The sequence below is a fragment of the Amborella trichopoda genome, chromosome 1 (genome assembly GCF_054954075.1).
Source record: "Amborella trichopoda isolate Santa Cruz 75 chromosome 1, AtrichopodaSantaCruz75HAP2 v2.0, whole genome shotgun sequence".
Taxonomy (NCBI): Eukaryota; Viridiplantae; Streptophyta; class Magnoliopsida; order Amborellales; family Amborellaceae; genus Amborella; species Amborella trichopoda.
Window position 1 is genome coordinate 49,419,625 of NC_142336.1, and position 72,089 is coordinate 49,491,713.

General features: G+C 35.5%; 1 protein-coding gene and 1 long non-coding RNA gene across 2 annotated transcripts; both read left to right on the forward strand.

Moving 5' to 3' along the window:
- The first annotated feature begins 16,590 nt into the window (after positions 1-16,590).
- Positions 16,591-20,070, forward strand: HVA22F (HVA22-like protein F). Its single transcript, XM_006852627.4, has 5 exons — positions 16,591-17,492; positions 17,597-17,623; positions 17,758-17,880; positions 18,122-18,368; positions 19,912-20,070. Exons 1-5 carry the CDS (start codon positions 17,446-17,448, stop codon positions 19,936-19,938), a joined length of 471 nt encoding a protein of 156 aa, XP_006852689.1. The 5' UTR covers positions 16,591-17,445; the 3' UTR covers positions 19,939-20,070.
- Positions 20,071-22,878: 2,808 nt separating this feature from the next.
- Positions 22,879-51,870, forward strand: LOC105421267 (uncharacterized). Its single transcript, XR_966928.3, has 2 exons — positions 22,879-23,201; positions 51,395-51,870. It is a non-coding gene; the product is annotated as an uncharacterized LOC105421267 (long non-coding RNA).
- Positions 51,871-72,089: the final 20,219 nt, after the last annotated feature.

Genomic DNA, 72,089 nt, shown 5'->3' on the forward strand with positions numbered 1-72,089 from the left:
CCCTTCTTGCCAAGTTGCCGATATGATGATAGGAAGAGCTACCGTCCACATTTTATCAAGGATTTCGTTAGAAAATCACTTTTGAATCAATTGTGTTTACAACACAAAAAGATCTTCAAGGTACGCCCTTCTTTTTCTCTTCATAATTGACCAAGCCTTGGTTTTGGTTGAATAAGATTATGGGTTGTTGACCTAAAAGGTGAAGATTACGTTTAAGTTTTCTTAAATGGAGAGTAAGGGTGATTGATTGCACTCATAAGCATCTAAACAGACTTAATTGACCAACCCTAAAGAGATCAGATTCAGTTCTTTTATAAACCTCTGAGGGTTGGGAATCGGTTTCCAATCCTTATCCAGTCGATTAGAGTTCAAAATTTGAAATTATGGTGGTCAAAGCCTGGGCGACATAAATTGTGTCGCTATGGTCAATGGGACCAGTCCACAGTTTGTGTCGCAAGATCCAATACTTACCATATACACTGAATCTGATATAAATCGATTTTGGCGACACGCTGCCCTAGTCAAACCTAACTAGTCAGGCACATTGCATTGCAGGACCTGACACTGCTCAAATCCAGTGAAACACTATAACTTGGCCTGGGTAATACACTCTGTGTCGCCCCAATCAAAGTGCCTCAGATCTATGGAATTTTTAATCTCGATAACTCTCATGGGTTTTTGGATAATTATCATCTTGTTTTCAAAATTAAAATGTGATCTTTACTATGTTTGGATCATTTTCAAATTTGGCTAAGGTTTAAAAGGATAAAGGATCATGGAATGAATTTATAGACTACGGTGGTCCAAAGGGCACTGGAATAGCATAGTCCTAAGGGTTTTTTAGGGTTAAAAAAATAATAAAAATCTTCAAATTCGAAATGGAGTGTCTCCAAATTGGCCATGATATCTTGGGTACGTGAAGCTGATATTATACGAGTTTTGAATCTCCACAACACTGTTTGGTGAATATGATGAGGAAAAAAATGGTGAATAGGAGGTCCTGGCTCTCACTTTGAGGATTTAGGGATGTAACCTGCTCAACACGGCGACCAACCTCGAAAAGTAAAGAAAAATAAGCATAGACACTTTACATGTGTCTAAAAAATGTAACATCCTAAGATTGAACAGAGACCATTCAATTTTTGGAGATTAAAGTGCTTAGAAACTCAAAATTCAAATTCTGATTTTGGAAAATACTCAAAAAATTCAAGTTGAAAGATTGCTATAAAGTAGCTCTTTGCCTGAAGTAGAAAGTATAGTGTGCTCTTGCAGGAGCATGCTACATACACTCTATAAACCAAAGGCTAAACAAAGAAAACGTAAAATACGAATGGTGTACAAAGCTGAATTAAAAAAAAAAAAAAGAGGGACAAAATTTGTAGATTCAAATTTTGGCTTGAAAGCAAACTACTTTTTAGGTTGACACGGTGCTTCGAATTGTTTGATCAACAATGGTTCTTTCTCCACCCCATCCTTGATCCGCCTCCTGATTTCTCTCTATTTAATGCGTTGAACTTTCGCTTATTTATTTCTCCTATTCAAAGCAATGTTGTCAAATTCGTTTCGGAAACTTTTTCGGTTTGATGATACGATTAGTGTTTTGGTCGATTAGAGGGAAAATTTTTTATTTTTTTTATTTAATATAATAAATTAGATATTTATATATAAAATATATAAAAATTAATGAAAATTTTAAAAATAAAAAATTTTAAAATTTTAAAAAAAATTTAAAGAATTATATAGGTATTTCTTTGCTGACCGAAGCAACTCAAAGCTCTGGCCAAAGCAAACCCGAAGCAACCTAGAGCGGACCGAATCTGACCAAAGCGGCAGCACCACATTTCTCTTCACTTCAATTTATGCTTAAAATCCGAAGGCTTCAGCCTCTTCGGCTAAAGCGAAGCAAATTTGATAACATTGATCCAAAGGTCTACAATCCACATTCAAGGAATTTTTCGTTTGCAATTGCACCAATTAATGACGTTCACAGAATCTCATCCAAAAATAATAATAATAATCAAATAATTGTTGTCACATGTTATAAGTCCACCAATACCCACCAACCCTAGATTGGCGCTTGATCCATCCATGTGGGGGTGGCTGCCCTTTATTTGGTTTTTGAATCTTCTTTCTCTGTGAATGGGCCACTTGCTTCAAGTTAAAAATGATAGCCTCCTTGATTCCGTCTTTAAATTATTTTCTCACCAATGCCCGCACAGCAATGATGGCCAAAATTCTAGACACATCATGGTTGTATGTACTACACCTTCAAAAAGCTTATTATTTTCCTTACAAAATGTGTTTATCTTTACTTTTAGTTGAATGTTATTTTTTTTTGGGTAGTTCAACAAAACTTGAGATATAGTGTTGTTAATGTGAACTACTATCCACTTAACCTATTCCTAAATGTAGTTGTGCGTCAGAGGATGCAGATCTACATGTGCATCAACTAACATCCATCTAAAAGACGGATGTTAAAAGGCGGTGGTCCACGACACCTACAAATTAACAGACTAAAAAGAATAAATCGTAAATTATTATTTATTTTCAAGAAATTATTCTTCTTTTTTTTTACAATGACGTTCATCATGGTATAGATTGTCAACCCCAAAAAAAATCGGATACAAAATACGTCACTAAGATAGATTTCGGAGAGAGGACTCGTATGAATTGATGAATCGGCCCACCCATAGAAACCTTGTCCTTTATAGTTGGATATTAGGAAGTAGAGATCATATCAAGATTTTGTGGGATCAAAAACTCACCTTGTGTAGACTGTTTAATGGGTTGACATTGTGTTGAGTGGTTGGGCTTAAAACGAAATATGCTCATTACAAAGGATATTTTTATAGGATTGTCTATAAAGAGACCATTCATCTTTTGTACGTTGAGGTCAATCATTTTAAGCTGGGTGGCTTAAATGAGTCACGAAGTTCGAAAAAAAATTTTATTGGAATTTTGTGTCTATTCAATGACACTTTTACAATCACCCGTTTTAAAATTTAAGGAACAAGAATGATTGTGTCCTCCACATGCAAAAGTTAAATGGTCTCTTTGTAGACAATCCCTATTTCTATTTCTATATTGTAATATTTATTTATAAATAAAAAAAACAGAGAAGGATATTTTTGTAATATTGGCCTACAAAACACGAGTCCTTAGATTTATGAGCTTACTCTTGCCCGCTCTTGGAAGATGGAAAGATGAATAAAATAACGTTTGTAAACCCACTAACTTTTTTTCATTTTCACTATCATCAATTGTCCTTAGGCACAATTCCTAGCATGCTTTGGAAACTAGGGTGTTTTGAAGACTTCCCAAAGATTGTCTGGGATATTCTCAGCACAAATACAATAGTTTTGGGAAGAGTTAGGGGTCAACCTTAGCTTCCTTCTCATTCCTTTCATTTTCTCTTTTAGTAAATTAATAAAATATTATATGTTTTCATTTTCTCTTTTTATAAGCCAATAAATATTATATCTTAGTGGTAGTGGAACTTGGCGTGTCTCATGGGAAGTGACATAAAGCACACTAAGGACGATTGTTTTGATTTCAAGTCATTTGGATCTTGGTGCAAGGACGTTTTTCATGTGGGAGAGATATTATCATAAAGCTTTCTTGTGACAAAAGCTACTCCCTACCGTCTCTTTTCTCTCAGTTTAATCTGTACCGTCGGTTACGGCTAGTTAGACTTTAATTGAGAGTTGCGGCAATCTTGGTTATGGCTTAAACATGGTGAACAGTTCTCAAAAAATATTGATGGACTGTAGTGATCAGCTTTCAAATGGCTTTCATATTCGGAAATTCCACTCACTGTATTGTCTAGGCAAACTTAAATTCTTTTTTTTTTTTTTTTCTAGGGCTCTAAGAGCACCCCACAACACTTGGGTTTCACAACTGCCTGTAAGGGGGCTTGGACCTAAGGTGGGCATACTTAAACCTCAACTTCATCTCGACATTTTTTTAGTTATGGTACCCCCAATCTTTGACTTACCCTTAGAGACTTAGGTCAAATTTTTCAACATTTCGTGTGGAGTTATGCATAGGTTAGGTCCATGTGTCATGACCATTCTAGATTAGGGTCTAGCTCAGATGCCGAATCCACGGCCTCTTTCCAGCATAGGACAACATATCCCACCACTATACATGCTCCTTCGAACCACCAAAGCATCACCACACCACTATACATGCTCCTTCGAACCACCAAAGCATCACCAGTGCTTAAGTGTAGGTAGGTCCCACGACCACCAACTCAAAATGGTGGTCCATTAGATTTGTATGACCATGAGGAAGATCTTGAATAGTCAAGGCCTAACAACAGGGGAAACTTTCCAAAATTTAGGAATCACACCCCATAAGTATCAACATCGTCGAGCCGGAACAGCCATCCAAACCTTAAACAAACCTTGAGTCAGTCAATCTAACCCGGGTTAATGCTGAAATTAACCACGAGGTCGCACCTAACCTCCCAAACTTAGTATCTCTAGTTAGAAGTTGGGGCATCAGCATAGCATCTAGCTGTAGGTCTAGCCATACACCAAGCCATAGGATTCTCCCACCTTTAGCTCCATCAAATAGCCTGATCGAGGGTGGCTGCTAACTCACCCCAATCTAGCAACCATGGTCACCCAATAGCCAACCAAGCTTGGTTTCAAACCATGGCCGCCCCTAGCCACTTGGCCCGCCAACAACCTTTCTACCACCCACCACCTATAGCTCATCCACTTCCAATCTCCATTTGTCTATCCACTAACCAACCAACCCATTATAGGAAGATTCCCAGAGACTCAGCGAGTCCAAGCCGATCTGGCTAAGTACCTGGCCTTAGAGGAGACCACCAAGGGCCTTCAAAACACACTTAGATGCTTTGGAGTGCATGATTGCACACCTCATGAGTCATATTTTGTTAGGATTGATTAAAGTAGGCTACTAACATGGATTAATATGCAATCAAATTTAGATCAAGATCACACTTTAAACCTCACTTGAATATATAGTCAAACACTTCGAATGAATACATCTTCAATCACCTAATAAACATAAGCATGTATTTCTAACAAGAGTTGCTCTAATCATCAACTTGAATCCGCAATCTATTATCATCAATTTCGTAATCTATTATCATCAATTTCCTACTCTATTTTATTCAAGAATCATATCAAGTTGAACAACTATAAAGCATGAAACGAACTCACCAAGGTCCTCAAGTCAAAGCTTGTAGAGAATAGTATATCCACCTTTAAGAGCATCATAAACAACCCTGAAATCTGGATTAAGAAGATATTAGTAGCTTTGTAGAGAGATAGAAGTAATAAAAATGTGATAGAGCAAGATAGGTTTACAATAGATGATTAGGGTATCCCTTGCAGGGCTATTGATACATCATTGGGCTCAAGACACCTCTAAATGCATAGTGAGCGAGAGAGAGAGAACAAGGATGTTGAGAGAAAATGAAAAGTGCATCTTACCAAACTCCCCAAACCTTTCTCATTGCATATGGGCGTCTTGCTTCATAAGTTAGAAAAGGAAAAAAGTGGAGGAGCCTTGAAAATGTGGCATAAAAGGGTAAAAGAAATAAATAAAATAGTTATTTTTATTTCAAAACTGCTCCTAAATGTATGGGAAAAACCCACAGCTAACATATTTGGATGGGTTTGACGATCTCCTACTTGGTTTCATTCTTCCCAAGTTCCAAAACCGATTCAACCCAAAGGGAGATCCAAATTTTTTCATAACTATTAACATTTCCAACAATTCGCCATCACCCTAACCTGCATACGGCCTTGATCATCCATAGACTCATAGGAGACACATTCACGTGGTATGACAATTTTACAAGTGATCGTCCAAATGCATCATGCTAGAGGTTCGTTGCACACTTTCGTGCAAATAAACCAAAGATTATCAATTTGGATCGGAGAATCTACTAGATGAGTAAGATCGGGCATTAAAAAAAATAAAAAAGTTACTAAAATTTCTTAAAATCTATGTTTTAGGTTTTCGAAACAATAGTGGTATGCATTATATTTTGTATTATTTTATTAAAAATACATAAGTATTGAGAACCCAACTCATGTATGAGTGTTTGTTATATTACATTCATTTTAGAGTCAAATGAAATTTAAAACGCACCTCATTGTAATATATGGATCTCTTTGACTCATACATATTGTGGAAAAAAAGAGAAGTGTATAATAGTTTTGGACCTCTTGATTTAATAGAGTAAAAACAAGGGTATGACCATCACAAATAAATAAATCTAATGTGTAATAATCAGCATAGATAAAATATACAAATAAAATTAAATAAATAAATAAATAAATTCATACGTGCAATGCATAATATCTTGAAAATATATTCTGAAATGGTATGAGCTAGTGTTATTTTATTTTATTTATAATATCCCATGAGCTACTATTTTTTTTTCTTTTGAAATATTCAATAAATTAGTATTAGCACTATTTTTTTACTTTTTAAATATCCCGTGAGTTAACATTATTTTTTATTTAAATATCCCAATGAGCTAATATTATTCGCCCGTTTATTTGACGGAGGGCAAAGGGCGGCGAATTTGCTAGTGCTTGAGCCACATACGACCAAGAGCCAAACCGCATACCATGATGATGAGACCTCACCTCCGACTACAAGGACAAGATCGCATATTAACCACGAGGATGGACAGATGAATGTGATCCACAAAGCCGAGGTCCAACCTAGGCCAAAAATACATCCAATATGGCCTAGAGACACATGAAAGAATAAAAGAGAAGAAACATTAGGCAATACCTCATATAGCCATGAAGGTGGCCAAGTATTTGTGATAGATAAAACTAAGTCTCAGCTTAAGCCAAACAAATCACCCAATATGACCTTAGGGAAGGGACCAAAAGCAGAATCATTAGATAAGACCTCACTGAGTAATGGGGTCAATCAAGTGATCATGGAAGATAGGCTTAAATCCTAACTCAAGCCGGGAGCTCATCCAATGTGGCCTTCGAGCACTAGAAAGAACCAACAGGAAAAACCACTAGTTCAACCTGAGTTTAAACTCGCTCGAGCCCCTACAGCTAGGGATCGTCGAAACCACATTAAGGATTGTCTTAGCCCTAGGCCCAAAACTCAAGAACGTGTAGAGGAGCAAAACATCCTGCAAGGAGTACCCGTGACCTTTAGAATACCCACCCACCAAAGGATGACTATGCTCTAATAACTGAGGACCTAGGAGCAAAAGACTCGACCTCACTAATATTCCCTACTAGGGGCGCGGTCTGACCACCCCCTCAGGTGACTCGAAAAGGCCTCCTCAAGATAATATGAGGACCATCAGCACCTTACATCAAGGAAAACCTACATAAGAGGGTTGAAGGCTTAATGAAAAGACCCTTCCTAAGGGGTAGACGGACCTAGCACTATTGGCATCACAAATGACAGTTTAAACCCTCAGATGGGTCTCTCTCAGAATAGGCCGATGAACCACACATGGGCCTCCTAAAACAGCTATGGTGTTCGGCCTCGTATCAATTCACACCAAACCGGTTGGATTTGGTGCTATCCAAAATCACCTACTTAAAGATATTCTTATATTATGTGGGATTAAGATATTATCATATTATGTGGGATTGAGATATTCTCATGTTATATGGGATTGAGATTGATATTGATAAGTTTCTTAAGGGAAATAGAAATCTAAACAGGATTAGAACTCTTGTATATATCTCTTGATTTTTTGAGATATATATAATATCTATAGGAAGTTTCATATTTATTATGGATTCCTAACCTTATATATATGGGATGAAAGTGTAGAAAATTTGTGTACCCTATTTGGGTCACCCTATTTGGGTCACCATATGGGAATGATGGTTCCTCTAGAGAGAGAGGGAGGCCGAGCCTCTTGTGTATGAGATACAATTTTCTCTTAGAAAATAGAGCTTCCTATGGAAAAAAATATTTCTTTTAAACTCCTGAATATTAAGAGGTTTGTTTCGAAGCTGTTTCCATAGAGATTTTAGGTTATTTCCCCCTTTTAGTTAGAGAAAAATTCAGTTTCTCGTTGCTCTTGCATCTCTATATGATGTTGTCGGTAATGGTTACTGGAAGTAAAGAGAAAAAAGGGAAAATGAATTAAAAGGGTGTGCTCGACCGGGTTTTTGTCGAGATTTATTCATCTTTATATAACTTTCATTGATACAGTGAATTTCAGTTTGCCGTACGAATTTACCCCCTTTTGGGGTGAAACATGTAAATCTTTATGTTCTTATTATATCTGTTTCATGATCATACTTTTTTTTACCAAAAAATCAATCCGTCGAGTTTAGGGTTTCCACGATCAACAAAATGAGCCTAGAAATCGAGCACGTAAAAGTCCACGACTCTATGAACTTGGGCATAAAAACGAAAACAAAAAAAACCATCCGTCATGATGGAAGCTTTTGCACCTATAATAGGGGCAATCATAGAGGTGAAAGCCTCATCAAATGACCCCCCATGCATTGACTCGCACTTAGGTACCATCTATACTTCGACTCTCCTCGTTCGGGGCCTTCACCAAGGTTCAAAAATCGAGGGGCAAGCCACAAGGGAAATAATTCAACTATTACACCCGGATAGCGCTCGAATGAGAGTTCCCACCTCGGTCAATTCCCACACTTCTCCGAGCCTAGCCTAGCCTCTACGCTACTCCAGGCTGGGCAGGTATTTGGTAGTGTAAAACTATCGTGACCTGTATATAAGTTAGAAAGGTTTATATACTTCCCATGAAGCATAGAAGATCTGCTTCCTTTATCATCCAACCATCCAATTTTGATCAAGAGGTCTCGAAGTATTTTTATTTTTAGTTTTTTTTATACAAATTGTATGAATATGAAATTTGGTATATACCCTCTTTTTCAATACGGCGCACCTATAAAAAAAAAAGTTAAAATGATTTTTCAATAAATATAATTACTAAAATACACCTTGAAACTTTCATGGGTATTTTGATGATTTTATATTATTGAAAATATTTTTTTATATATTTTTTGCTAGTGCGAGTTTAATAGAGGATTGGACGTACAAAATTTGGTGTTAAAATAGTTTGTAGAAAAAAAATAAAAATAAAATAGTGTTGAGATGTGACATTGTGATTAGGACAATCTTAGCCCTCCATTCAGAATGGATGGTTGGATAAAGGGAAGTATATAAGTTTTATGTTGGAGGGGAAGCATAGAAAGCTTGCCCATAAGTTAAGGGTGTCCCGATACGAAGTGCAAAGTACACTTTGGGCCCGTGTGCATGCACGCTGTCTCATGCTTGGTGTGCTTTAAGCCTTTAGAACACAAGAATAGGGTGTTTCATATATTTATATTTTAATTTTAATTTTAAGGCTTATTTTTGGTATTTTTAAAAATCATTAGGATTTTGGGGTTTTTTAAGTTTTATAAGATTTTGAAGAGTTCTTCAGAAAAGTAGTTAACGTCTTTATGGGATTACTTATTTTATCAGGGGTAAAAATATCATTATAAATTTTGTTTTAATTGTAACTTGTATTTCAATTATATTTAGGATTTCTTGGGATTCTAAATAATATTTTTAAAAATGGATTAGTGGCATGGATTTCCCATCTTCTTATCCCGATTCGGATCAACTATTAGATCGTCAATCCGTGGAAAAAAGAAAAAAAAGAGGGCAATGAATATAATATAGGAAAATTTTATATAGAACTGAGGCTCTAAACAATCAAATTGGAGCGTACCACAAAAATTTCACTAGAAGAGGTTGTCCCGATATGAAGTGCAAAGTACACTTTGGGCCCGTGCGCATGCACGCTGTCTCATGCTTGGTGTGCTTTAAGCCTTTAGAACACAAGAATAGGGTGTTTCATATATTTATATTTTAATTTTAATTTTAAGGCTTATTTTTGGTATTTTTAAAAATCATTAGGATTTTGGGGTTTTTTAAGTTTTATAAGATTTTGAAGAGTTGTTCAGAAAAGTATTTAACGTCTTTATGGGATTACTTATTTTATCAGGGGTAAAAATATCATTATAAATTTTGTTTTAATTGTAACTTGTATTTCAATTATATTTAGGATTTCTTGGGATTCTAAATAATATTTTTAAAAATGGATTAGTGGCATGGATTTCCCATCTTCTTATCCCGATTTGGATCAACTATTAGATCGTCAATCCGTAGAAAAAAGAAAAAAAAGAGGGCAATGAATATAATATAGGAAAAGTTTATATAGAACTGAGGCTCTAAACAATCAAATTGGAGCGTACCACAAAAATTTCACTAGAAGAGGTTGTTTTGATACCCAAATATCCTCAAATTGATCATCTCAACATCAAGATGTATGGACATGAGAAAAAATATAGATTTTAAGTCTTGAAAATAGTATATTTTGTAACACATTTTTGGACCGACAATTTTCAAGATTTTCAAGTTTTCATAGATCTATCGATCTACACTATTTTTTAAGCTTTAAACTTTATAAATAAAGATGAAAATATATTTTAAAGCTATCACAAAGATTTTCAGTATTGAAACCAGATTTCTCGACAAAAGTAGGTTCTAATTTGATTGTTTAGAGCCTAGGCTCTATACAAACCGCACCCATATAGTATATACACATATTTCACCTATTTTGAGGCAGGCAGTTGGCTAGAGGGCTCTGGAGATGCACGAAATGTTGGCAGTTCAATACTTACCATTTGTGCTTTCCTTACTATATGTGCACAAAAAAACTACGGGGAAAAAAATAATTGGAAAAGGAGAGAGTAAAGGCATTTCGCTAAAGAAATACAGGACCTCACCGGTTGAAGCCTCGAACAACGCAGCAAGGCTACCGACTAGCTAGTTTTAATACTATGACATGGGAAATGACCTTGTGAAACCCTCCCACAACCTATTAATATGATAAATGACTTTGTGAGATCCTCCCACAATCATGTGTGCAGAACTCTAAACTATCACCATTTAATTTTGTACAGGTCTTTAGAAAAATCAAGTCTCACACCCACGTGATAACTTTTCTAGAGATTTGTATCAAAATTAATGTTGATCTATTGGAGTCCTACACACTTAGATGTGGAAGGGTCTTATAGGATCATTACTCGATATTAATATATACCAAGTAATATAAACTTATGAATTGCTAATTCCGATCTAGAATTAACCCGATCATTGGAAATTTTTGATTTGGATATGCAATTTTGATCTAGATTGACGGCTTCCGATCTAGATCACTAAATAAGGTTTTTAATTATAAATAGGGTCTAGGTAAAGAATTTAGAATAGATATTTTAGTTATTGTTTAAAAACATAGCTTTCTTGAATTATTTTGAATTCTACATAGCTACTAAAACTAGGTTTGTCAACTTCCTTTACATTTAAATTAATTTTTCTTTATTTTTTTTCAGAAATTTTGATGCCTGGTATCAATTTAGGCCACTACTCCAGAACGCCTGTAGTCCCACTCTAGTTTTGCACGATGTCAGCTAGAAGAAGTCACGGTAGTCATGGCCAAGGTGGTGGAGATGTGCCAACACAAGAAGATTTTGAAAATATTATGAGGAGATTCGGGGAATTGTTTAGCAACCAACCTGCTTTGAATGATGCTTATAGTAATGTGTATAAAAAAATAAAATGTATAATTTTCAATTATCTTTTATTGGCATTATATATTTGAGAAAATCTTTCTATATTTCCCCTACAACATAGAAGTTCTATGTTCCTCCTACCATCCAGCCGTCTATTTTTTATCAAAAGAATCACTCACTGTTTGATCTTAGATCCGATGTCTCAAAGTATTTTATTTTTAGTTTTTTTAATACAATTTTTTTTAATATGAAATTTAGTACGTGCCATATTCTCATTAGGGTGAACCTATAAAAAAATATTAACAATAATTTTTTGATAAAAAATAATAACCAAAATACCCTGTAAAATTTTCAAGGGTATTTGGTCATTTTATTTTATTGGAAAATATTTTTTTTATGTTTTTCATTAGTGCGAGTTTAATAAAAGAATGGACGTCCAAAATTTGGTGTCAAAACAGTTTATAGAAAAAAAATTAAAAATAAAACAGTGTAAAGACATGACATTGTGATTGGGGCAATCTTAGCCCTCCTTTCAAAAATGGACGGTTACATAAGGGGGAACATAGAACTTCTATATTGTAGGGCGAACATAGAAAGCTTTCCCATATATTTGTGTAGGGATAATGTGGTCTACACTAAATTTGTATTTATATATAAATATGTTTAGAGTTTGTGTATGCAAAAATAAAATATATAATTTTCAGTTGTCCTGTATTGTCATTATATATTTGTGTAGGGATAATGTAGCTTACACTACATTTGTATTTGTATATAAACCCTTTTAGGGTTTCATTCTTTTAACATTAGAAAGAATCAAGATTGTTTCTTTCTGGACTATGTTTTAGCTCTTCTATCTTCTCTAAATCTAATAGTTTAGTCATTCATGATCATTACAAAACTGGTTCCAAACATAGTGATGGATCATGTTCAATGGATTTCAATCAACTTCATAGATGAGAGCCAATGTCGTTGTACTTGAGGATCATGGTATATTTTCTAAATTCAGGTTGGGTAACCCTTTCTTGATCTGGTGGGCAATCCTATTTTTAATAAAGAACCAGCATGGGAGAATTTCGATTAAAAGTAGGTCTTACCATTTTTAAGTTAAATAACCCTTTTTAATCTCATAGTTGATTCGATCTATAATAAAGAAGATCATGTGGGTGACCTAATTTTTTATAAAGAATAAGCGAAAAGAGTTAGAAGAAATTAAGACTCTTTGTCTTGGGGATATTGAGGAGAGAATAGATTTTAGAAAGGAAGAAGCCCTAGATGGTGAGAAGGACCAGAATACTCTAGATGGTAATGTGAACCAAAAAAACTCTAGGGATTCTATTTGCTTTGGAAGTCATAAAAAGGAAACCTGTAGGCTTCCAGGCCATGGGTAATTCTGTTTCTTACATGGAAGAAGTCATCAATGACGAGTACTCAAGATTAATTAGGCTTCCTAAAGTTGCAGAAGTTGAAGGTGAGATAGAAGTTTTATGTGCAAATTCTGGGATAATTGAATTCGATATGTTTGAATCAAGTTTTTAACATACATATCAAGATCAAATCCTAGAGGATTTTTCACAGCTATCTATTGTTGGGTTTATGTAGCCTTTAAAGGCCTTATGAGAGTTTATATGAGCATTGTATATATTGAAACATAAACTCAGTAAGAATGTAGTCCTCTTGTCGATACTCGGACTAAGATTGATGTGCTAGGCTAATCGAGTTGGAAAACCCATGGTACCTACATATAGAGATGTAATCGAGGAGGGTTTAGTGGGTTAACCTTTGATGAGGTTGGAGTATGCCTGGATGAGAGCTGAGGAACTGTGTGACCCTTATATGTGATGAATAGTCTATAGAGACATGACTAAAATATCATCGTTGTATCATCATACAGTATGTACATAGATAATCATACTGCGATAGTAATCCACCATTGAAGGTAAAACGTGTACATATGCGAGAAATTACCCCTATGCACTATAGAGTCATGGTTGCATCATAGTCTGCCAGATCATGGTTTGTCTCTAGGGAGAACCTAAAATCCACAAACTGGGATTACGTCCCCTAACCCATTGATTGACTTTGGCGGTCCAATCATGAGCCCCTACAATGGACTGTGTGTCATAGAAACTACTAGGTCAGTTTGAGAATGCTAGTGTGAATTATGGTTTACAGTTGCAGGTAGAGTGCTCTTATACGTTGATTAAATCTTAGACCTATTCGGATTTGATTCCCATCAAATTTAATTTAATTTAATTAATTTTATACTATTTAATTTTTAAAATATTTATTTGAATTTTTATGAATCTTTTGATATTTTAATTTTATCATTTAGATTTTTATGAAAAATCTAAAAATCATTTTTATTGTTTTTAAAATATGTGGGACCCTCTATAATTATTGGAGCCACATTTAAAAATATGGGACAATTGGGTGGGGCCCATGAGTGGCCACCAAAGGGTAGCACGCCTCACCCATAGGGGATTGACTTTTCTTGCTAAATATTGTGAGAGGGTTCTCATGCTAGTTGGCTTTTCTTTTGTAGAGAGAAGCCTACTTGCAATAAAAGAATGAAATTTGTGGTTTTAGAAAATCTTGATAATAAAAAAGGTTTGATTGAGAAATAAGAAATGAATATTTATTATTATAAAAAATAAAGAAATATTTTTCTTATTTAACTTATTTGATGGGAAGAGGTTTAGGAAGGGGAAGATAGGATTCTAACACCTTTCTTAGCATCTTGATGGTGGATCCAATGAATATCTATCACCCCACAAGTCTCCTTAGATAGACAGTCAAGATTTGCTTCTACGATTTTGTGGCGAACCCTAATGCATGAAAAATCTATAAAATGGATTATTCTCCTCTATTGTCTCTACACCTCTTACTAATTCTCTCTTTCTCTCTAAAATAGAATCTCTCAAGCCTCTCTAAGGGGCACCCCACATAAGTTACTCTCTCTCTCTCCAAGAAACCTAAGAGGCCACGCCCCACCTTAGCCTACCTCTCTTTCTCTCATAAACTTCCTAAGGGGGGTACGCCCAAGCTAGGTTAGGTTAAGCTTAAATCTATCGTATAGGTTCTAAATCAAGCTAGGTTTTAGTTATGTGATTTTGTAGACAGCAAAAGGGTTCATCCCTAGCTAGTAGTTTTCTCCCTCCTTTTTATATTTCTATCTCTTATAAGGATCAAGCCAAAGGGCTTGAATTAGACCTAAGCATTGAGACTTTAGGTGAGTGGTTCTAAATCGAAATCCATGTGCATTGATTGGGTTTTGCCATGAGAAGGAGAAATCAATAGAAAGATTAAAGATCCCGAATAACATCAGAAGAAGGAGACTTGGCGTGGGGTGTATTAAGTTCGGTTGAGGTAATCTCTGGCACCCTCTTTTGTTTCTTCCATATTTGTTTATTATATCTTTTATTTCCAAATATAGGTTGTGTCTTTTCTTTGTTAATGAAAAGCATGGTTTTGAATAGCATCAAGTTATTGAGATCCTATTGTATTATTTTATTTTGTTTTATTTGGAATTGTTATATTGTAAAAGGACATCTTGTGAGTGATCTAGACCAAAAAGAAAAGAAAAGAATTGAAAAAAAATAATTTATTATATACTCCGGCTAGATCACACTGACCTTCTTTCACCTATAACCTATAAGCACTAGGATCTTTGATTTACAAAGTTCAGGTGGAAGAATAATAGAGGTTCATATTAGGCCATTTCAAACTCGAGAATGAGTTATCTCCAACCAAAAGAGTCTGATGTAATAAAAAATGACTATTTTTTAAAAAATTTGTTTATTTAAAAGAATGTATATTTTAAATTTAATTTTAGGGCTTTCAAAGTTTCATAGAAATTTTAGGGTCGTTTAAGTTTTCTTAGATTTTCAGGATCTGTTTGGAAAAATACTTAGTGTTGTTAAGAAGTTATTTATTTTATTAGAGGTAAAAATATCATTATAAATTTGTTTTAGAGGTAAAAAATATCATTACAAATTTGTTTTATTTAGTGTTTCTATTCCAAGTTAGGATTTCTTGGGCTCTAATAAGATCCTTTATTTTATTTGGGGTATATGTAGAAAATTTAGAATAGATTATTGTTTAGAAACATAATTTCTGCATAGTCATTAAACTATGCTTGTTAGCTTCCTTGAATACTGGTGAACTCTATAGAGCACTTGAAGCTACGATTTTTAGTTTCATTTTTACTGCATAAACTTCAATCATTTTAGAACTCTATATTTTATGAAGGAATATTACTCCTTCCATAAGTGATGGCAAACCATTGTTTTCCAAAATCCCAAAAGAATTTCTACTCCCTCGGGAGTATATTGTCTATTTACTCCCTTGGGTAAAATTCCACCTACTTTTAATTTTAAGGCCCAAAATTCTGAGGATATAACCTCTTTAATACATAGGTCAACCTCAAAAAAACAATAATAATAATCCTAATTGCACTCTATAAGTACTTGAAACGAATAATTTTTCGAGATTGAATAGAAATCATCTAATATTGAAAGGATGAGATCTAAGTATTAGATAACTCAAATTTCAAATTTTTTTTCTTTTGAGAATAATCATCTAATATTCTCAGGTGGTTCCCAAAATTTCAGATTAAAAAAACAATCCTTTCAAGTGGATCATTTGACCGAGGGAATAGAAGTAAACCATGATTCCGAGAGAGATAACATATGTGCTCACTCAAAATATAGCAAACTGATATTCTTTCACGAGGGAAGTGGATGTTAGTTATTTATTTATGATCATGCTTTTCTTTGGTTCTAGGAAAAGTATCACCACCACCTGAACCTTTTAATTACACCAGGCCTCAATTGTCTAGTTCTCTTTTTGAGAAATAAAAAAAAAAAAAAACACAATAACAAAAATCAAGAAATGATACTCTCCCAAAAATGGTCAAGCAACATCGACGAAAGGCAGCGGGGAATACAATGGAACCCCATTGACAGAGGGGCCCACTTTTCCATCTTTAATCAACAACAAGCCCCCAACATTTAGGAAAGGATCAAATGTCCAAACCCATCATCCCCATTGCCGAATAAGGGTGGCAACGGGCCGTGCCAGGTCAGAGCCTTATTCCCATAAGGTTAGTCCAACCTGGCCTAGCCCGGTCCTAACATGGTCAAGGCCAAGCCAGATAAAATAAATAAATAAAAGAAATGATAAAAAAAGGGGGGCCTGGCCAGCACTAGCTTTAGCACTGCCCTCAGGCCATAGTCTGTGGCTCACACCCTATTTTTTTTGGGCAGGGCTGACCAAGCTGGGCCTATCCGGCCGCCTAGTCCATTGCGAGCCCTATGGTCAAATTCTTTCCCTACCCCATTAAATTTTGTTTATTTATTGATTATGAGTTTATGACCATTGTGCCCTAAAAAACTAGTCAATACCGTGATACTTTACACAAAGATGGGATTAGGGCTAACCAACCTTTTATGGAATATTTAGCCATACTTCCACCGCCATATCCAACGGTAGAATAGTCATTTACCAAAAAAAAAGTCATATTTGGGACACCGGGGCCCTTAAGGTTCGACGTATTTACCCTTGCCATTGCCATTGCCCTTGCCCTTGCCCTTTCTTTAAGTTATTCTTCTGTTTCCTTGGTTTAAGGGAAAAGAAGACTTTCTCCTCTTGCCCTTGCCCTTTCTTAAGTTATTCTTCTGTTTCCTTGGTTTAAGGGAAAAGAAGACTTTCTCCTCTCTATAGGACATGCTTTGCTTGGTTGAGTCATCAAATTCCTCTCACTTATATAAATGAATGCGTCGAACCTTACATTAATTGCATTGAAGCATTGTTCTTAAGTTTGCATTTGTTTTACAAAAAAAGAAAGGGCACTTGATCACTGTTCATCATGGGTGTTCTTGGAGCCATAGCCAGGAATCTCGACACGGTTGTTGGGTACGATACGATCCCCAAAATTCAAAGTTATTTATGTATTTGTGTACTTGAGAGAGAGTTCATTGATTTCATGGCTAACAACAAATGTTTGATCTGTTAACCAGGCCTATGGTGATGCTAATCTATCCCCTGTGAGTAAATGACAACTTCTTCTTATTTTAGACGCCGTGTGATTTGAATTTTTAATCTCTCTAATTTATAAGCTTAGATTTGTGTCTCATTTTGTGTGAAAATTAACAGATTTTATGTGAAATTCGACGGGCAGGTACGCTTCCATTCGAGCAATAGAGAGCCCTTCAGCTTTAGATGACCAGCAATGGCTGACCTACTGGGTCCTGTACTCTTTGATCACATTGTTTGAGCTCTCTTGTTGGAGAGCTTTGGCTTGGTAAATACCAATGGCTTTTCTATTTAATGTTGATAAACTTTGTAAAATGCATTTTATGTGAACAAATATGTTAAATGCTAACTCTGAAAAAATAGGTAGGCTCTGTCTTCCCCACTGAATTACCCAAAAAACAAAAAAAAAAAAGTTAAATACTTAATAATAAGAAGCTATTAATCACTTAAAAAGAGCTGATTATGCATTATATGTGTATTTTCTTAACATTTTTATTTTGTCATGGCAGGTTCCCCCTATGGCCTTACATGAAATTGATATTTTCACTTTGGTTGGTACTACCCATTTTTAATGGGGCGGCCTATGTATATGAAAACGTTGTGAAGGTACACATACCAAACCTTATTAAATTGAATCCTGATCTTACATCAAGCGAAAGGAGGGCGATACAAATGATGACTCCGGAGGCAAGAGGCTCAGTGGAGCGATTCATTGCCAAATACGGTTCCGATGCGTTTGAGAAGGTCGTTAAAGCGGTAAGCATGACATAAACGTTTTTTTGTGAGCAAATGTGATGATCGAAGCTTGCAAAATATGCACAATCTTCAGTTTGGCAATGTTGGCCAAAATACACAATATTCTCATGCAAACTTAGATGATGGCTTGTAGGGGTGGTAATTGGGTCGGGTTGACATGCCGACTTGACGGCCCACTAACACAGATCTAGGTCTGGACTCAAATGATGGACACTATATAATTTGGATATGACCTGGTTCAGGTTTGAGTCTAGGTCCATCTTGGACCCTATCAGGTCAGCCCGAGTTCCGATTATCAAGCAAACCCGACTCAATACGATAGACACACATTGGCCCATCCATAAAAAAACTAGGGTCTGGGCCACAAAATGTGGCCCAAGGGCCTGGCGAAAACAGCCTCGAGAGAGGACCTAGCTGTGACAATGTCGACCCAGCCCTTTTTTTCTTATTGTCTTTATTTTGTTTACTTTTATTATATTTGTCCTAGCCTATACTTGACTAGCCACGGCTAGCCCTATAGGTACTAGACAGGGCTAGGGCCAGGGTTGTTCCAGGGCGGGCTCATTGCTGCCCCAAATATTACGATTTACACGTACACAAATTTATATTACAACATTATTGATAGGGAAAAGTTTATATAAGGTTGCAACCTTAAAATGAAGAACTATGGATGCACCTCAAAAATCCATCGGTAAAGTGTCTTTTAATTTTGAAATGCCTTCTAATTGATCATCTCGACATTGAGATGTAAAACTATGAAAAAAAAGGGATTTTAAGTCCCAGAAATGGTGCATCTCATAATACATTATCTAGACCGTCCATTTTCAAGATTTTGATACGTTTATAAATCTACTTGATTTTAATAATTTTTTGAGTTTAAAATTTTATAATTTAGATTTGAAAATAGATTTGAAAATAGATTTTGAGGTAATCTTAAAAATATTTTACATTAAAATTACATGTTATGATAAAATTTGATGGTGCGCCTTAAATGGATTGTTTAAGGTTGCAACCTTATGGAAACCACACCTTTATTTATATATTATAAATGGCTCTAATAAAATTGACCTTTCGTTTATCTCCATTCCTTGTCGGGTTGGGTCGGGGTTAGTATGACCTAGACACGACACAAAGTCGGGGTTGGATTCTAAGTTGGGGTCGGGCCAGACCCAAACTTAGACCCGACTCGATCCAACCCATTAACACCCCTAATGATGGGGTTTGCTTTTAAGTGACCATACAATCTATACGATCTATATGGAATAACTCAATTGGCATTTATAAAATCAACTACAGTTGGAGAATCATGCACAATTAAGTGATGGGGTTTTGCTTTAAGTGGCCAAATAATCTATATACAATTTCATCGGTAAAACCTTTGCTGTATGACGTGGTTTATCAAAGCAATCAATCCTTAACACAAAAAAAGAAGAGAATTTAAAACAATCAATTGGGAATCATAAAATCAATTCGACTTGGATAATCACGATTTGCAACTAGTGTCAACCAGTTCTAATGACATTTATATTTATTTTGTTTGCAGGCTGAAAAGGAAGCAAAGAAACGTTAAGCGCATCAAACTACTCTTGATTACATTCTTCTAATTCTTGTTTCTTAAGGAAAGTGAGAGGCTGGATAATGGTGTATGATAGAACATTGTACAAAACCCATATGCAATAAGACTATTTATTTTTGGTGTTAACATGAGAATATGAAGAGTGGTACCGAAAAGGTAAAAGTACACAATAAGACTATTTATTTTTGGTGTAAGAAGATCACAATTACTCTTATTGGTTCAAGGTGATATTGGACAACTGAATGTATGTAATTGACTTAGCTCAAAGTCTAATTTTTTTTTTTTTTTTAGTCTAAACGGTTAAATTTCACATTTGATTGCTACAGGTGATTGTGTCTTTCTTACACTACAATTAAACGATCTTATAGCGCATAATCCCATTTCAAAGGCTAATCATTGAAACTAAAGGAGATTAACATTGTAAAGCTGATATTATGAATATATATTCTTGCACTTTAGATAAACGGTCTTATAGCGCATAATCCCAGTTCAGAGGCTAATCCTTGAGACTATAGGAGATTAACATTGTAAAACTGATATTATGAATATATATTCTTGCACTATAGACAAACGGTCTTATAGTGCATAATCCCAGTTCAAAGGCTAATCCTTGAGACTAAAGGAGATCTACATCGTAAAGCTAATATCATGAATATATATTCTTGCACTATAGATAAATGGTCATATAGTGCATAATCCTAGTTCAAAGGCTAATCCTTGAGACTAAAATAGATCTATATTGTAAAGATGATATCAAAAATATAGAAACTAATCCTTGAGACTAAAATAGATCTACTTTGTAAAGATGATATCAAGAATATATATATATATATATATATATATATATATATATATATATCGGAATGATATAAAATTTGGAGCGTATGTTCATAAAACATATGCAAATTTACGAAAAATATCAAAAACATATTTTACATGAAATAAATAGACCAAAATATGGCCAAAAAATTTTAGGGGTATTTTGGTCAATTTTTTTCGTAATTTTTTTATATATATTTTTATTAGGTGCAACTCACTAAGTTGTACACACGCTTCAAATTTCAGATCATTCTGATTTGTAAAAAAATAAAATTAAAAATGAAACACTACTAGACAATTGTGGCATACGATGAACATTAGACAGTGATGAAGGTAGGCAAAATCACTATTCATTTTTGCCTATAGGCGTTGAGAAGAATTTTTCATATATATATATATATATATATATATATATATATATATATATGGAAAAAGCTCTTGTCAACCCATGGGCTCATAAAACAGTGTAAACCCAATGGTCTAGATTGAATCTAGGCCGATTCAATGACCACAAATATATTTCATAATTGAATTTTAATTTTTTTATCTACAAATCCAAATTACTTAAAATTTGGAGCGTCATTCTTCAAAAATAGTTGAATCTAATAAAAATATCAAAAATATAATTCACATAAATTAAATTGACCAAAGTACCTTTAAAAAGTTACAGGGGCATTTTGGTCTATTTATTTTATGTGAATTATTTTTTAAATAATTTTATTAGGTGCGTCTTGACGAGAAGATTTTATGCTCCAAATTTCATGTTACTTTGGATTTATATAAAAAATATTAAAATTATATTACCGATATACAGTCATGACCGTTAGATCGGCCCAGATTCAATCTTGGCTAAAGTTTATACTATTCCATCAGCTAGTGGGCTCACCCTAGCATTATTTTGGTTTTCCTAAAAATATTTTTGCATTATTTATACCTTCGTGAGGAGGAGAATCATAGACGTTCAAATTTACAACTCAATATAGAAAATAAAATAAAATAAAATTGAAATACGCTCGTATGCTCTTAATCGTTTGTGACGATATTTAAATCATTATATTGTTTCCAAAATCTTTTTCTATATTTTGTATAGGTGTTAGATGCTAAAACATATAGAAATTGAAAATGTTGGCTCAATTTGCGTACATAAAAAACCAAAAAATAAAAAAACTTAGATGTGCTCTCAACTTATTCAAGATTATCTTTTTTCATGTGACGTAGAGTTTCGAGTTCGCTAGAACTACCATGAATGAGCTATTATTTCGAAACCTCATTCATTTAATAAACCTTACCATCTTATTAGCAAAAACTTTAATAAAATATTTTAAAGTAGTTATCTAAAGTTTTAAAAATCTCCTAATTCACAAAATTTAAGCTCGAACCAAATATAATTATCTAAAGTCGTCTTTCATAATTGAAAATCTCAAATTCTATTTCGAGGTTCTAGTTTGTCAAATGCCCTTTAACTTGCAGGGAAAAGTTTATCTAGAGCCGAGGCTCTAAACAATCAAATTAAAGCCTACCTCAAAAATTTCACTAGAAGAGATTATTTTGATTTCCAAAAATCCTCAAATTGATCTTCTCAACATCAAGATACATAGATATGAGAAAAAAAAATAGATTTCAAGTTTTGGAAATAATCTATTTTGTAATGCATTTTTGAACCACCACTTTTCAAGTTTTCATAAATCTATCGATTTACACAATTTTTGAAGCTCTAAACTTTGTAAATAAGGAAGAAAATACATTTTAAGGCTATTACAAAGATTTCAAGTGCTGAAATTACATTTCTCGATACTATTTGAGGGTCAGCTCTAATTTGATTGTTTAAACTATTTGAGGGTAAGCTCTAATTTGATTGTTTAAAGCCCAAGTTGTATACAAACCAGACCTTTAACTTACATAACTTCTAAAAATTTATCCCTTATTGGAAAATAGTTCTATAGAGCTGGAACCCTCTTAAATAAGTAAAGCCTCACTTCATAATTCATCTAAAGTTATAATTAAAGCAAAAACGACCATCTTGACTTGAACATTATGGTTATGAAAAAAAAAAAAAAAAAAAAAGGATTTGAAAAACTTGTTACTTTATGAGGTCATCTGATCAGGCTTTATTTTGTTTTTCATGAAACCTCTTAGCTTTATCATTTTGCCTCGACGCTGCCACCAATTTTTCTAATCAAATATATAAGGGCTCAGCTCATCAAGCCAGGAGAACGCCACAAACTCGGTTCGGCAGGACCGATCTGCCCCTGTTTAAATCGGAATGGCGCCCAACCCAATAACAATTTGAAAAAGTTATTGGAACCATTCCATCGTTTCTATTGTAGTTCAGTGTCCTTTCTTTTTCCCATCTTCAAAGACCTATCTGTGTCTAATGTGGCTATTGCTTGGAACGATGGCTTCAGTTCCTGGATACGCTTTAGCTCGCCGTTACAGAGGTAAAACTCCAAATTAAACGTATGAAGAGTATTTAAAAACATTTAATTTGGGTTATATCCATCATATTATTTATTTCTTGCATAATTAATTTCACTTCTTGTGTGCATTGCTACGGCCCTGCCGTATATTTACCTATTTGAAATTGATTTAGGGTTTTGCGCTCTTTTCTTTTTCTCTGCGGGAAATTCTTAATTTTAGCAGTTCAGTGACGGAAGACTTGGCGGATTCTTATTTTATTTTTTTTAATATTTGGATCTGTAATTTCAGTTTTCTGGTGGATTATTCTTTGTAAATTAAATGCCATTGTTATAGAATATCCTTTTTTCCCCTTTCGGAGTCGGATTAAATTTACACAGAAAACATTATTGGCGATCAGAAAACCTTACCTAAGAAATATTTGGATTAGGTTCTCTAGTCATATTGCTATGGCAGTAGTTTTGTTCTTGTGTTTTCTTGAATGCTCGGTTTTAACTTGGAACTTTCTGGTTCAGTTTTTTTTCATGTTTTTAGTAGTGATAGTTTTTGTGCTGATATTTTTGCATATTAAATCATTAAGGAAAATGTTAAAATAAGGCCAAGGCTTTATAGAAAAAATTAAAGCCTCACCTGAAAGCTCATCGAATATTATAGTTCCGGTGTCAGAAAACCTTCAAATCGATCATCTCGACCTTGATCATTATGGTTGTGAAAAAAATTAGGATTTTAAGCCCTAAAAATAGTGTATATTGTAACACGTTATCTAGATCATCTATTTTAAAGTGTTCACAGATCCATAGGATCTACAACATTTTTTGAGCCATTTCATAATCAGTGGTGGAAGCAGATTTTAAAACCATCTGAACGATTTCCCATGCTGCAAATGTTTTCTGGACAAGATTTCAAGGTGAGGCTTTACTTTTTCTTCATAAGGCATAGGCCTTATAGAAACCACATCCATCATAAAAAGCCAATGTTAACAATTCAATTGTATTCTCTTTTTTTGTTTTTTTGTTATTTTTCTTTTTGTCCTTCGCTTAACAGAATGTGTTTTGTAAATGTTATGGTTTAAGGGTAGGGTTTAAGTGCTTCTACCGGTGATATGCGCCATCCTTTTATACCGATTTTGCAGATTCTCCCCAAAAATGAGAGAGGGGAAGCGTGCATGTCAGTCTCGGTTCTCCTCTCTCTCCTTTTTGATCCCTATTCCTTGCTCTCTCTAGAAACCATTGCAAAAACACCGCAAACTCCCCCTCATATTCATACATAGTGCAACCCCTGGCAACCACCATTTGATCCCATTCTTTTTTATCTCTAGAAACCTGAGAAAAATTCCACACATTCCCGCTTTTTACTTGTTTATCTGAGAGCTGGTCGAGAAACAATTTTTTCTAATTATGAAGCATTTGAAGTTATTAAGCCTTAGAGAATCAAGCACTTGAAACTCTACCTCTGCTTACGATATTGAGGTCTTTGGCTTAATCAGGTCAATCTATAGCCATGTCATTGAGAAATGAGGAGTTATTCTCTATTTCTATTTTAATGGCTGCAAATTGGCATGGAACCTATGCTTGCCCCCTTCCCTGCTATTAAAATCACTGCCATTGTTTTAGCAAAGAGCGCACAATGATTAGAAACCTCGATGGTCACCTGATAAGATGTGGATTGAGCAAACAAATTAAGGGATCAACTGCTATACGTGGCGATTACTTTCTCATGAAACCCCAACTTCCCCGTCTTTTGCTGAATTTAGAGAAAATTTTGCAAAGACATTCATGTCCGTTGCTCAGCATCATCTCTAAATGAAACTCTCCCTGTTTCATAACCCCCCAACTTCAAAGCCCACCTTCTTTTGACATGGTTTTTGCTCACTTTGCCATTAAAGACCTAGTTTTTTAGAGCTGAAACTGTTAAATCTCTCCACAAGTCTTGCTAAAATAGGAATATCTACTACTACTGCTACTACTACTACTGCTGCTACTGCTACTGCTACTTCTACTTCTGCTACTGCTACTGCTACTTCTACTAGTCGTAGGGCAATCTTTTCCCGTCTCTCTGCCTTGAATTCCCATTCTACTTCCCGATTGCCTAACTGAACACCCCCCACCCCCCCAACTGGAAAAAAAGAAGAAGAAAAAAGCAACTCCCTCTCTCTCTCTCTCTCTCTCTCTCTCTCTCTCTCTCCCCCTTTGCCCTCCCCCCACCAAACCCATCTCTCTCTTTATATCTTTGTTTCTCGTATCTCTCTATCTCTACCCGTTATAAATTTCTCTTCCTACTTCAATCTTGCTCTAGCCATTAGCCATATCTTTCTCTCTCTATCTCTACTATGTTTTCCTGCTCTAGAGATTCCTTGCCTTTCATCCCTCTTCCATGTAAAAACGTATCTTCAAGTTGCATCCATATGCTATCCAAACATAAAATCATTTTATAGGAAATATATTTTGAAGAAATGTATTTCACATGAAATATTTTTCTTCAGACAATTTTTTTCTAGGAATTCCAACAGTGTTGTGATATGGTGTTAGATGTGCATTGGCTCTTAACTGAGAGGCTGATTCTCAGGAATTTTGTGGAGTTTTGGGTGCGCTCACGGTTGAATGTGTATCATACAATCAAGCAGTTTAAGCCTGGCTCATCAAAATTATTTGTGTCAGTATTATATAACTGTTGTTTCATAAGATTCATCGCGGGATAATAGCACAATTACATGCATTGGACATGGAAGGTGTAGCTGTTAGTGACCCACAAATGTTGTAACCCATCTTGGAGCAATTTGAGGATGTTCTTATTGTACTATTAGCTGCCACCACCTTGCTTGCAAGATCATCAGATTCCCTTAGTTCCAGGTAGTTGACCTACCGATATTAGGCTGTACTTGTACTCACATTTTCAAAAAAATGAAATTAACTAGGTGGGGCAATATATGTTTGAGGTTGGAATTATTTGCCTTAGTGCATTCCCTTACTCATCTTTGATTTTGTTGGTGAAGAAAAAAGATGGAAATTAGTGCGTGTGCATGGATACAGTTCTCTAAACAAGGTAGCAAGTTAAGGACAAGTTCCTTATGCTTGCTATTGATGAGCTTCTAGATGAGCTTCAAGGGGTAAGATTCTTCCATGCTAGACCTACATTCATGATATTGTCAAATTCTTTTATATGACGTTGAGCAAAAAATTGCTTTTGGGACACATGAAGGGTCATACCATTTGACCTAACTAATGTGCCCTCTACATTCCAAAGTTTGACAAATGCGGTACTGAGACCTTACTGTGTAAGTTTATTTTACTGTTATTTGATGATGTTCGTAACAAGAGGAGTAGAAACGAGGAGTTATTTAAGATTGATGGCCAAGAAGTACCTAAAACATTTTATTTTTGATCTCTTGGGTCCATATCTGTCACGGCCCCACCCCCTGACCCCTACCGTACATGCCAGAGGGCGACAGAGTGCAGGATCATGATCAGAGGTGGCGAATGCCACGCAAGAGGGAGTGGCTCAACGCTTATGGGATAGGCAGGATCAAAGCAAACCACGAAAGAAAGTAAAACTCAAACACAAAGCTACATGAACTGAACAAAATAAACCCATCGTATTCATATACATTCTCCAAAAATTATATGCAATTATGTTTGACGCACTATAGGTCTGACAACAAAATTTCAAAATTTCATCAAAACAACTCTGGGGCGTTGCCATCAGATACCTACAAACAAGTAGTTTCTTTGCAAAACACCAAGCTTCAGTCGTCTGCCACAAATGTCCAGCGGCCCACTCAAGAACTGTCGGTTATCACTCTACACAGGAAAAAAAGAAAGAAAAAGGGATGAGCTACAAGCCCAGTACATAGATCAGTACCATTGCATCCCGGCCTACATATATATATATATATATATATATATATATATATATATATTCACACATACATACATACATACATACATACATACATAATATGGCCCACAATTAATATAGGTATCACAAGGTGGAGTCATGCATCACAATTTCTCTAGCAATGTAAGAAGGGGTATAATTTAGATTACAAGACAATAAATATTGCGTGAACTAACAATTACTTCATCTCTTAACACAATAATGGGTTAGAAACTCAGACAAAACATACAAAGCACACTGACAGAGTCTAGAGTCGCCTACTCCTCAAGTAGAAATTCCATCGATCAGGTCAAGCTAATCCTGTAACTTGGAACTTCTACCCCTCATTCAGGAGGGAAGATAATGACAAATGGGTGTCCCATTTCGTAATGTCCTCACACACGCACACAATCCCCAACATGCTTAGAGGTTTTCGATTGACGGTGGCCTTGTAAGACGCGAGGTGGCCTTGCAAGACGCGACCCTCTCTTTACGCCTTTCAGGCGAGAGGGTGTTACACTGCCACTGGGTGACTCAATACGCAATGCGCATATAGATTTGTGGGGTGCTACTCTCCTAGATATTCAATTTCACCTCCCGACCTTGTTTCTATCATGGGGGTCGGGGCAAGATCACAATTGCTGGCATAACGATATACCACTACCAACGAGTGTCCCATTGCGTAATGGTCAGTGTCACAGTCATATCATATCAGTATCCCACTACCAATGGGTGTCCCATTGCGTATTAGTCAGTATCACAGTCGTATCATAGCGGTTCCATTGCGTAGTGGTCTGTATCACAGTCATATCATATCTAATTGAACTGTTTACATGCATATTCAAGCATGCTTTCCCATTCGTTCACTCATGCTTTGCCATTTTTCAAGAATTCTAAAGCATGCACGGTATTATAAGCATGCATATTCAGTGCCTCATGACATATGATTTCAATCTCTTTATGAAGGTATTAAGCTTTATTCAGACACATGCATCAGTGCACGACTTTTCATGAATCATACAACAGTTTGGGATTCACTGCCATTCACAATGGTGATATACATATGCAAAATGAGACATGGCGTCTAATTCACAAGCAATTTCAGTACAATGCAACATCAACTTGAAATAGACATATACATTTTTCAATTAAAAGAAATTTGAGACTATTTGGGTATCATTTGACCAGTTAAAAGTTCAGCACAACAGGAGTAACAGTTTCTTGAAATTGCAGCAATTGATGGCCGTGACGAATCACACCAACAGAAGCATAACTCCAAAATTATGGGGAATTTTAAGATGGTTTCAAACCAAAGTTTGAATAGGAACACATATTAAGGTGGTTGGGTAGGAATACATATTCTTTGAAACCACCTTAATTTGAAAGATATGTGTTCTTACTCAAACTTTGGTTTTGAAACCATCCTGAAATTCCCCATAATTTTGGAGTTATGCTTCTGTTGGTGTGATTCGTCATTGTCATGAACTGCTGCAATTTCCAGAACCTGTTACTTCTGTTGTGCTAAACTTTTAACTGGTCAAATGATGTCCAAAGTCTTTCAAACCACCTTAATTTGAAAGATATGTATTCCTACTCAAACTTTGGTTTTGAAACCAGCCTGAAATTCCCCATAATTTTGGAGTTATGCTTCTGTTGGTGTGATTTGTCACTGTCATGAACTGCTACAATTTCCAAAAATTGTTATTCCTGTTGTGTTGAACTGTTAATTGGTCAAATGATGCCCAAATAGTCTCAAATTTCTTTTGATTGAAAAATGTATGTCTATTTCAAGTTGATGTTGAAATTGCTTATGAATTGGATGCCATGCCTCATTTTGCACATGTATATCACCATTGTGAATGGCAGTGAATCCCAAACTGTTGTATGGTTCATGAAAAGTCGTCCACTGTTGCATATGTGTCTGCATAAAGCTTAATCCCTTTATAAAGAGATTGAAATTATCTGTCATGAGGCACTGAATATGCATGCTTATGATACTATGAATGCTTCAGAATTCTTGAAAAATGGCAAAGCATGAGTGAACGAATGCTTGAATATGCATGTACACAGTTCAATTAGATATGATATGACTGTGATACTGACCACTACGCAATGGGACACCCATTGGTAGCAAGATATTGATATGCTATGACAGTGATACTGATCACTACGCAATAGGACACCCATTGGTAGCGGGATACTGATATGATATGACTGTGACACTGACCACTATGCAATGGGACACCCGTTGGGAGTGGTATACCGTTATGCCGGCAATTGTGATCTTGCCCTGACCCCCTTGATAGGAACGGGGTCGGGAGGTGAAATTGAATATCTGGGAGGGTCGCGCCTCCTTAATCTATATGGGCACTGCGCATTGGGTCACTTAGTGGCAGTGTAACACCCTCTCGCCTGAAAGGTGCAAGGAGAGGGTCGTGTCTTGCAAGGCCACCGCCTATCGAAAACCCCGAAGCGCGCTGGGGATTGTGTGTGTGTGTGAGGACATTACGAAATGGGACATCCATTTGTCATTGTTTTCCCTTCTGAATGAGGGTAGAAGTTCCAAGTTACAGGATTAGCTTGGCCTGATCGATGGAACTTCTACTTCAGGAGTAGGCGACTCTAGACTCTGCCTGTGTGTGTTATGTCTGAGTTTCTGGCCCGTTATTGTGTTAAGAGATGAAGTAACTGTTAGTTCACGCAATATTTATTGTCTTGCTATCTAAATTATACCCCTCCTTACACTGCTAGAGAAATTGTGATGCATGACTCCACCTTGTGATACCTGTATGAATTGTGGGCCATATTATATATATATAGGTCGGAATGCACTGGTACTGATCTACTTGTTGAGCTTTTAGCTCATCCCGTTTTTTTTTTTCCTTGTGTAGAGTGATAATCGACAGTTCTTGAGTGGGCCGCTGGACATTTGTAGCAGACGACTGAAGCTCGGTGTTGTGCAAAGGAACTACTTGTTTGTAGGTATCTGATGGCAACGCCCCAGTGTTGTTTTGATGAAGTGTTGAAATTTTGTTTTCAGGCTTGTAGTGCCTCGATCATAATTGTATATAATTTTTGGAGAATGTATATGTATATGATGGTTTTATTATTTTCAGTTTTGTGGCTTTGTGTTTGAGGTTTACCTTCTTTCGTGGTTTGCTTTAATTCCTCCTATTCTATAAGTGTTGAGCCACTCCCACCTGAGGGGCATTCGCCACCTTTGGTCGCGATCCTGCACTCTATCGCTCTCCGGCATGTACGGTAAGGGTCAGGGGGTGGGGCTGTGACAAAAATAGACTTAGGCGGCTTGGCCATGTGTAGCGTCGATCTAGAACACCGATTAGGAGGATCGATTTAATCGAGACGAAGGCTTTAAAAGTGCAAGGGGAAGGCTCAAAAGGACATGCATGGAAGTAGTTAGAAGAGATATGGTGACTTATGGCCTAATTGAGGGTATGGCCCTTGATAGAGCAGAATGGCGGAACATGATTCATGTAGCCGACCCCAAATAGTTGGGATAAGGCTCAGATGATGTGATGATGATTATATTTGTAGCAAATTTTGGAATGAAAATGAAGAACACCTATTGCTCATTTTGGAGCAAATTGGCTTCATGGCTTAATGTCAAACTTTCAAAGAATCTATTTGCACAAAGTGAAGTGGAGTACTTGGGGCACATTATCTCACCTGAAGGTGTTTAATTGACCCCAAAACGATACAAAGTATGTCAAGTGTTCTTAAAGCTACTAGCAATTATTGGAAGTTTGTTAAGGGCTATGGAGAACTTGGTGGACCGCTTATAGCCCTCCTAAAAAGGATGCTTTCAGTTGGAATTCACAAGCAGACTAAGCATTTGAAGCTCTCAATGCAACTATGTAATTGGTGCTTGCATTGCTTGATTCGACTTAGACTTTTACAATAGAGTGTGATGCTTTGGGAGTTGGGACACGTGGTGGTCATAGGCAGAATAGCCATCTCTTAGCCTTTACTAATAAGGCTCTATCAGGCAAACATTTGGCTTTATTGATGTACAAAAGGGTTGACGGCCATAATTCATGCTATTACAAAGTGGTGGCCCTATATGTTGGTACAACACTTCAAGATCTACTTTGAGCACCATAGTTTGAAGTACTTCATGGATTGTCAAGCCAATAGTAAGATGACTCCCTCATGGTTGTGTCCTTCCCTTGATTTGATTAAATGGAGTCGATGAGGAAATAGTGGACTCTAGATCCATTGTTATTATTTGATTGGATGGAGTTGGTAAGGAAAGAGTGGACTTTAGATCCTTTGTTATTGGAAATAATCCAAAGGATTTAACAAGGTTCAAATGCCATCTCACATTTTTGCAAAGAAGGACAATTTCAACATAAGGGCATCAGTCGCCATTGCGCTTGGATATTCGTAAGGGATTTTGTGCTTCTCCTAGCGCATACCACTCAGGGTATTTGAAGACATACAAAAGGATATCCTGATCACAATTTTTTGAAGGGGGATGAAACGAGAATTTTAAGGGTTTGTTGAAGAATGTGATGCGTGCCAAAGGAGCAAATGTGAAACAATCGTTTATTATAGGTTTCTATATCCTCTCCCTATACTTGATCATATTTTGGACAGACATTTCTATGGACTTCATAGGAGGGTTGCCAAGTTCCCATGGCTACGATGTGATCATGGTAGTGGTTGCCCTGTTATCTAGATATGCACTTTTTTTACCGTTGTCTCACTCGTACACTGCCTCGGCTATTCCTCAAATTTTTGTGGGTCAAATTTTTAGTTGCATGGCAGGCCACAATCCATTGTTTGTGACAGGGATGCCATTTTCACAAGTAATTTTGGTAAGAATGCTTGCGACTGCCCCAGCTTAAGATGAGTTCGGCTTACTGCTGTGGTTAACTGCTGTTCGGAAATGTACTCACATTGTTTTGTTGTGGAGAGACCAAATCACTGGGTAAGGTGGCTATCATTTATAGAATAGTGGTATAATACTACATTCCACTTTGCAACAAAGATGACTCCTTTTGAAGCTGTATGTGGCCTACCACCACCATTGTTGTCTGATTGTGTTCCTTGTTCTACTAAAGGTGATCAAGTTGACAAAGAGATAGAAGATCATGATCAATTTTTAAAGGCCCCGAAGGAGAATATTTGTGTTGCTCAATATTGTATGAAGCAACAGGTAGATCATCATAGGTTAGAAGGGGAGTTTTAATTGGATGATTTCATATTGTTTGTAGCTTTTGCCCTATCAAAAGACATGTTGGAAAACGTACAGTGCATGAGCTTTCTCCTAGTTTTACAGGCCTTACACGATCATCCAAAAAATAGGTCTAGTAGCTTGCGAATTGGAACTGCTAGGGGAGACAAGGATTCATCCTCTTTTTCCTGTTTCCTATCTCAAGAAAAGGATTGGACCTCACCATATAGCTCAAACCTCGTTTCTTACTCTATAGCAAGATCGTGTCATGGAGATTAAACCTTTGGCTATTTTGGCAAGGGGAAATGTTAAGCACAATAATAGAGCAGTTACTAAAATCAAATCCCCTTCCCCATGGGATATCAAAAAGGAAGGTTACCAGTCTTCGATGGCACAGGCTCACCCCAGCAGCATGTGGCTCATTTTGTGTCAGCATGCCAGGAATCGGCTTCGGACTCCATACTGCTTCTTCAGTAGTTTGTAGAAACTTTGATTGGGCCTGCCTTTAAGTGGTACACATGTTTGCCCCCAAACTCTGTTCATTCCTGAGAAGAGATGGAGCAGTTGTTCTACAAGCGCTTTTACGAAGCGGAACTGGATGTTTGCTTAGTGGACTAATTTGACCCTTGAGGATGCAACTTGAGAGCTTCTCTAAAATTTTCAACAAAAATTTCCCTGCTTTCGACCTTGAGGACCATATGGATTTCAAGGGGTAGGTGTTACATTTCTCTCTATATCTTGCTAAAATAGGAAATGGTCTCTTGGGATAGATTCGTCTAACTCATATCTCTATGCATCTTTCTATAATTGGTCGTAAGGTTTTTCTTTGGGTAGGAGGTAAGTAAGGAGAGAGAGAAGGTTATTTTATTATTTCATTTTGAGTTTTGTGGACTTAAGTTGGGATTCCATTTGAGTTGATAAAGTCAATATAGATTTCCAATTAGGTTTTGGGTTATAAAAGAGAGAAAGTAATTTCAATGAAGTAATAGGAAATCTACTTTTTTATTGAGCCAGAGCTCTAGGAGGTCTGTCCAACTTGAATTGGACCATTCTATTATTATTAAATTTTTTGTTTTATTATATTTGTTAATTTCTTATTTTATTTTAATTTATTTTTTTGGGAATGTTTTGCTTGTGCTGCTTGGATCGTATCAGAAGTGTACCATCGTCACAAAAACCTTGTCTCGTTGAAACTCACAGTTGAGGCATTCCCAACAACACCAGCTACATTACCAACAGCTTAACCTTTTCAATTGCATTCTTCCACTGGCTGAGGATAACCGAGGGCTATATGTTCCTTGTTCCCCACTCTTTTTTTGTGTGGAAGATTTGCATTGTCAATATAAATGGATGTTGCGGGTTGTTAGTGACACACTACAATAGATTCCTCTTCGGAGGCACCTAAAACTATCTATCTATCTATCTATATATATATATATATGTATGTATGTATGTATGTAAAACATATCTTATAGAATTTTTTTGACCCCAATTTTACGGATGTACTCAACATCACTAGATAAACAATTTTTAGGAAAATAAAATAGAATTGATTTTGAGTTCCTAACGGCTTAAATTTGAAATGAACTACTGGCATTCACTGAATTTTCTCTCTTGAAGAAATCCATTTTCTAGTTTCTTTTTTTTTTTTTTTAAATTTTCTTGGATTTTTTTGTGGGAGTCAAGAGAGTGTATGTGAAAAATTTTGAGTTTATACAAATCCACATATATTGGTCTTTTAAGAGTTTTGGGGCAATGAGCTAATGTTGTAGAAATTAGCACATGTAAGTATGCACGTAATCCCCAAAATTTGGGTCCAAAAGGTCTCCCTTAGCTTTGGTTTTGAGCTAGAGTGGACACTATAGAGGGCCATACTTGGGCAGATGAAATCTTTTTCCATACAACATGCACACGTAAAATTGTAGATATGTGATTTGTGTTCTTGAAGGAGTATGTTAGCATGTAATTTTATGTGGATTTAGTGCCTTGTGGTACTCCATTTTGGTCTATTATTTGGTAGACACTCACTCTCATGGCTAATGTGGGAATGGTACAATCGTAAGTTTGGATATTTACATCATTAGCTAGGAAATTGTAATGCTAAGGTGTTCACTTTTTCTTTGTAATATTCTCTTAGTTATTGCCTTAATGATGCACCTTCATGCTTGCTAAATATGTTCGAAATTGTTGGTATTAGACTACAAATTCATCTTTTATTTGGGTTTCAAAAGAGTAAATGATTCATTGAGGGAATCAGTGAAAATTTCTTCACTTGGAAACGTGTAGGACAATCAATCATCATCATGACAAGTTTTGACAATGTTTTACGTTGGTTGCCTATCTAACACAACCCACCTCCATTACTCGGGCTTGGGACGGGTTAAGGGAAAGTTTAAGGTCCTCACCCCTTTTAGACGATGTAGGACAATTAAAGTTACTTTTAATTTGTAGATGATAGTATGTCAAATGTCTATCTTCCTTCATGGATATGTCATACTTAATTTGTCGGTTTTAGAGTTTGTATGATCATAGTTTATATTTGCAAAGTATGTTTCAAAATCCAATGACTTGAAATGTTGATTGGTTGTTGTCAACATGAGCAAATTTAAATGGGTACCAAATACTCAAGAGTCCTATACGTATAGAAGTATTTTGTTTGGAATTGAGTCGATTGGATCTCTTGCACTTTTCTCAAAATGCATTTACATATATACAAAAAAAAAGGAGGTCCAAGCAATTCTTATGCTTACCTTTAGTGTTAAGAGTGATATGTCCCTCTCTTTTTTGATAGGTAGGAATAATCTCTCTCTTTGAATTGTTATGTAAGCTATGGTGTTGTTAATTATTTAAAACAAAACAAAGTTATGGTTTTGTAGGATATCTGTTTCAGGGTTTTAGTGCCCATTTGTTTCTTGCTTCTTGATCTACCTTAGCTCCACTTTGCTTTGCTTGTTGTCGTTGAAGAGGCTATTACAATCTTTGTACTCCCTGCTATAACTATTACTTGATGAGCAGGGGCCTATCTCTCATACAATCCATTATGTGGGAGGAATGACATGATTGAGCAGGGAAAGGGATTAGATGTGAAGGATAGATTCAAAGTGAAAGGTGAGGGAATCCATTGCTTCGTGCAAGGCCAATTGGGAATAGGATAACTAAGGATCATTTCATTCCCTACTTGAGAATTGACGATTACTACCATTGTGTATCTGGAATAATGATCGGTTTTAGCCCCCAAGGACCCAAATCGAGTACTCATTAAGGACCAATGCCCACAATACTCGTGGTTGAGGTGATTCTATGTTTGATATTTAGAAATGAGGCTTGGTTTGCAGCTTGACTCGAAGTTTGTGACATAAGCCTAGATGCATATGGAGTCTATCAATATAGCAAAAAGCGCTCGCTTTGGGTGCCAATGCAGCATCCAGAGGAAGGGCTGGGTCCTGGAAGTCTTTGATAATGCAATGGGGCTTAGCATCCTTGGTTAGGTCCCCTTACCTAGTCATTTAGTTAGAATGATGATTATTTGAGCCAAAAGGTAGATAGGGTAGTAGTCATCAATGTCTTAAAAGGTGCCCGCCTCGAGCACCTGAGTGCCACCTTGAGGAAGGACTGGCCCAAGGCAGCCAGGCCCTAAGTTCGTGCCTTGTGCCTCAGCCAAGGTGCCTGCCTCACCTGCCCATGGCCTGAGGGTGGAAATTGTCCTTGGGCCATGGGTAAATGGGTTGTCTTCCCCCCTTTTAAGGGGAGGAGAAACATTGGGGGGGTGAGGTGGGGGTTACTTACCCAAAATACCGGGGGAGGAAAAACATTGGGGTGAGGTGGGGGCTATTCTAAACAACACCAGGGGGAGGAAAAACATTGGGGTGAGGTGGGGGTTATTCTAAACAACACCAGGGGGAGGAAAAACATTGGGATGAGGTGGTGGTATTCTAATCCAAACAACACCAGGGAAAGGAGAAACATTGGGGTGGGGTGTGGGTTATTCTAAACAACACCAGACCCTCCTTCCCCCTTGCAAACCCCTAGCCCCCCCCCCCCCCCCCCCCCCGACCCCTGCAGCACACAAAAAAAAAAAAAAAAAAAAAAAAAAAAAAGAAAAGCAACAACAAACCAAAAGCTTTCCTATGTAATTTTCTAAGAAAAAATATTTTTGAATTTTTTTGAGATTGAAAACATTTAAGAACTACAATAAATGTTCTCAAATCTAATATTTTATAAATGTTCTCAAATCTAATATTTTTTGTGAAAATATCAATAGAGGTTGATACATCTTACATTTACTATTTTACATTTTTGAAATGGGATTCCACATTTACATAGTTACTTTGTAACTCTGGTTTTTCCTTTTCAAATCTTTAATGTTCAATTCAATAAATTGATTATAGATGTATATGCATATGTGTATGTGTATGTCATATATCTATACTAGTGATATGCACATGAGAGAGGGAGAAGGGAGACCCAATCGATACCCAAGGAGAGACATGGAAGAAAACTAAATGCCACGTGATATTGTTGACTGAGAAACTGTATCTTGCAAAATTCAAGTCCTACTTGAAATTTGGGAAATATAGATTTGAAGCCTTTATCTTGATATTTGAGTATACAAATTTGATAGACAATTTTGACTTATCAAACATGTATTTTTCCTTCCAGTATTAAAGTCCTTTTAAATCACTTAAAATTCCAAAATATTTAGATATTTGAGTGCAATCAAACATAGCCCAAGTCGTCCATAACTAAGACACAGAGGTATGGGCTCAATGCTGATCCCTAATATAGATCTATTGTCATTGAAAACTCACGCCTCTCTGCTAGTTGTTTGCACACTAATTAGCGCTTCATCGTACATATCTCTCACCAAGTCGATTTAATGTCTAGAGACTCCTTTCTTTTCCAGCACCCACCAAATCAATTCGCAAGGTCCTCTATCATAAACTTTCTCTAGATCAATAAAGACCATGTGAAGGGCTTTTCGCTTCTCCCCACACGTCTCAATTAGTTGCCTACGTAGAAAAATAGTCTTAGTTGTTGACCTTCTTGGTATTAAACCGAATTGGTTTCTTATACACTCGTTTCATGCCTTAGTCGCTTCTCAGTCACTCTCTCCCACAGCTTCATAGTGTGGCTCATAAGCTCAATCCCTTGAAAGTTCGCACAATTTTGTATGTTTTCTTTGTTATTGTAAAAGGGTACCACAATACTTTTCTTCCATTTATCTGGCATTTTTTTGTTCGCAACACCTTATTGAGCAGCTTGGTCAGCCAGTCAATGCCAATCTCCCCCCTTGCACTTCCAAACCTCTATCAGAATACCATTTGGTCCTAAAGCCTTTCCTATCTTCATCCTCTTCAAATCTTCTTTCACTTCCGATATTCTAATCTTACAAATGTATCTATGACCTCTGGTTCCTTCTATTGTTGTGTTCCCATTGTGTTCTAAAGCGTCATGTTGTCCATCATAGACAACATGTCCATCGTAAATCATCATAATTGCCTTGTTCTAGCTGTCTAAAGGTATAGTTACTCTTGTGTGGTGGCGTGTCATGTTGTGTAAATAATTCACCATGTCTCTATATAGGTGCACAGACCATAGGTGGGGCTTGGGTGCTGGAGTTTAGGGGCATGTGTGGTTGCAGATGGCTTATATCTCTCTGTAGCGTGTTACATTGATGAATAATCTTCATTGAAATGAAAGTCTTATCACTTAGCAATAATTTTGAGGGTAGAAGAAAAGTGTAGAAACTCGTAATTGTTACTATATCTCAAAAGAAAGTTGTAATCAATCATAATCATAAAGAAGGGGATTAAGGAATTGGCTTGGGCTTGAGTAGTTAGCAGTTAACATTAGCAAGCTACATCTGTACTCCGATTCCTGATGATGAACTACCCAAAATAGGAGGGGATTTTGCAGCTACTGATAAAGTAAAAGAGAGAGGGGAGCTTTTGGTTAGAGAAATCCTGCATTAGGCTCATGTGTAGTCTACATTTTAAGGGTAGAGGTTTTGTGATCGGAACCTTTCTTTGATTCCACAATTGTAATATTATAAACTGAAAAATCAGTGGATCTATGAGAGGAAGCTGGAAATCATATTATTATATCTGAAATGACAATTCAAACTATTAAGGGTAGAAATGACAATTCAAACTATTAAGGGTATTTTTATTTAAAAGAGGTGAAGGTTGAAAGGGGAATCTATAGGTTGAAAAGGGGATCTATAGAAGGTGAGAACTTTCCTTTTGACAGTGAATTCTGTCATTGCAGTGGAAAATGTCACATGTTGATGCTTAGCTTTGATTTAAGAGTCTAGGCCTGCCTTGGGTTTGTAATGTTTAATTTTCAGAGCATGCATTGGAGGGAAAATATGACATGTTCATTAGGGATCTTATCTTTGCGTGTGCACAGTGAATATCAACAGTTCAACCAGAGGTTGACAATTGAGATTGGACAAGATGGATGTAAACCATCTATGTGCATTTTGCATACCTTTTCTTCTAGTCTCTGTCCAACGTTTGTTGGATAGAGGATACACAGACAGAGGATACTCACAAGGGGGTGGGCTACAATATGCTCCTAGGGAGCATAATATACATGCCCTATATCAAATGTATGTATCCCAGTTTCAACATAATGCATGTTGCGAGGTTCTCAAGGAAATTTATTTCTCTACATTGTTCTCTATCTTGGGGCCATTTGGATCCCTATAGAAACATCACTGGACATTGTTTTTCTAGGAGGATTGCTTGTTTTTGCCGTTTGGATGCAGAAGCTGGAAAGGACATGTTTTTCTTCCAGAAATCACTCTCTATTTTGGGCAAAATAGAGAAATCCTTCCCCCCCCCCCCCACATACTAAAAAAAAAAAAACATTTTCCAGGAAAAATAATTTACCATTGGTGGCCATTAGATTTGAACTTCTTAATTAAAATGGGGTCTATAGCCCTTTGGCACTCGAACAAAATGCTTGCCCTATCTAGCTATCTCTCTATCAAAATCTAATATCTCTCTATCAAAATCCAAGCTCCAACAAGCTCTCTCTCTCTCTCTCTCCCCCAACACCCCCACCCCACCCCCGCAAAAAAAAAAGGAAAAAAAAGAAAAAGAAAGAAGAAGAAACGGCCCGCTTTACTCCTTACAAATATCTAGGTATGAAGGGGTAGTCTTCGAGTTCCTGGAAATGACAAGATCCATGAGCTGAGGTCACTGTCTCACACTAACAAAAGAAGCCATCTAAGTGCACCAATTCTTAGCAAGTTTCAAGATTGACTTGCCTATTCAAAGATGGGAGGCCAATGCAGGAATGATACTAGGGATCGTAAACGTTGTTAAAAAAATGGGGCCCAGTATTGGTTTATGATCCCTAGTATCAATCTTGCATGCAAGAATGATACTATGTTGAAATGTATTGGACATTTGGACGATTGGTTTTATAATTTCTATTTGTATTTGTTCGTCTTTTATTTGTTTATCGCGATCGCGTGTCACTATGGAGTATGGCTTGGAGAGTTGGAGACTAATACACCATGGACTTGTTTAGTTTTTTTCAACATTCATGTGTATATATATTTTCATGGAAAAAGGTACTTAATATATATATATAAATACAAAATAATACAAAATTAACACAAATTTCTGCATATATGTGCGCTTGAACGGCACATATATGCATATATTCTAAAATTTTCACCTCAGGGCGCCTGAAGTTATGTGTGCCCCCAGCACCTGGCCGTTGGGTGCCAGGCTGGCCACCTAGTGTTTTTTGAAACATTGATCATAAGACTCCATGGAGCATGGAAAATGCTAAGAATTTTTCCACTTGTGCCTACTAGTTTCTTGATTTCACTTTATTTGATAAGTTGGTGCCAGGCTGGCCGCCTAGCATGTTTTGAAACATTGATCATAAGACTCCATGGAGCATGGAAAATGCTAAGAATATTTCCACTTGTGCCTACTAGTATCTTGATTTCACCTTATTTGATAAGTCGTTACAGTAGACAAAAGAGTTCAGTCACAGTTATAACAATCGAGTTATTAATTTTTGCAATTGAGTGTTGGTTTCCACCCATTTCTATTGTAGTAATTTTTGCGATTGAGTTTTAATTATTGCAACAATAGAGATGTACAGCAAAAATGGTGCTAAGAAAGACTCTGTTCTCAAACCCTAATATCTCGCTAACATTAAAACAGGATGAGAGGCATATGGGTTTTTCGAGCTCATCCCTTTGGATTCTGGCCATGACCTCCTTTGTAGATGCGGCATCTAGATGGAAGTTTGCCTTCTATGTCAGCATCAGTTGAGACGTGAATTCTTCCATCAGTAAATGCTTCATTCAGTTGAAAAGACTTTGTGATCAATTATCTGCCATTGGTCATGAAGTCAGTAATGATGATTAAGTACTCTGCGTGCTTGTAGGATTAGGTGAAGAGTATGATATATTTGTCACATCGGACATATCTAGGCCATCTACCTGGTTTTAATAAATTACATCCTCTCTTCCACCACATGAAGCTCTGTTCAAGGATAATCAGTCGAAGCCGAAGGTAGATATTCAGGATGTGTTGATGCTAATTCTTATTATTCAAACATGTAGAGGCTGTGGGAAAGGGAGAAATAACTGGCTTCATGGGCATAGTCGATTAATCCATCCAACCAACATTATGAAAATAATGGACAAGCTGCTTATAACAATCAGGCATAAGGAAATAATGCTCGGGATATTTTTCCAGTCTTCTCAGTCTGCCAACACCAACCAGCCCATTATACATCAGCTGTGTAGGAAAAAGGAATCTTGTGACCTTCTAGTACTTCCACAGACATGATCCACGTTTTCAGAATGTTGTGGCCCTAAATTGTAAAGTTGAACATATCGCGGCCCCAAACAAGGCCTCAACACCACCTTCAGATGCTTCTTGGGTTATAGATACAGGGGCTGCCAATCATATTCTGTTAAAGGCAAAGCCCTTGCAAGGGTTGACACTCAACTCTGCATAAGTGGCATTGGAAACGTGGGTGTTTCCTTTGCTTTCTTTTTTCTCTTTGCCCTATGCTCTTCTAATTCCAAAATTCATCAAAATCTTCTCTATACATAATGGGCCTAATGAAGTGGAAGTTATGGGCTCATGCCCATTAAAAACTGCAACTCCTATGAATAATTGACCTCATGCGAACCTGCTGTAATAGCCATTGTAACTCCTGCTGTAATGGTTGTAATTCTTTTGCATGTTGAGCTACCCATAGTGTAACCCCGTAGGAATATGTGTATATAGAGGGTACATTGCCCTATGATTTGTGGAGTGTGAAAAACATATGTATTTACTTTATCTTTGTGCTTGAATATTAGTCCCTCTCTCTTCTCTTCCAATCTTAGCACTGTCAAATTATTTGAATTTAAGGGTTACACGATATATACTCTTGACTTTGTATTCCTTTATGATCTTTGCATGAATATAACCTTCGCTGAGGTAACATGGGAAGGAATTTGTATTTGATCAATGACCTTCATCATTGAGAATTTGAGATCTATCAAGTATGGTTGCAGTCAAGAAAAAAGGTCTTCTTTATTTTCAATACAATCATCGTAGTTTCCTTCTCCAATAAAGATGATGAGTTTATATGGCATCAACAACTTGCCCATTGTGTGTTAGGTCCTCTTGAGAGTCTGAAAGGAAGTCTGAAAGGAGTCAATTTGATTTCAAGTAGCCTACATAATAAAAGGCGTCAATCTTTATATTCAAGCTACCAGCTTTGTAAGCATTGTGAACTTCCTTTTGATGTTTATAATAGAATAGCCGCTTTTCCTTTACGCTTATTGCATTCTGATGTTTGGGGTCTTTCCCTTGGGGAATCTAAGTGTCAATCTAAATACAGTGTCCTTTTTTAGTTATGACTACATTAGATTCACATGGATCTTCATCTTAAAGCAAAAACTAATGTGTTTGATGTTTTTGTTCAAGTGCGTTCTCTTGTTAAGTCACATATTACCAATCCCCCATCATCTGATAATTTCCTGATTTCCTTTCCAACAATGGAATTGAGCAAGTGCTTCTCATCGTTCACCACAACAACATGGTGTGTTGGGAAGAATGCGTAACTATGCGAGAGACAGCCCTATGTATGATGCATGCCAGTGGAGTTCCCAAGTTTATGTGGAGTGAGGCATTCCATACTGTGGTGCATGTTATTGATTGATTGCCTTCTGTGAATAGAAGTGGAAAGTCACCATACTTTATTCCTTGTGGAAGGCACCCAGATCACACAGCATGCTATGAGTTTTTGGATGCTATTGTTATGTTCATGTAGTTGATGTTAAATGGATAAGTTGATGGTGAAAGCTGAAATGTGTATATTCACGGGCTATGACGATAAGTGCAAATGATATCCCTGTTATCGCCCTATACGAAAAGAATTTTGTGGTTTAGTATGGAAGCAGACTACAAGGCAGACTATAACCAAATGAAATGTGTATATTCATGGGCTATGACAGTAAGTGCAATGGCAGCTGTCACTTTTAAAGTCACCTGAATAATGGGTCTTGTAATGGTTCTTGGTGCCAAAATGTGCAGTAACATTTTATAAAGCGAAAGTGCCTTAGCTATTTTGATTAATCCAGTGCTTCATGGAAAGGCCAAACACATTCAATAGATCAACATTTTGTGAGAGAAAATTGAAGACAGAAATAGTTGCAAAATTTGTTGGGACCAATGAACAGATGGCAGACATTTTTATGGAAATGTTGACCAAGCTTGACATAGGCTTCTAAAAGGCAAGCTGTTTGTGATTGTTGCTTATGTACAACTTATGGTGGCATAATAAGGATCTGACATGATGAGTAGTGGCACATTTGTAAAAAATGTTTTTACATTTGTTTTATTAGCTATTCATAACATATGGAATATGAACTCTAACTAGCGTGTGGACAACTAGTGGAGAGACAAGTGAGTTCTTAGTGACAATGGGCCTACATCAAGTGGTCAACACTGAGCCCCTATCTCTTTGTTTTGTTATGGACGAATTAACCAGGCATTTACTAGATGAGTTACTGTGGTGTATTTTACTTTCAGATGATATAGTTTGATCGATGAGACTAGAGGCGGCGTCAACACAAAGTTAGAACATTGGAGGGATGCTCTAGAATCTGAAGATTTTAAAATTAGCCAGATTAAGATAAAATATATGGAATGCTAGTTTAGTAATAGTAGGAGTAAAAACGAGGAAGTAGTTAAGATTGATAGCCAATAAATACCTAAAAGATATTGTTTTTGATATCTGGGGTTGATAATTTAGGAGAATGAAGAGATTGATGAATATGTCGCACATAGAATTAGAGTTGGATAGGCGAAGTAGAGATGTGCATCTCGAGTTTTATGTGATCGTGACATTACCATTGAGACTGAAGGGTAAGTTCAATAGGCTAGTTGTAAGACCAACCAGGCTTTATGGGACAGAATGTTGGGCGGTCGAGAAACAACATATCCATAGGATGAGTGCAGTCGAGACAAAGATGTCGAGATAGATGAGTGGCAAAACAAGAAATGATTGGAATTCGAAATGAATACATACAAGGGAAATTAGGTGTAGCTTCAATAGATGATACGATGAGGGAAAGTAGACTTAAGTGGGCTAGCAATGTACAGTGTAGACTTAATACAACACCTATTAGGACGTGCAATTTGGTTCAAGTAGAAGGCTCTAAAAGGGCAAGGGGAAGGTCCAAAGGAACATGGATAGAAGTAGTGAGAAAAAATATGATGATTTTTGGTCTTATTGAGGGTATGACCTTTGATACAGAAGAATGGAGAAATAAGATCCATTTAGCCGGCACCAAATAATTGGGATAAAATTTGAATGATACCAATGGCATACTCGTAATTATGTATTTCTAAAATTATATGTATAAGAGTGAGAAATTAACCCTAAGGTAGATAGGACGATCCATTGCAGCCATCTCTTCTCCTCTCTTCGTGTGCATTTTCTCTCTCTATAGTGTCTTATATTGACTACTTGTGGAGAGTATTACTCATATTGGATGGTTAGGTACTGGGGTATATGTATTGCTTGCTGATAATATACTCAATCACCTTTTTTATGGAGTGTCAATCGCCCATAGATAGAATGTGTGTTGCTCATATAGGGTATTGACCCTAATGTATGTACATTGACCATTGGATAGTCACTTTTGTGTTGCCAAAACACATGCCATCAGGGTTTCCAAATCTTGTTTGCCCCACCACCTTGTTTCTTGTGTTGAGGTGCATGGTCTTATGTTTGGATCTTTCTTCTTGAGGGTTGGAGTGTGAAGTGATATAGATCAAGATCTGGTTGCTACAAAATTTTAATTTTATTTTTAGCAATATGGGTTGAATTTTTATTTTTCTTAACGCAATAAAAAATTACCGGCCACCAATATCCGGCAAATACCACCACTTTTTAGGGAGAGAAATAAAAAAACCTGAGAAGAAATCAGCATGAAGAAAGCATAGACGTGGGAGTCCGAGTCCACCACGCACCATAAGAGCAAAGAATAGAAAAACCAACAAAAAGGGCTCTCATTCTCTCTTTACAATAAACATTTTTCATTCAACCCAAAATCCATCTTTACAATGGGACGTCCACCCTATTTACATTACTTTCTAAGCCTCCTAAAATATCTCCCTACTAAATAACCAAATTATCATCATCATCACCATTTTAGTCTTTTCCCAATTAATTGGGGTCGGCTACATGACTTCTGGATCTCCATTCTGCTCTAAATAACCAAAATGATAATTAATGAAAACAAATCTATCTTTAGATGCTTCAATCCACGTCCCAACCCAAATGATAAAATCCATCTAATGGAAACCTTCCTAAAAAATGCTCATAAATAAAGAAAGAAAAACTAACCTAAAGAAAAACTTATCTTTCCTAAAGAAAATGGACTCTTATTATCATAAAAACAACTTGCTAAAAAATGGATTTTATAAAAAACATACCTAAAGATCCTATTTTTGACAATTAACCCCAATAAAAAAAATAAAAACTCTACCCACATTGCTAAAAATAAAATTTAAATTTTGTAGCAACCAACTCTTGGCTTGAAGCATTCTTCGCCGGTTGGAGAAAACTTGACCTCGAGTTTTGAAATGTCTTCTTCAATTCGAATATTGTAAACACACCCATGGGACTTATGGGTTATTGCACTATTCATAGCACAACGATCGTGCATTGAAAATGATACAATGAAAAGCCCTCAAGGAAAGGGTCGTAGGTTGTTAGAGTCTGTTCAACCGCATAAACTTGCTGAAATTGCTTAAACTTAACCTCAGGGCACACCACGTATGCATCTTTAAGATATGCACTAGATTCAATGGTCGAACCAATTTCACCTATTAATTCTCCTTTGATGCCTTCTTTTTTCCTTCGTCAAATATTGGTTTAATCACGTAATCTTGATCATTATCATAGATTGGAACTCCTACAAAACCTTGATCTTCATCTAAATATGTAACGAAAATTGGTGGCAAATCCCAATCTACAACCTGTTGATTTCCGATACGATCGATGCCAAAATCAACCTCGTTCCCATTCAAATCATGTAGATCAATTAAATCCCATGATTTATTCTTCCGAACATGGGGCTCCCAGCGCAGAGTGTGCGCATAGAAAATGTACTTGAAAAGAACGTCCGACTCATTACCGTAATCGTAGTTTGTCTTTGCTTGGTTTTGCTTCAAGCGTTGGGTCAACTCCTCAACTTACCTTCTCAAGTCTTCTATCTCAATGTCTTAGAGGTATCGTTCTCACTTGATGAGCTCACTCCCGATACTCAGCCATCGACCACGTCCATGAGCCATGATGCCTTATCGACAAACACCACAATTCACAACAATCGATTGACACTCTGATACCACCTGACGCAGTTGAAAATTACTGGTCGTTAATATTGGGCGAATACAATCGTGTTTTAGAGGGAGAAAAAAAAAACTTTGAAGAAATCTGCCAGAAGAAAGCATATATGTGGGAGTCCTTCACCATGCACCACAGGAGCACAAAAAAGAAAAACCCACAAAAGGGTTCTCTCTCACTCTTTCTCTATGCTAAACTTTTTCATTCAACCAAATCCCTTTTTACAATGGGACGTCCACCCTATTTATACTACTTTCTAAACCTCCTATGATATCTCCCTACTAAATACCTAAAATTATAACTAACCAAAACAAATCTATCTTTAGATGTTTTCATCCTTAGATGTTTCCATCCTTAGATGTTTCCATCCATGTCCCAACCTAAATAATAAAACCCATCTAATAGAAATCTTCCTAAAAAAGCTCATAAATAAAGAAAGAAAAAAAGACTTAAAGAAAGACTTTTCTTTTCTAAAGAAAATGGACCCTTATTATCTTAAAATGAAAATTGCTAAATAATGGATTTTATCAAATTACCCTAAAAATCTTATTTTTAACAATTTACCCTAATAAAAAAAATAAAATGTCTACCCACAACTAAAAATAAAATTAAAATTTTGTAGGAACTAGATCTTGATCTACATTATTAATAAAATTAAAATTTTGTAGCAACCAAATCTTGATCTGCATAGTGATGCAGATGAACGTCACATTATCAACAACAAAAAAAAATTGATGCAGATGTCGTTGCTACAAAATTTTAATTTTATTTTTGTTATTTTTAGTTTTAGCTATGTGGGTGGACTTTTTATTTTTATTTTATTAGGGTTAATTGTTAAAAATAGGATTTTAGGTTTGTTTGATGGAATCCATTTTTAGCAAGTTTTTTTTTTTTTTAAAGTTAATAAGAGTCCATTTTCTTTAGGAAAGATAAGTCTATCTTTAAGTCTGTCTTTCTTTCTCTATTTATGAGCTTTTTTAGGAAGGTTTCTATTAGATGGGTTTTATCATTTAGGTTGGGACGTGGATGAAATCATCTGAAGATAGATTTGTTTTAATTAGTTATCATTTTGGTTATTTGATAGGGAGATATTTTAGGAGGGTGGACGTCGAATTGTAAAGATGGATTTTGGTTGACTGAAAAAAGTTTGTTGTTGAGAGAGAGTGAGAGAGTGCCCTTTTTGTGGGTTTTTCTTTTATGTGCTCTTGCGGTGCGTGGTGGAGGATTCAAACTCCCACATCTATGCTTTCTTCTGGCTTATTTCTTTTTCAATTTTTTATTTCTCTCTCTAAAACGGGGTTGTATTTACCGAATATTGGCAGCCAATAATTTTCTTGTATATTGTGGTGTTCGTTGATATCATGGCTCATGGACATGTAACGATAATGAACTCATCCAGCGAGAATGAGACCTCCGAGATATTGAGATAGAAGAATTGAGAAGGCAAGTTGAGGAGTTGACCCAGTGCTTAATGGAAAACCCAACAACGACACAATGTGATGATGGTAGTGTGTCAGACGCTCTTTTCAACTACCCGTTCTATACGCACACTCTGCATCGGGAGCCCCATGTTTGGGAGAATAAATCATGGGACTTAATTGATCTACATGATTTGAAGGGAAACGAGGTTGATTTTGTGGTGATCGTATCAGAAATCAACAGGTTGTAGATTGGGATCTGCCACCAATTTTTTATCATACTTTGATGAAAATCAAGGTTTTGTAGGAGATCTGATCTGTAATGATGATCAAGATTACGTGACCATTATTTGAAGAAAAAAAAAAGAAGGCCTCAAAAGAGAATCAATAGATGAAATTCGTTTGACCATTGAAAAAAATGCTCATTTCAAAGATGCATATATGATGTGCTCTAAGCTTAAGTTTGAACAATTTCAGTAAGTTTTTGTGGTTGAATGGACTCTATCAACATACAATGACTCTTTCCTTGGGGGCATATCATTTTCAATACACGATCGTTGTGTTATGGTTAGTGCGATATCCCATAAGTCCTAGGATTGTGTTTTACAATGTTTGAATTGAAGAAGATTGTGATGATGTTGAAAAAATTATCTTAACCCAATTCAAAACTCAAGTTCGAGTTTTCTCCAACGAGGGGAAAATGATGCAGATCAAGATCTCGTTGCTACAAAATTTTATTTTTATTTTTAAAAATGTGGGTAAACTTTTAATTTTTTTATTAAGGTTAATTGTTAAAAATAGGATTTTTAGGTTAGTTTGATAAAATCCTTTTTTAGCAAATTTATGTTTTTAAGATAATAAGAGTCCATTTTATGTAGGAAAGATAAGTCTTTCTTTTGATCCATTTTTCGTTCTTTATTTTTGAGCATTTTTAGGAAGGTTTCTATTAGATGGATTTTATTATTTGGATTGGGATGTGGATGGAAGCATCTAAAGATAGATTTGTTTTGATTAATTATCACTTTAGTTATTTAGTAGGGAGATATTTTAGGAGGTTTAGATAGTTGTGTAAATAGGGTGGACGTCCCATTGTTAAATGTATATTTGGTTGAATGAAAAAAGTTTATTGTGAAGAGAGAGTGAGAGCCCTTTTTGTGGGTGTTTCTTTTTTGTGCTCTTATGGGGCGTGGTGGACTCGAATTCTCATGTCTATGCTTTCTTCTTGTTGATTTCTTCTCAAATTTTTTATTTCTCTCACTAGAATGTGTATTTGCCGGATATTGGTGGCCGGTAATTTTCAATGGCATCATGAAGCCCATATTGGTCCAAGTTTTGAAGATCCATCTCATGACCATTTGCAAGATTTACATATTTTTCACCTTCGTTTAAGCACTTTTAGTTACTAAAAATAGATTATTTTCGATATTTTGGGTCTCTAATCTTAGAGAATGGAGATTGAGGACGATGTCGCACAGAGAATTAGAGCCGAGTGGGCAAAGTGGAGATGTGCATCTGGAGTTTTATGTGATTGCTGCATACCAATGAAACTGAAGGTGAAGTCCTATAAGACAGCTATAAGACCAGCCATGCTATATGGGATAGAATATTAGGCGGTCAAACAACAACATACCGTAAGATAAGGGTAGGTGAGATGAGGATGTTGAGATGGATGAGTGGCATGACAAAAAAGGATAGTATTCGGAATGAATATGTTGGAGGGAATTTAGGTGTGGCTTCAATGAGCGATAATATGAGGGAAAGTAGACCTAGGTGAGCTGCCATATGCAGTGTAGGCCTAATACAATACTGTTTAGGAGGTGCGATTTGGTTCAAGTGGAAGGCTTTAAAAGGGCAAGGGGAATGCTCAAAAGGATATAGATAGAAGTAGTGAAAAAAATATATGGTGACTTATTGTTTTACTGAGGGTATGGCCCTTGATACAGCAGAATCGCAGAACATGACTTGTGTAACTGACCCTAAAAAGTTGGGGTGATGTTTTTTGTGTTGTTTTTGGTATTTTTTTTTTTGCATTATTAATTTTGGATGAGATTGTTTATTTGTTAAAATACATTTACTATTGTAGATCAAGCATCACATTTTTCTTGTGTTTTTGAGAGACCCCCACAAAAAAAAGACATTGATAACTACTGGAAAAATCTACCTTGGAGATGGCGATTATGAGGCCAAATGGCGATATTTTCCTATATTGGTCCTACTCTGCATCGATATTTTGAAATGAATGTACAAAGTTTGCTACATGGACATAATTTGAGCAATCTGAACCTTGTAACAAAAAGATGGCTAATTGGAAGCCCACTATACCTTTGTTGGTCTAATTGATGATATCTTTGTTATTTAGGGATTGATGCACTTCACCACCATGGAAAAAAATTGAAATACAATATGGGAATTATATTGAACAAATAATAATGTTGCAAGATTTACTAGCTTCCGATGGACATTGTGAATCACAACTAAGGTGAATCCTTGATGTATTGTTTGGAATTCTTAGAAGGCATGTGGGAGGAGCTTAATTTTCATGTTCCTCAATGGTGTAATGTGCTCAGCATGTTTTATCATGCTGGCGCCCCCGTTTGCCTTTTTATGAGATGGAGTACAATCGGCTCCCATCCACCAAAAGAGGAAAGGGGCTGACACCCTCTTTAACAAAATAACAAATTTATTACATACTCTTCGAACTGAGAATATTATTCTTTTGAATAAAGTAATTGGGTACATGTTTGGAAGAGGAAAGATATGGGGAATGGGTTGGTAGAGATCTAGTTCCACATGAATTCCATCTGGAATCTTGAGAATGCTGTTTCATGATGGGAACACCGTCATAAGGAGGTGTTCCCTATGGCTGAAAGTTCTTTTTTTTCTTTGTTAATTTTAAGTACTAAGGATTGGTATTGTAGTGTGGTTGGTGGTATTCTTGTTATGTTCAAGAGAAAAAATATAATCATGTGGCAACATAAGGTGCTGAAGCTATAGAGCAATCACGTCTAGAGGTCATGAGTTGGTCTAGGTAAAAGAACTTCACCCGAGCATTGCTATCCTGTCTACTTGTTCCATGGGTATGTTTTTTTGACAATGAGGAGATCAATAATTTCTCAATATTACTTTTCTATGGGTGCGAAACATTTAAATGGATTCATTAGTGGAGAAGTTGTTCTCGTCATTAAAACTGCATATGTAAGGGCTGAAATCAACTTGTAAACATCATCATGAAAGAATTTAGAGAAGGTGGATTTTAATATATTGTAGAGACGTTGGGCATTATGAATATACATGGAGCAACATGAGGTGGGACTGTTGATTGTGAAATGCCTTTCATCACTTATACGATCTTTCTTCATTGCTTAATGGACTTCAAAAGCAATTGTGCACAATATACTGAAAAGTGTTGGGGACAATTAGGTGATTGAGGGTCCCCACTGTCTAGTTGCTTACCACTTATACCATCTTTCATTGCTCAATGGACTTCAAAAGTAATTGGGCACAATATACTGAAAAGTGTTGGGTACAATTAGGTGAATTGGGGGTCCCCACTGTCTAGGTGCCTCGGAATTTTTGTTTTTAATTAAGAAAGCAGGGAATTCTCTCTCATGGAAATTAGAAGCACTGTATTATAAAATATTGATTATAAAGAAAAGCATTGGTGTTATTTGCACCATAGTTACCTGTATGTAATTTAAGGTGTTGCTCCTGCTTGTGCAACTTGGTTTCGTGTTCTAGGGGTTGGGAATCTGTTCTGATTCTCTTGGAGAACATTCCCGGTCTTCTTGAGAACTATTTTCACTAATGTTGTTAATGAAGAACACTCTCTCTCCTTTGGCAGGTGTCATCATGGGACCTACGAAATGTATTACAAAGTAAATTTTGGGTTTTAAAGAAGGGGGAACAATGTCGCTCTGAACGAAATTTGACATAGAACTCAAGCATCAAGTCTTTTCTTAGTCAAAGTTCCTTATTAAGCTCCATTGGAACAAGTAAAAGCTTATATTCCACATGGGAGGAGTTGAATATCAACTAAGGATTCTGGCATGATGTTTGGGATGCTATATAACTCAGATTCTTTCGTATGAGTGGTTTACTCATGTCGGACACATATAGACGTTTGTAGCTACACAATTTTCTTATATTTTTCTACTTATTGCAGAACTTTATCTTGGACTCTTGGTATTAACTTGTTAGTTTTTATTAGATGTATTTGATCATTGAAAATCAGTACCTTTTTGGCAACTGATTGCCGCTTTATACTGCAAACATTTGCCTATGTCCACTCTAGCCTAATGTGGAGTCATATGATTGCTATGTTATGAGTGTTATGTAACTTAAGTACCTATGGTGAGCTACATTTTTTCATTCCAGGATTCAAAATGTTTTTAGAATGTACTCCAAATATCTCCAAAACATGAATCGAAGCTAAAACATTTGATTTCAAATCACTTTTTCTCTGTTGTAGCTATGACCAGGTGGCGCAGGTTGCAACTTCTGTAATATTTTTGCAGACTGCACTGAGCACCTTTTAATAATTCCCGTCTCTCCAGTCTTATGTGCTTACCCTGAAATTTTAGCACAAAAAGACAGACACGGAAACAAAGAACAAATCATAGCTTGTCCTTGGATCAGTTGCTGCCACGTAGCCGATAGGTGCTCCATAAATAGTAAAATCTGCTTACCTGAAAATTGTCCTAGAATCACCTCCTTGGACTTCGTAAAATCCATGTAATTTCCCCAGATCGATGGCATACCAGCTAGAAAACCATTTTGCTTTGTCTCTGTTTTAGATGAATTTTAGAGACTAGAGTTGCGGTTTACGTGTCCTCTTCCTCCTCTGTGTTCTTAATCTCTTAGTCAAGGAGATGGAAGTAGCCTTAAAACTTACATTCTCAACAATGAACCTCTGTGAATATCTCTCTCTTTCTCTCTAACCTAAAAGTATTGAAAAAGGACATTTCTGTTTTTGGATGGGGAAAAATATACATGGAGTTGCTGGATACTAGGCTTCCTCTCTACTAAGATCTCTCATACTAAGAGTGGGAAGAACAAAAGTCCTTATCGTAGGTTCCACCACCCATTCCACCCCCCCCCCCCCCCCCCTCTCTCTCTCTCTCTCTCTCTCTCTCTCTCCAACTTAAAACCCTACAATTTACGAAGTCAACATCCTTCTCTCTCTGACCTCTCAACCTTTCCATGTGACCTCTCACTTCAGCTTCATGTGAAGCTCTATTCTCTCTCCCTTGAGAACGTGTTATATCCAAAACATGTGGACTGTGTTATATCCAAAAAATGTGGTATATCCTGTTCATAACAAAGTAAGGGTGGAGATGAAATTAAGTGAAATGGCCTTCTAATTGCTTTGAGAGATCCATGGTATGAGATGGCTAATCCTAGCCATCCATTCCTTGATCAGTCATCATGCATCATTGTTGGACAACTTTACCATTATTTCTTAGAGGATTACAATTCCATTACTCTTCCAATTCTATGTGGAGTACAATGTAACCTTCATAGAAAACTTCCCTATGTAATTGGATTCTCTGTGACAATTCCTAATTATAATTGGATTTCCTCTTAATATTCTAATCTAACCACTTGAGAGATTTCCAAAATATCTTAACCACTTAACTACCTAAGAGTTTGTTGTCATTGGAGATCATGCACCTCCTAGGGTCTTTTCTGCCACCATGTGGGCCCCATGGCCAATGGAGTCAATGTGTCAACAATTCCAAGACTGTATGTCGCATGTGGAAACGAACCTTGTTCTCCATTAGCCCACACCCAGCACTTAGTGAACTCCAATATTGTATCCTATAACAACATTTATAATTCCATGAAAGTCCTAGTATAAAAACAATTCTTTCATTTAAGAAAGACGGTTATTTAAATTCAAATTTCACTAGAAAGCATTTTTGGTGGTTAAATAGAGAAAAAAAGTGCTTCCATTTTTCCTCAAGAACTTTTGAAATGCTCTTTAAAAATAATTGACATATGTTAGCATTGAAACAAGAATCTCAACAGGGCGATCAATGGCGATTCTATGGCCACGTCTAGGCCTCAAGCCATCCCAAAGGGCCTATGACCCACAAGTTTCCCATGAGGCACGTGACCCACATATTTCTTATGTAAGGGCTTCGTGATTGGCCTATCAATGCTAGTGAAGGCATCGCAGTGCCACGATCCAGAAGTGGTCATAGATTCCATGTCTCTCCCCAAGGACAAGTTTAAGGTTTTAGTATGCAGACTAAAAACTACTTGTATAGGAGTTCCCAAGTCTCTTCTTTGTATTAGGAAGTCGCGCTCAGGCTCATGCGAACGAAATTAAGGATTGATTCAATATCGAATCATTCATTTATACCAAAGGTAAGTCCAGGATCACACAGACATAGGGCAATTAGCAACACTCATGTTGTGTAGGGTTTCCATTGCTGAGGTTTTCAGGCACTTGTCCTTACACGCCTCTTAATCATCCTGCTTTTCAAGGGCCTCGTTCATCTTCTGGCTATTAGAAGAACATCCACCATTGCGGCAGCTGTCGTCAACAAGGTACCCATGGACACTTTTCGGTGATGCGCACCATGGAACCAAACAAAACCAGCCTAGGATGCGGGTTCACTCATCTAGCCAAGGCCTAGTGACACGCCAAGGGGAGAGTGACAAAGCCCATATGTCCTAGATAGAGCTCAACTCCCTAGTCATGTTATTTTCTAGGTGCCTAAGTGGAGCATCCTCCCCATAGTTGTTGAAACCTTGTAGGCAAGGTCACGGACCCGGTTTGGAACATCGATCCCCCAATTCCAGTCAGGGATCTTGGATGGAATGTTGATCCCTATATTCTGATCCTCGTTTCTAGTGGGTTTGAACTGCGTTTCTCAAGTGCAAGATGCAACGCATATAATGTTTTCTCTACTCGGCACTGATGCATATGCACTGATTCAGGTTTATGCCCTATGGTAATGTGAACTTAAACATAATTCAAGATCCCTTATAACTCTTTGTTACGATTCCTACATCATGGAATTGAGATTCCCTATGACAAGGATTGAGCTCCCTTGATATAGGATAGTGCGGAACAGAATCAGTTCCCGGGAATGCACCCAAAAGCATGATGAAATACACATGGGAAAAACACAAGAACGCTTTAATAAAAACCAACTATACAAGCATTTAAAGGGATTTCATTAGGACCGGATCGGTGATCAAACTATGAGGTCCCTAGGTGTGAGCAGACAGGTTTGACCAAACTGATTCAGCTGCCAAACTGATCACATAATTAAAAAAGGAAAAAGGAAAACTGCAAGACAAAAGATAAAAATGGAGATAGTTATGAAAAAATTCCCAAAAAGTGTCTTACTTGAACCCTAAAAAATTGAAATTTTTCCAAATATAAAACTATCATTAACAGGAAAGGCGATAAAAGGCTTCCTTGTATCTGATTTACTCTGGATTGATGGCTGGAATCTCACTCGGTATGGCTGGATTTTCTCCGAAAGCAATAGGGATTTTGCCGGGTCAGGGAGGGAGGGACGGAGATGCCAAAATCTCTCTCTCTCTCTAAAACATCTTTTAAGTCCTGAAACCCTCCCAAAACTTTTAAATGACCAAAACAACCCCTTGCTTTATTAAAAGGACCAAAAATATCCATTTGGGCGGTTGGACCGGGCCCATTTGGGTGCTAATTTGCCATGCCACCAATCAAACTGACCAGTCCAGTCCAGTTTTTAAAACTTTATTTAAAGGTCACAAACTCCAACATTCTCCAATAAGCAATTCCAACAATAATTTGAATCGGATCTTAAATTTTGTTTTTCTTTTATAGAATATGGGCTAGAAAAGAAATGGTGGACTTGGATCCCCCACTTAAGGGGGGAAAGGAGCAAAATACCCGTCCCAAGGGCCATTGTATATAGCCCAAGGTGGGCCCTTCCAGAGTCATTTCGCCCAAGCATACTGGATAGTCATATGCATGTTGGATTTTTGCTACTTTGCCTCTAGGTTGTACACCCAGGCTGTCACTGATTCTATATTTTTTCAGAAAATTCTACGTAGCTTTTTACTTTAGGCAGGAAATGGCTTTTGACAGTTATAGTGCATATCAATCTACTAGTAAGTTTTCAAATTATACAAGATTGTGATGGAGAATTTCCCTAGTTGCTAGGTGTAGGTTCTTTCCATCCAGAGAATGACGTTCATGATGTTCTGGTTCTAGATGGTTGGTTGATTGGGCTTTAGCAGAGATGCATCGTTTCAGATGATGGCATCTAGAAAAACCTATTCTACTTGTCTTGGCTAGTGTGGGTGATAAGGATGTGACATTAGGAGTGTTTTTTTCAAGCTGGTGGCGAGTATGGTTGTTTAGGCCTAGTTTTTTCCCTGGCTGTAAGGTAGGGTGAGCGATAAACTGGTGCTATTGATGTTATTTGCGAATTGCCTTGCAGATGGAGAGTCAGAGCAGGCTGAACGATGGTGGTCTTTCATAAGGTTGTGCTACCATTTCTGTTAGGTTGGTAAGGGCGAATCTTCATTGGTTGGAAGGGATGCAAGCATTCAGTGCATATGGATGCATCTTCTGCATAAGATTTACTCTAATGGGGTTCTGTAGGCTTTTCAAATTCGTGTCGTGAATAGAATCAACGACGATGACTTGGTTAATAGGACTCTTGTAGGCTTCTTCAAACTCTTGGGTCCTGCGGGCCGCATGAAGCAGCTACATCAGAGTGGGGTGACCCCGCTTTGACCTGCCTAGGCAGGTGTGCACGATGCACCCACTGGTTGTCTGGCCCATATAGGCGCCTGTCTATGTGTCTGCATCATAGTTAGCAAGTTGGGGACTATCCATAAATCTGCTCACCATAAAATCGGAAATAAATAGTTTTTTATTTTAAAAAATCGGATAAAAAATACGGATCGACAAAAATACTTCATATAAAGATATCGCTAATATATCGGATTAGGCTAAAAAAATCGAAGAAAAAAAATCGGATAAATTTATAATATTAGAAATTTTAAAATTCTAAAAAGTAAAAATTATGTCAAAGCTATCAATAACTAATTCATCCATAAAGCCTCTACTAGACTAACATAATTGAGTCAATTAATTTAAATGCCTCGTGATTCTCATCCAATCATCTAATATTAAAGACATAATTAACTAGTATATATCAAAAAATCTACCATATAAATCTATCCATGAAATATTTTAAGAAACATCCCACCTACTTATTAATGCCAAAAACAAATATACTTTATAAATTTATTCATTAAATATAACTATAGTATGGTGACAAATATACTACATAAATTCATTAAAATCATCACACCTACTTAGCTGGTACTAAAAAAAAGTTCACGATTTTTTCTTCTCGTTACAAAAATTTAACTATAGTATGGTGACTATGGTTTCTACATAATTATGGCTGAAGTTTTATAAATTTCTTTAATTAAAAATAGACTCCTAGAAATTTGGGTTTCACATATGTGTGTTTATGGTTTAGAGAGAGAGAAGAAGGATGAAGGAAGAGCCTCGTAGCCATTAGGGTTTATAGAGAGAGAAGAAGGAAGTAGGAAAAGTTCACCGGCTTCGGTTTATAGAGAGAGAAGAAAGAAGGAAGAGTTCATCGGCTTCACAAACCTTAATGGAAGAGGCCCTAATTGATTTTTAAAGAGAGAAAGGGAAAGGAAGATGGGATACTGATTTGGGATAGTTTGAAGAGGATTTTTCTTGAAGAGGATTTTTCTCTCTGATTTGAGTTGTTGTTTGAGAGAAAGCCCTAATTATATTGAGTTGTTGTTTGAGAGAAAGCCCTAATTATCCTGATTTGTGAAGAGGCTCCAACTGTTTTTTTGATTTGTGAAGAGGAGAGAAGGAAGAGGGTTTTGCATTTTATTGGGGAAACAAAAAGTTTGGGGGATTGCTTGCTCCTGTGAGTTTACAGTTTACACTATATTGTTCATATTTTTTATCACATAATAAAAAACCTGTACTCACACTCTCTGCTTCTAATTCATTAGCAAAATACTATGTTTTGAGCTCTAATTTGTGACATAAACATTATTTTCGTAAAAATAATTATCACAAATAATAATAGAAATCTGCATGTATATGATTTTCTTTACACAATGATTTACTTTACGAAATGATTTGCTATAAACCGTATTATTTCATTTACACAATGATTTTCCATAATAATAACTTTGTTTAAATTTTTTTAAAAAAGGAAAAAATATCGTACTTTCAAACTGTGGCTTTGAAGGGCACAATGGAGATGCAAATTTCTATTTTGGGTTTTTTTTTTTGAAATAAATTTTTTTTTCAAAAGCATAAAAGTAGCAATGGCTGCAATACACAAAACAGGGGAAAAAAATTATAGGTAAAAAAAGATACGATTTTTTGGCCCTATTTAAATTGAATTATGAAAAAATCGTGTTTTAAATGTTTTTATGAAAAGTACACGATTTTTTCATGAACTTTTCAAAAGGTCGCTGTTTAAATCTGTTTCCATAAAAATGCCGATTTTTTGAAAAAATCACGGATTAAACGTCGATTTACTAACTATGGTCTGCATCACACGCCCTGTTTGTGGATAGAAATAAGGACGTGGTTAGCATGCGGGCCAAGCCAACACATGTAGAATTGCAGGCCCTTTAATAAATTTATTTTTGAAATAGAATTTGATCCTAATTTTTAGAGAATATATTAACATGGAGATGATTATTCTGTAAAAATAAATAAAATTTAAAAATGAAAAATAATAATTTTACTGAGAAAACATTTGGATAGTTAGTTTCTATTGTTTTTAGATGGACTGTCCATCTTTAAGATGGAGATGGATGCTTTACACTCCTGGACTGAACAATAATAGCCCACGAGCAGGGCTATATTTATCATTTTTCCCCTAGAAAGTGTGGAAATATTTGGACCTTTCGGGTTACAAATCCTCCACCTACCTCCCCCTATCCCTTCAAAACCAAACCAAACGAAACCAAATTTCTTTGGTTCTTACTGGATTAAAAGTCCATCTACATGCAAATCATTTTCCTTTATCCGGTTTTGTTTTAGTGACGAAGTTAATTGCGATGAAAGCAACACAAATGTCAACCAGTAGTGTTGTACTTTTGGATTCAGGTTGTACTTGCCAAGTTATTTGGTTATTTGGTGTCCGATTGTGTCTTTTTAGACATTCAAGCACATCCTGGTCCATTGCTCGTCAATGAGAACTTCTAGGACAATATTTTCAAGTCAAATTTTGGATTTTTCAGAAAAGAGAAGTTACTAGCATTGATCTCGGGTTTAGATACTTGATCTTATTGCATCCGGAATTTCTTGCAAATAATGAGATCCAATAAAGTTGATAGATTTTGAAATTCATTTTAGGGTTAAGTAGGGATAATCAGGCGTCACATGGGTAAACCTTATGCGCCACTCAAATACGTGTTACATGCTGTTTAACATTTAATAAGAGTGTAGTGCTTGGTCTATAAAATTGAAAGGTATGCCAATACCCATTACATGAAATTCACATATTTAAATGCAATTTCTAAGAGGCCTAGGCTTTATGAAAAGGGATTGTTTACAATGAGACCATTTATTTTTGGTACAAGGAGGTCACAATTATTTATAACCATACGATGTGAAATCTCATAGTTTTGATGTATCACAAACTTCAAAAAAATTTCTTTTGAATTTTGAGCTTGGTCAATGAAATAAATGTAGTTACCCAATTTCACATGACCACTTTGTACCAAAAGTAAATAGTCTAATTATATATTTTCCCTTATGAAAAAAGTAAACTTTTCCAGAAAACACTTCGAGTATGAGAAATATCTAAGATGGCTTTAAAATTTGTATCTACCGTTGATTATGAAATTTGTATCTCAAAAAATGGTATATATTTTATCGACCTGTGAGATATATGTATGAGGGAGCACTAACTAGTGTGCGGGCAACTAGTGGGGAGAAGTGAGTTCCCAATGACAGAGGGCTTACATCAAGGGTAAGCATTGAACGCATATCTCTTTATTTTAATTAGGGAAAAGTTAATCAGGTACCTTACAAGATGAGGTACAATGATATATGTTGTCGATGTCAAAACCATCAAAACGAGGAAGTAGTTAAGATTGATGATAAAAAAATATGTAAAAAGAGAATGTTCTCGATATCTTGGGTCAATAACTGAAGAGAATAGAGAGATTGAGAAAGATGTCACACAAAATTACAGCTGGATGGGTGAAAGGAAGATGTGTACGTGGAGTTTTATGTGATCGCTGCATACCATTGAGATTGAAAGGGAAGTTTTATAGGATGGCTGTAGAACTAGCCATGCTTTATGAGACGGAATGTTGGCGGATCAAGGAACAACATATAGGATGAGTATAGTAGAGATGAGGATGTTGATATAGATGAGTGGCAGGACAAGAAATGATAGAATTTAAAATAAATACATACGAGTGACTTAGGTGCGGCTTAGATGAGGGAAAATTGACTTAAGTGAAATAGCCATGTGTGATTTAGACCTAATACAACGTTGATTAGGAGGTGAGATGTGGTTCGAGTGGAATGTTCTAAAGGGAAAAAGAGAAGGCTAAAAAAGATATGGATAGAGGTAGTGAGAAAAGATATAGTGACTTTTGATTTTATTGAGAGTTGACTATTGATAGAGAAGAATGGAGAAACATGATTCATGTAGTTGACCCAAATAATTGGTATAAGGCTTGGATGATGATGCTTTTATGGTCCAGTGAATATATAAAAATGGACAGTCTTGATAATATGTTAAAATGACACTATTTTTATAAATTGAAATCCTAATATTTTTTCACAATCATAATGATTAATATTAAGATGATTGATTTGAAGGTTTTTTTAATCGTAGAAGTGTAATTTTCGGTTAGTTTAAAGGTAGGTGTTTACTTTTAGTCTTTTCCTTTAAACAAAGCTATGGTCTTTGTGGCGATAAAGCCGACCGTCCCTTCGTGAATGAGACCAGGTATCAAACCCCAATGGTTACATTTTTACGTTTAGTTTTTTTAAATAGCACGTATATATTATATAAGAAAATTCACTTATCTTTTACATCGACATTGCGTTACCCGCCTAATGGTAAACTTCACCACGCCCATCAACTGATCATGCATTCCATTGGTACGCACTCTGTAAGATTTCAACCCATGATGCTTCAACAATATTAAATAACTGTTCATTATAAATAGGCACTTCTATGAGAAATGTCAACACTTTAAAAATTAGTAAAATCGCCTACGCCTATAACTAAGATTTTGGGGCTGTTTACAAGTGCTAACATATGTTTAAGTATTGACAGATGTTGACCTATGACAACATAAGAAACATAAAGTACTGTTCAAAAAGTATGTCGTATAACTCTTCCAACATCTATGGATACCTTTGGAGTTCATACTATGCTTTTGAAAGCCTAGCAGTGCTATATTAATAGTCGTTGAGCAATCTCCGAAAATTAGCCTTAAGATTTGGATAGATGTTATGAGACATATTGGTTCTCAAGGGAGCCCTTGAATTGGAACCCCACTTGACAACCAGGCTGACCTGCTAAAAATAAAGAAACATAAACATAGTGAAAATTTCATTGGTGTCATCTATCCCTAGAGTTTTGTTCTATTCGTTTTATCTTGTTGAAGTAAGCAAGGCAAAGACATCGGCAATCGTTAGGTAGTCAATGCGTACTTGGGCTATTTTCTCCTTGATGACTTGTGTCAATTCTTAACCTGTCCTGAAACCAAGATGTCATCAAAGTGTCCTTTAACCGGGCCTCAAAAATTTTTGCAAGAAAATGAAGATTTTGTGAGGACTATATGGTTAGCAATTGTACTCAGAATTCGTATAGCTAATCTCAAATAATTGAAATTGAAAAAAAGTTTAAATGGTGATGATGATTTTTAAGTCAAAGACGACAACTATAAAGTGACATTTAATATATTTCTAAAGTTATTTAAACACTGATAGTATATCATGTAGGGTACTGTCCTGGAATAATGTGTCTTCAAAAATAAAAAAAACTAGATGAAACGTAATAACTCCCTAGAGAGCCACTGTTTGCTATGTTTCGAGAAGAGTATATCTGGACTAACTTTGCAATCCTTGATCGTGTTCTTGTCCGGCATCTTGGATGGCGTGCGGTGAAAACAAATTTGAAGTGTATACTTATATATATATAAATCAAATTTCCCGAAAAGTCAAATTAAAACACACCTCAAAAATTAACTAGAATAAGTTGTTTCGATGCCAAAATCTGGTCATCTCGACCTTGGGATACATGGATATAAACAAAAAATATACTTCCAGTTTTGGAAATAGTGCATCTTGTAATGCATTATCTAGACCGTCAATATTCAAAATTTTCAAGTGTTAATAGATCTATTTGATTAACAATATTTTTTAAGATCTAAATTTTATAATTAGAGATAAAAATAAATTTTCAAGCCATCATAAAGATTTTTAATGCTGAAAATAGACACTATTTGAAGGTGTGCCACACTTGACTGTTTAGAGACCCGTCAATAGTTGAGGGGATAATAGTAACTCGCCATTAAAACAAGATGAAGATAATGGATTATTATAAATAGAGTAATGTAATCATCCATATATGGATTTGATGAGTATAGTAATCCCGTGAAAGAAGGTTGATCTCCTCAAAGGGACTGGGACTGGGGTTGGGGTTGGGGTCGTGGTGCTAGCATCCCCATATTTAGTTAGCATTTTGTGGTTTTCATTCCTACGATTAATACCACTTTACTAACACTTTAAAAAATGTAACTTCTAACCTACATAAAAAAAAACGGCTAGGGGTTTGTCTTCCCCATTGAATTACCAAAAAAAAAAAAGTAAAAAATTAATTAGGAAAATTAGATACTTTATTACAAATTTTCTATACTTTTCCACTTAATTATTTGATCTTTTTTTATTTTTCGGGAGAAGTTGACTAAATTTTATTAATGCGGAGGTCAGGGTCTGGCTAGTTCATAACGGAGCTGGTTGGTTCCTATAGTGGTTGGTTTCTACATAGAACCGGTCGACTCTTGCTATTTAGAGAAAACCAGATTGGTTCCCTTGAGAATCGGTCCAATTCTCTCCCTTTTTTTTTTTTTTGGGTGGTTTATTCCCCTCTAATAGAAATAAAATTCCAAATCTACAATTCCAAAATTCCACGAAAAAGCAAAAAAAAGTGGTGGAAGGAAATATGTAAGTTGGGGTTTGGAAAAATAAAATAAAATTTTAGAGGTGAGAAGATAACCTTAAGGTAAAGAGAGAGGGTGTGAACGTTTTGAGAAAGATGGGAGGGAGAGTTGGTGCTTCATTTTTTTAGAGTGTGTGTGTGTGGAATGATGTTGTAAATGGTGAAAGAAGAATGGATTTTCTACCTCCAAGAGTCTATGGTGCGGGATGGCAAGGCAACATGTAAAATGGACGTAGAAAATCCATTTTCTTCCAATGGAGGTAATTTTGTTCTCCTTATTGAAATTTGTAAAATGTTGAGAGAAAAACATCATGCCAACATGTAGACATAGAAAATCCATTTCTTCTTCCAAATAACTTTGCCCTAAGATGTTTCATTTGTAAGTATTTGATGCCTTTTTATTAGAAAAGCATTGAGGGGAATCATTTATAATTCTTGATATCTATCTTCTTTTTTTTTTTGTTCTCTTGAGCATTAACATGAACTTATTCTTGAAATCTATCTCTGGGAAGAATTTGACGGAGATAGATTTCTCATAAATTGCAATATGCTTCGTACCCCTACGGGTATGAATTGATTTTACACAATATTTTGCTAAATTTTGGAGTAGCACTTTGTGGGTCTCTTCCTAAAAAATTGGTAAAGACTATTTTCCATTCCACAAACATGGGCAAGTGGCTAGTTTCTTGAAATCATCATTTTGGAGAGGAGATTTTCTATGAAACGTAACATTTATTTATGGAATAGGCTTATGGTTGGTTACTCATCTTGTGGAGTATTCTCTTCACCTACTTGGCCTGGTCTTTTAATGCAAACATTTATTTGAAAAATGACACTTTTTATCATTACTGATGCGTAAAATATATATTTTAAAAGTATTGTAGTGCCATTTTATTCATCTCTAGAAAATATTTAGTGTTTGATTTAGGTGATTTCACGATCAATAGTTAACAAATGACTTTGTTTCTAACTTACTATTGATTAATCGTCTAATATACCATTCTATAAAAACTTTTTCATATTAAAAAAGTACAAAGTATCGACATCATAAAATTTGTTCGAGTAAGCTTAAAGATTGCACCCTTTCATGCGTGTCATATTATATCAGTTTTATTGTGAAAATTTTTTATAAAGCAACAATTGCTTGTAGAAAGTAAGGTTGTAGTAATCCACATGATTAAGATGATGTAGAGTTAACACTATCTAAAAGACGTATAAAAAATACACCAACTAAAATGGGCACTATGAAACCTTACTTCAAGTAAACTTGCTACTTGATACCAATCATAGCCTTTGGTTTTTGGTTTTAAGAGGAGAATTATAATGATAGATGCAACATGCATGAATATGGTGAGTACGACTTTTTGTTCTTGGGGTGAGTTAGTAGGAGAGGGCCCCGACCATTGGTAGGAATTGAACGTAGGATGTGGAGTTGCGAATCGTCAAGCGGTAACCAATTAAGCCCGGGATCGTAACCTTTTATTTAGAACTAGATATTTCTGTGAAAAATCGTACCATATATGAGCTGTCTATTGAATACATGTTTGGGGACTATTATTAGGGACAGTTTGGAAATGATAACCTAAAAGAAAAGATGTATCATTTAATATTTTTCATTAAAATAACAGGGAAATAAGGAATTTCCAGGTAAAGAAAGGTACTTTTGGCACATTTCTCCGAATAGAAAGAATGAAGAATGTGTAGAGGCAGGTGGAATCGAATTTATTCAGCATTTAAATTGCTTTATTTGAAAAAAAATGAAACATTTTGAACTTTACTACCTGCTGGTTGTGGACCAGATGATAGTGTAAGGGGTCATGAATAGAGAAGATCTTTCCTCAATAGGAAAAGATATTTGGGCCACGAAAAACAAGAGTTTCCAATAACACTTAAAATTTTATCTTTTGCCTGTGCGTGTTCACGTGCTGTGTATACAAGTGAAGAGGGACCCACACAAAATAGAAAGGAGGGAGCCTTTAATAATTGTTTCACATCTATGCCAAACAACTCTGAGGTACCCATGCCCCTTTCCAATGTCAAAAATACCCTTGTAATATTTTATAAATATCGGTAACTTACTCGTGATATGTGTAGTAGTGTGAATGGGCTAGGGCTTTGGCGGTAGTATCAATGAGTTATTTGATGAAGTCTTTTTTACTCTATTTTTTTTTTTTTTTACGAAAGAAAAAAAAAAGCCACTTGCGTGAATCTCTTACGACATTCTCACCTGCACAAATCCCAAGTGACTTACCTTTTTTTTGTCCTAGTAGTGGAATCTTGAAATGAGTGCGGTTTGTACAAGGTGTCAACCTTAAACAATGAAAATAAGGTGTACTTCTAAACCTTGTTGGAAGCTGTAATTTCGGTGATGAGAATTTCTGCGAGGGCTTGAAAATATATTTTTGCTGCTAATTGTAAAATTTGAAACTAATTGCCCATTTTTTTCGGAGCAATCCTTTTAAGAGGGACAATTTTACCTATTCCTGCCAAATTCTTCCATTATTAAGTATGGTTGGGACCATTTCAACGTGTTTCGATTTTCCGAACAAGAGAGGTTTGATGCTTTCTTAATTCATCGTGTTAAAAGAAAGTACAAATTGAGTAGATTTATATAAAAACTTGAAAATAGAGGATCTATATAAGCTGTTATACGCGATGCACTATTTCGACTCGAAATTTTCCATTTTTTATATCGCTACATTTTAAGGAGATGTATTCGAGTGTTGGAATGACATTTTTTTGATAGATTTTTCAGGAGCACCTTACTTCAGGACTTCAGGTTAACATTCCATATGAGAATAAAAAAGAAACTGTAAGAACGATTAAATGTATTTTGAAGGATCAAACAGTTGAAAGCCACGGCAAATTTTGGTTAACATGAAATGCGAATATTTTTTTACTGAGAAACAAAAAGACAAAGGGTTATACCCTTCGGGTTTCAGGCAATATGCCATAACTAAGGGTGGCAACGGGTCGAGTATAGGTCGGGTCCGGTTTGACTCGGATCCAGATCTGAATGTATTCAGCCCCGTTAGACCCATTTCCATACCAAGGTCTTGGGTTTATCCCGTCGGGTTCCAGGTCAAGTCAGGTCCATTGCCATAGTCACTATGAACTTTTTTTTTTTTTGGTCTTTCCTTTACCATCATATATCAAAATTATTTGCAATAAGGTCATAACCCTCTATTAAATTTTAAGCCGTTTTATTTGTCGTTTAATAGCTAAAGATGATCATAAATTCTTATTGTATACGATCTTCAATGGACCTAAACGAATAAAGCTTGAAGTATTTTATCTCCTACAATTTACGGGTATGGGTAGTCCGGTCCAACTGAACCCAAACCCGAATATTGTTCAGGTTCAAGTTTTGGATTCGAACCCGACCCGCCGGGTTCAAATATTGGACCCATAACCGGACCGGTTCAAATATACCCGATGGGTCCCGGTCCATTTCCACCTCTAACCATAACTTCTCAACCCTCCGTGGTCAACAGTGCACAGTTGATATTTACGGACAGCCGAGGAGCTAGTAGCGTACTGTTTGACACTAAATGGCTCGCAAAGTCTACGGTCCAAATATTAATCATTGCGTCCAAAACTTCTGAGCCAGTTTGCAGCGCCCGAGTTGAACGTCTAAGACACCTCGGGTTTCCACCTACCCATCTTGTTTCTTTTTTATTTTTGAATATAAAACAATCCAGATAATTGGTGAGCCAGCTAGGAACCAGCGAGTATTCGGTTTAACCCACCAGGTTTTTAAAACGTTTTATTATTCCCATAAAAAGTTTATATAAGGTTGCGCCTAAAAAATCTATCGAAAATGTTGTTTTAAGGTTGAAAAGCCTTCTAATCAATCATCTCGACATCGAGATCTATAAATATGAAAAAAAAAGTTTTTGAATCTTTGAAATAGTGCATCTTGCAACACATTATCTAGACCGTCCATTTTTTAGATTTTCAAATATTTATAGATCTACTTGATTTTAACCATTTTTGAAATTTAAAGTTTTCTAATTAGGTATGAAAATAAATTTTAAAATAATACTACGAATTTTTTACATTAAAATTACATGTGATAAAATTTTAAGGTGCACCTCAATTGGATTGTTTAAGGTTGCAACCTTATAGAATCCATACCCTACTTTATATCCGTGTGCATCATAGCATGCATGTCTACTATAATTTTACTATTTTGGTTGCCATTTATGTGCTTCATGAAATTTGAGCGCATTCGGTTTTATTAAAGGGTTTTGTTAAGATACTCTTATACATGAAGTATTTTCTTAATATACTAAATATTCATTGGACATTCATCATGCTTACTTTGTAATACAAAATTTTTTGAGCAATAATATTTTTCATCATTATGAGGAATAGAATAAATATTTATATAAGAAACTAGTGGCAATCTATTAGTGATTAAAAATTAATCAATGCGCAATGTAACTGATGTCACAACTTATGCGTATGATGCCATTCTCCATTTTCTTTAATAAATACTTTTCTTTTTATCAAAAAATTCCACTTTACTCTTGATTATTTACTTAAAATACCTGTAAACAAAAAACTATTACACTATAGGATATGGGTATCAAGTGTTTAAAAATGTTGAGTACATTAAATAAATACGTCAGTATAGGAGCACCCCAATAAAATCTTTAATAAAATGAGATTGTCTACAAAAAAACCATTTGCATTTTGTACAAAGAGGTCACAATCATTCTTGTCATTTAGATTTTAAAATGGGTAATTGTAAGAGTGTCACTGATTAGACATAGTTACTGATTAGACATAGTTAAAAAAAAAATTATTAGACTTTGTGACTTACCTCGAACCATCAAAATAGTTGCAACATTAGACAATCATTTATTAAATACGACATACAACAAATAGTTGCATATAAAGTTATGAAAAAGTATACAATGAGACCATTTACTTTTGGTATAAGGTGGTCACAATTAATGTTGACCAGTGATTGTATTTATTCCATTGACCAAACTCAAAGTTCAAAAGAAAACATCCAAATTCTCAAATCATCAAATAGATATAAGTAATTCTGACATTGTTTTTTGAGAAGTAGTCACCAAATTTTCATTCCAAAAGAAACAACTCAAAGAGTCACAATACAATAGATTCTAACATAAAAAAAACCCAAAAGCCCAAAAAACTAAAAACAGAAAAACAAACCTCATCCCACCCCTCAACAGAGAATTACAACATAATCCATTCATCAACAAAAACCCCATTCTTGGCTAACCCGTCTGCTTCCATAGTTCATTATCTGAATACATGAACAAATCTACAATTCAAATCCTTATAGCAATCCAGCAATCTTCAGTTTATAGTTCACCTTATGATCCTTTCTCCATCTAGACATGTCATGTTTAACTGCTTGTACCTTCTTAACCACAACAAATCCAGACCAACCTTCTTAGCCACAACAAATCCAGACCAACCCTGAGTATTGTTACTATTCCAAGCATTCTTACCCAATTCATCCGTAGTATTCTACCTAATCCATGCCATCTCAAACTTGAAATAACCCCTACCAAAGACAGGTTGTCACTTTCCCAAACCAGGGGACAGTGATCTGATGACATTTTAGAAAGAGCACGAGCTGAACCCCTCGGGTATAGTTTTGCTCAGGCCTGATTAACAAAAAAAACAGTCCAATATTGTCATAATAGGGTTACCCAAACAATTATTTGACCAAGTAAACTTAACAGGGAGGTCTAACAATTCCATTTCAGAAATAAAACCAAAAAAACCTCGCATACAAGAATCAATCAAGTGCTCTACACATGATTTATAAGGTCATCTAATCACATTAAAATCCCCACCAATACACCAAGGTAAGGAAAATAAACCCCCATAGAAAGCTCATTCCAAAAATGGGCCTAAATAGTTTTATTGCGACCTCCTTATACCAAAGATAAATAGTCTCATTGTATACAATCCCTAAAATTATTAACATTCTAATTGAAAATTCAATAATTAATGTAAAAATCCATTTTGGAATAGAAATAAGTTGTGTCGGTGATAATAAAATTCAATAAAAAGGCGCACATATGAAACATTTTATTTGAGGTATGTAACAACATTTCATTTGAAGTATGTAACAAATTTGTGGCACAACTAAAAATAGTTTGAAATAGTGTTAGAAAGTGCAACTCGGACATCATAATCGGTCCTGGCCTGAGCCAATTATTTGGATCGAGTCCAAGTAACTCGGCCGATTAGTGTCGGGTACTGTAGCAACAAAAAAAGAGGTTAAAAAATATTAAAAAATAAAAAAAAAGGGAAAATAATGTTTAAAGTAAGATTTAGCACAACACTTCAAAGTGATGTTAACAAATTAGTAACAAAATAGATTTTAAAATATCAATGGGGGTATTTTTTGAAATAATTTAAAAAAATGGCAAAATATAAAAATAAGTATTTATGGCCAAAACACTTACCAATTTTTGCCAAAATGATAAAAAAAAAAAAAAAAAACAAAAATATTCCATATAAATTTCTTATTTTTGGAGAACTTTCTTTATTTATTTTTTGAAAATTTGTAATATCTCCTAGTTGGATACCAAGCTCAAGACAACTCGAGCTTGACAACGGACAGAGCCCGAGTAACTCGGCTCAGTAGAAACTACTCGGCCGATTTGTCAATTACTGGTTTAAATGTGTTCCATATAGGAATTACATAAGTTGATATTTATACCCTTTTAAAACTTGTTTAAGCCCCAGCCTTTTCCTAATCCAGATCGGTAATTGCCGATTTGAATCACCGGATTTTGAAACACTGTTGCACAACATTACTACTTTTTATTACTAATACTAAATAAATTTTTTTTGCAAGTGTATGTTGTATTTTAATTTAATTTTTCTTTATATTGGATGAAGCTTAAATTTGGGGAATTGATACTTCTTACCATCTCATATTTTGAAGAAAGTAGATAAAAATATATTAAAATAAAAATATTACCAAGATACCCATAAATTTTATAAATTTGTGGGGGATAATTTGCTTATCTTTATTTATTTAAGGAAAATTATAAAAAAATAAATATAAACATTTTTTTAGATTAATAGAAATAAACCCTAAAATTTTCAGAACTTTATATATACCCCTTTTCTCTACTACTTCCTTTTGTTTATTATAAAAATACTCTTTACGGTAGTTTTAAATTTATGAAGGCATCATTGTCGACCAAGAACCGTGATGAAATTTTAAATACCATGATGATTATTGGGTTTTTGGAGATTATAGAGCATCATGGTCTAATTAATACCATGATGTCTCTTTTGAACATCACGGTATTTTAAACATCGTGATGATTATGCATTTGTTTTTTTTACCAGATCATTTACTTTTATGCATTAATTATAATGCTTAAAAGCATGATTACAATTACAATGGTGTAACACAAAACTGATCTGCCTGGACTACTTGTTTTGCCAAAGAATAAGCTCTATCATTTGCTTCCCTATAAACATCTTGAAATGCAAAGCCGACAAACATCCATCGATTCCATCCAATACTTCCTTAAACTCCTAGGGGGCCTCCAATTCCCAAATCTCCAATTAACCACATTTAATTAATCACCTTTGACCATCGTGATGGTTATGAGTAATTTGAAACTTTAAAATCATCACAGTCTGTAGAGTGTAGTGATGTTTTTCTTATACATCACGACCTTTGAAATATCATGATGCCTCCCTTGACCATCCCGGTATTTTAAACACCATGATGGTTATGAGCATACTAGAATTTTAAAATCATCATGGCCTGTATAGTGTTGTGGAAAATTTGAGATTTATTTCTAATAATCTAAAAAAAAATATTTTTTGGTATATTTTAAATAATATTTTAAAAAATGACTCAGCTTTTAAATCACCATGCTGACGTTAGGTGACATCTCAAATCGTTTCGTTGGGTAAGTCGCGACTGTATCATTTTTCTTACTAAATTATTCACTAAAAGTCCCATCATTTACTTGCATAGGAGAAAGTTTCCCATGGGGACACATGGCCTTACCCACTAACAACTCATCGGAGTTGGTTCAACTCCTTTTATATGCCACTTTTGTTCCACATCTCTTCAATGTGGGACAATTCTCATACCCTTGTTGTATTAATGTAAAGATTCGTACTATTAGGCGATGGGTGGGCTGTCAATACGAGGGGTATGTGTCTGGTATTAAATGATATGATAAAAAAAGAAAGAAATTATTAAAAATAATAATTGGTTGACAGGGCCAACCACTACTACTTTTCACCAAAAAAAATTTAAATTTACTTATCAAAAAACTAAAATAAAGATACTAATACTATTAAACAATTATCTCATGAGATTATTTCATTATATGATTATTTCATTATTTCATTATATGATTAATATTAGGCTATTTCTAATTTGGATTAAAAAAAATAGTACTAGCTCATAATATATTAAGAAAAGAAAAAAATATGAATATTAAAAAATATTAGTTTATGAGATATTTTAAGAGAGAAAAATAACACTAATTTATACACTTAAGAATTTATTTTTAAGTTGCTTTATCAATTACCCCATATTGCAAGTATGAATTTATTTATTTATTTTTTAATTTTATTAAAATATGATTGTAAATTATATGAAATTGTTATACTAGAGCATAGGAGACTAAAAAAAGCAAAAAATAATACTAATACAACATTAAAAAAATACTAGTTTGTGGGATATTTTAAGAGAGAAAAATAACATTAGCTCATACCATTTTAGAATTTATTTCAAGTTGCTTTATCAATTATCCCACATTGAAAAATATGAATTTATTTATTTATTTTTTTAATTTTATTAAAATATGATTGCAAATTTATGTTACTAAATTCTATATTTATATCAACACTAATTATTATACATTAAATTTATTTATTTGTGAGGGTCATACCATTGTTTTTTGAATCACGTTTATTATAGTATTATAATTAATAATTGTATTAATTACAATGATAATAAAATCTTATATTTTATTTATTAATTTATTTACATTATAAATTATGTAATATATTAATTTTTTATAATAGTTGTAAATTAGATTTTTAAATTAGATGATATTATAAGATAAATTTCAAATTTATTCTTATATGCATAGGAAAATGATGATAAAAGAATAAAAAACAAACAAGAATTCTAATTTCAATGTATAATATTATATTTAGTTAGGTTTTAATAAATGTTTGATGAGAATCTTCGTCTAGAGAAATAACATCTCAATATTTGTCTATTGATGCAAAAAACATAAATGTTATTAATGTAATACTCTCATTTCTTATTGGATTCCT

What these genes read in the sequence shown, in the direction of transcription:
- HVA22F (XM_006852627.4), top strand. Translation starts at nt 17,446, where the DNA reads ATGGGTGTTCTTGGAGCCATAGCCAGGAATCTCGACACGGTTGTTGG. An exon ending in TGTTGGAGAGCTTTGGCTTG is followed by an intron (nt 17,881 to 18,121) that starts GTAAATACCAAT and finishes TTGTCATGGCAG; the next exon opens with GTTCCCCCTATGGCCTTACA. An exon ending in TTGAGAAGGTCGTTAAAGCG is followed by an intron (nt 18,369 to 19,911) that starts GTAAGCATGACA and finishes TTTTGTTTGCAG; the next exon opens with GCTGAAAAGGAAGCAAAGAA.